The sequence below is a fragment of the Schistocerca nitens genome, chromosome 2, assembly GCF_023898315.1.
Source record: "Schistocerca nitens isolate TAMUIC-IGC-003100 chromosome 2, iqSchNite1.1, whole genome shotgun sequence".
In the NCBI taxonomy this organism is placed as follows: domain Eukaryota; kingdom Metazoa; phylum Arthropoda; class Insecta; order Orthoptera; family Acrididae; genus Schistocerca; species Schistocerca nitens.
Genome location: NC_064615.1, coordinates 652,303,928 through 652,376,016, shown reverse-complemented (window position 1 = coordinate 652,376,016; position 72,089 = coordinate 652,303,928).

Genomic DNA, 72,089 nt, shown 5'->3' with positions numbered 1-72,089 from the left:
TTTAGTATTATTTGCATTTTTTCACAAAGGCACCACCTCACCCAGGATCCTGGGGCAAAGTGGTCACTGTGCAGATATTCAAAGTATTGTTGCTGACATAAATGTGTTATAAAATTGGTAAACAATTATTTGAAAGTATATACTATTTTAGTTCCAGTGGTAAAGCTAGAGACAGTAAGTCTGAACGATGTGTCAATTGTACTGTTTTATTCCTTAAGGTCACCACATTGCCTCAGTCTCCCCGTTTACAGCAGCATTCAGATGCTTGCAGAATCTAATGTCATTTTATCATTCATTAAAGATGTCATTGTATAGGAAATTTTTTGGGAAACAGACACATCACTGCATGAGAGATAGTCATAAAGTCTTAACGATCACTTGAAAAAAAAAGTTACGTAACTTTATTTTGGGTTCTAGAATGTCTAAAAGGTAAAGATACCGGACCGGCACACAGTTTAAAAGTGGCAGGAAGTTTCAATTTTTTGTTTGTTTGCAGATTTAAGGCAAATGGGCAGTGCCATTTTGTTTTGGGTCATCTAGCGGTGTGCTAGGATACTGCGGCGTGGGGATTTCAGTGCGTACCGAGACAACAGAGATATCCCTACAAACAAAGAAACAAGAACTACATAACTTTATCCATATTACGACACATGTAAGATGTAACATGCATGCTGGCCAACCGCTAGGAAATGCAGGCTTTTACGGAATACCGTATGGAGGCGGATTGATCCACGTCGATAGTACTAAGGGTGTGATGGTGAAACGAACAGACGAGCATTAAGCTACTCTGGAAAGCGAGAAACGAAATGAGTAGCTATAACGGAATATAGTTTACAGCCGAAAGATCATAGGACTCAACTTGATACGAACCTTGTCCTGGCAGGAAGAACCAGGTACACTATGTGATCAAAGCATTCGGACACCCCAAAATCAGAACGTTTTCATATTAGGTGCATTGTGCTGTCACCTGCTGCCAAGTACTCCATATCAGCGACCTCAGTAGTCATTAGACATCGTGAGAGAGCAGAATGTGGCGCTCCGCGGAACTCACTGACTTCGAACGTGGTCAGATGATTAGGTGTCACTTGTATCATACATCTGTTCGCGAGATTTCCATACTCCTAAACATCCCTAGGTCACTGTTTCCGATGTGATAGTGAAGTGGAAACGTGAAGGGACACATAGAGCACAAAGGCGTACAGGGCGACCTCCTCTGTTGACTGAGAGAGACCGCCGACAGTTGAAGAGGGTCATAATGTGTAATAGGTAGACATCTATCCAGACCATCACACAGGAATTCCAAACTGCATCAGGATCCACTGCAAGTACTATGACAGTTAGGCGGGAGGTGAGAAAACTTTGATTTCATGACCGAGCGGCTGCTCATAAGCCACATATCACGCCGGTAAGTGCCAAACGACGCCTCGCCTGGTGTAAGGAGCGTAAACATTGGACGATTGAACAGTAGAAAAACGTTGTGTGGAGTGACGAATCACAGTACACAATGTGGCGATCCGATGGCAGGATGTGGGTATGGCGAATGCCCGATGAACGTCATCTGCCAGCGTATGTAGTGCCAACAGTAAAATTCGGAGGCTGTTGTGCTATGGGGTGGACGTGTTTTTCATGGAGGTGGCTTGCACCCGTTGTTTTTTTGCGTGGCACTATCAGAGCACAGGCCTACATTGATGTTTTAAGCACCTTCTTGCTTCCCACTGTTCAAAAGCAATTCGGGGATGGCAACTGCATCTTTCAACACGATCGAGCACCTGTTCATAATGCACGAGTTGTGGTGGAGTGATTACAAGACAATAACATCCCTGTAATGGACTGTCCTGCATCGAGTCCTGACCTAAATCCTAAAGAACGCCTATGTGATGTTTTGGAATGCTGACTTCGTGCCAGGCCTCTCCGACAGACATTGATACCTCTTTTCAGTGCACCACTCAGTGAAGAATGGGCTGCCATTCTCCAAGAAACCTTCCAGCACCTGATTGACAGTATGCCTGCGAGAGAGGAGGCTGTCGTCAAGGCTAAGGGTGGGCCAACACCAAATTGAATTCCAGGATTACCGATGGAGGGCGCCACGAACTTGTAAGTCATTTCCAGCCAGGTGACCGGATGCTTTTGATCACATAGTGTAATGTGACAGGATGTACAGAGAGGCTGTAGAGATTGCCATACAAGACAATAAAGTCAATAAGAAAGAGGAAAACCTAAGCTAAATGGCGTCTGACTTCCGAAATTGTACAGTAAGAGTACCTGCCTCTGACATGGAACGGCAGGGGTATTGTATGACGACAACCGACAGCGGCCAATTGCGATCGAATTTCCAAAAACATGACGTCACACCAGGCGTCAATGTACAGTACCCCACTCTGATATTTCTCTCCGATCAGCAACGAGCCACTTCGTGCAGTGAACGGAAGCCACAATTACTCGCCTTGCGATTGCACCAGCGGTTTTATAATCCACTTTTGGTATTGGAAATCCACGGCCTAGACTATTAGCTTGGCTCACTTCATTATCGTAGGGCCCGGTCGTAACCCAGTCCATGCATTTATTTACAGAAATGAGCATTAAATCATTATAATGTAACCGGCAGGTTAGCAAAATAATTTACAAATAAGTAAACCGATAAATAAATTCCACGGGATTGTTAATGTTGTCGAAACTAAGTACTGGTAGTTTACATCTGACTCTATTTAACGTTTATAGCAAATAATTCACACGTTTCTAATGGTGGCCTTACACAAGTGCTGATTCAGATGAAAACATAAATAATGATTAATGCAGAGCAGTAGCGCAACAGAAATGGTACACATGCGTGCAAAGTTCGTTTAATAGCCCATTAATCTCGAGATTCGAAAGCAAACATTATGAGTCCGATAGCACAGTTCCTCACTATTAATCAGAGTATAAAACTAAAGTCCATTATCCTAAATAACCACTGCGAAAAACAGCAAACAAGTCCATCGTACGCGTGTCTCAATATTAACAGTAGCAAAATAGTTAAAGTTCTCAGCTCCCTTAGTCCCACAAATGAAGCTCTTATAGGCGCTCAAACTCACTGAAAACCACTGTAAAATACTCTAATTCCAGTGAAAATTTAAGAAGCCAGCCCTCACAGAAGTATTTTGTAACTGTTTAGCTAGCATGGCTACTTCACTGCCAGGACTATCTCCACTCCATATCCAGCACATCCTCCGATACAGTACCAGTCACAAGAGACGAAAACCTCTAACGATGACAGGCTATGAACAAAAGAAGCAAGACAACGTGTGCACTGCTGCACGCCCTTAAATACAGTACTTCCCGTAGTATCACACGCTACCGGACCATGCTAAATATTGAAACAAAGACCACCGTTCAGAAATAAAGCTATTTGCACGTGTGAGAATAATTTTGGAATTATGTCACAATTATTACCGTCGTTTTGCAACTTTTCATTACGCAAGCGATACATTATTACGTAAGTTATTAGCAGAATTCGTAAACATGCTTATATCAAGATTTTCAGTACGATATAGTTACATTTAAATTACTAAAAGCGTATGGCAAACTCAAAGAAAGTGCGTCCATTTGCCCTCTGGCTATATGTTCTTTCAGCAAGTGTTTTACTTTTTATTATTCGCACCTCCATAGCGATTTAATGTAATTTTTATCAATGGTCGTTTGCATAAACAATCATTTAAAGTATAACTAATTGCAAAGTGTAAGTCATCATTACCTGGGAAAAATAGGAGTGGAACTATGTAATTCCAGGAAAATGATGCTGTTTTCATGCTATGCGTACGTGTGGAGCATTTTTTGGCTGTGGCATATTTGCATATCTGTCTTTTATAAAAACGTCTGTAACTTTTGATATATGTGCAGCATTTGAAATGTAGCCACTTCTAGTGTATGCCGTTTTTATCGGCTTTCATTTGATACTCTGTATGATGTAACGCTACAGTGGTTTAGTCGTTATTATTTTCTCTTGTTCAGTGTAGTACTCATAATTGTGTGTTTGATTCATAAAAAGTTGTAACTTCCTTAATACTTATCGTACAATTATGTTTAAAGTTGCACTGAGCTCGACTTATCTTAGCGATTTTTATGGTCTATTTGGTTATATTGTGTCACGTTTATGGGCTGTGTACTGTAGTTTCCCTGAAAATACAATATCCATCTTATGTGTCGTTCAGTGTAGTCACTGTGTCTTTTCCAATCGCCTCAGCCATTCGTGTGTGAACTCGCCTGGGAAAAATCCGCACCCACTGGTCACCTTGCTTGGCCGCCCCACCGAATACCCGTAATGTTACACCCTCACCGGAGCCCCCTTCCTTTCCCCTAAAGATGTCCTCTGCAGATGATGCGAAAAATAAAACTCTGAAACTTTTTAATGTACCAAATAACAAAGATTTCTTTGTGTGCTACCTGATGTGTATATGTCTGCATTACGTTGATAAATTGTATAGTTAGTATTAAGAGCTCATTTTTGAAAAAATTGCCAAAAAATTAATAATTATAACAATTCTAGTGTAAAACCTTATATTACTTGAAAAAATTTATTTGCTTGCTTTTTCCGCGGCGAACTTTTGATCAGCCTGAAACTTTCATTGAGAGCTGTATATATAAGTCGGGCACTGGATGAAATGAACTGCTTAAGGCTTAAGGATACACGGAGCGAGGACGTAGAGTAGATAAAAGTAGACTAACTAGTCGGTCATCTTCAAAATGGGGAACCACAAAGTAGTGGAGCACGTAAAGCCATTCTCCTATGCGGGTAGCAAGATTATGCTGGATGGTCGAACCAGGAAATGTATCAGAAATAGACTTCAGAAAAAGAGCTTCACTAATATCAGATATTGATGTAAAATTGAGGAAGAAACGCTTGAAATTATACGTCTGGAGCAAAAGATGCTATGATAGTGAAACAGACCATCGGAAATATGGAGAAGAAGAAACTGGAAGCACTTAAATTGATTAAATTAATAGCTGAGGATTTATAAATACTAGAGAGAAAGAGTGGGGAATAAACTCAATGAAAGAAGGGGATGCTTTTGTGGGACATTGCTATGGCATACAGGAACAGTTAACGCGGTGCTGAAACGAACACTGTGGTAGAAAAATCGTAGAGACTGGCGTAGAAAACATTACAGAAGACATCGTATGTAGTAGTTACTTAGAGAGAACAGTTTAGCACTAGATAGGACATGATGGAAGAATAGTAAATGAAAACCGTGCAGTGCTGGTTTTGCCGTGATCATTTCCATGACGAAATATTGATTTTTGTAGACTGCTCTCCGAGCTTTTGTTTTGACGAAAAACCATTATTTTTTTCTTCTTTAGATTGGGGTTTCGCTATTTGTAACCAGAAGGTCTACAACATAGTTATATTCATTATTTCTGTAATGCAATTTAACAATTTGTTACACTTCCGTTACGTTTTGGAGACGTCGCCCCGATTTGAGAAAGTGCATCTACTTCCGATTTTGTGTCCGTTTGTCGCTGTTAGTAACAGTATGGACAAATAACATTAACTTTTCGAAATTTTAGCGAGACAAACATTAATTTTCTGTTTGCTTCTCTACATGACGTAATCTGCCTTCAGTTATTCTCATTATAACAGAACTTCTACAAAGTGTTCCTTGACTTCTGGTTCTTTGAATTTATCCAGCAAATTTCCCCTAAAAAGTCTCTTTTTTTTCAACGATTTCCGTTGAAATTCCTTGAGTATCTCTGTTACATTTGAGTTATACCATCGTTTTACGATAATAGGTCAGTAATTTAGATCTTTTTCTTAGACTGGGATACCTGCGCAACCAAGTGTAGTGTGATATGTTTGTTCGCATGGCAATCTTCAGCAGTAGATATTAAAATTATTGGTTTTGCTGTCTTAAGCTAACTGCAGTTAAAGAGAATTTTTTATCAGATGCGTTTCACTTTTATTTATAAAGCATCATCTGTGATCAGTCTGGAAATACATCACACGTATCTAAATCTTGGCATTTATAGATTAAAAACAGTATTTCGTTGTGACGATGGCCAACATTTTACTTCCGGTGCTGTTGCCTCTTGTTTACATATTCTAAAGTCCCCTGCCTTTTCGTAGTTGTTAGCAGAGGTCGAGATCGAAAATTTATCGCGATGTGAAATGAGTGGACCGGTGCGTGGGGAGGGAGGCGGGGGTGGTTGGTAGCGAGTGAGTGACGTAGGTAGAAGTGTGCTCATATGTCTGTATTTAATATAATAATAATAAGTGCGTGGTCTGCCAGATTGCTGTGATCATTTACGATTTATTTCTTCTTCGTCTTGGTTTTATGAATGGTAGTTTTATTGTAGGGTGAGAAGGTGTTTTTTATTGTTTATCCTTAAAATTTCCATTTCTGTGTGTCTAGAGGTAATTTTGTGTCAGAGCTGGTGTCAGTGATCAGTAAAAGTTGAATAATTTATTCTGACTTCCACGCTCTTACATTTTCTTTGCATCTGTTTGAAACGTTCTCCTGGTTTGACCTATATATCTTCCATCACATGCATTACATTTTAGTTGATAGGTTTCTTGTTTCTGACACAGATATGTTTTTCTATTGCTTTTGGGAAGTATTTTCGAACTGAATTGTTGTGATATTTTTATACCTTGTTTTCTGAAAATATTACAAAAAAATGGCTCTGAGCACTATGGGACTCAACTTCTGAGGTCATTAGTCCCCTAGAACTTAGAACTAGTTAAACCTAACTAACCTAAGGACATCACAAACATCCATGCCCGAGGCAGGATTCGAACCTGCGACCGTAGCGGTCTTGCGGTTCCAGACTGCAGCGCCTTTAACCGCACGGCCACTTCGGCCGGCAAAATATTACATTTCCATGTGTGTATTTGTGGTTGTATGTCATTGTATGCTATCATTTGTTCGCTTTTTCTTTCTCACTTTGCTGTCTTGTTCCTGTTGTTGTGTTTGTTTGATATTCTGTCCTTGTGTTGGTGATAAGTTGGTGTTTGCTCTTTTCTGTTTTTTGATTTTATTGTTTAGCTTTGTTACTATGTTATCTTTGCATACACTGTTTGTGGCTTTTCGTAATACTTATTAATATCTATTTGGTAGTTGTCCTTCTCTGGTAGTGCTAAGTCTCTGGAGGATGTACCTAAGTGCTGATTGTTTGTATGATTTGTATGAGTTAGACTCTATTAAACCCACATTGAATAACGACGCATGTCAAATATTGAAACACACAGGGGCGCCAGTCGCGTCTAGCAGGCAAGGGCTACGTTTTCCTGGTAGCCCTCATACGTCAGTTCTCTGTACGTCTGCCACTTCCTTGAAATAACTTAGTATCTCCTTTCGGTCCTGATTTTCTTTTCTGGGCGTCTTAATTGAAGGAAGCTCTTCGTCGGTTACTCCTGTGGCTATTATTACTGTTATTACACAGCAAATCGTGGCTAGAACACTGTTCGGAGAAACGCTGTTGGACGTTTCATAGCACTGGGAGCGATATGTTTTGCATGTTTGATCTGTTCTTAGAGGTATAATCACGTTGGAATAAGTGTATAGGTAGGTCTACCAACAGATATCTTTCATTTGCTATTAATGTGCGACCAGATAGAAAGTAGAAAACAAATAAATCTACACTGTTTCTTTTTTGATGAGGTACACAAAATATGGAGACAAGGCGTGTTTTTCTTCACACGAGGCAGTACTTTCGGGTGATCTCTGTTAATATAAGAAGTGTAGACTGCCATTAGATTGCCGGCCGGGGTGGACGAGAATTGTCAATGAAGTCTTACAGGGAAAGCCAGTGCCTGCAGAGTTCAAACAATGCAAAATCGTGTTGATCCCGAAGAACAGAGGCTGTAAAAAAATAAACAACCTAAGGCCGATTTCGCTTTTAAATTCGGATTATAAAATTATAGCTCGAGTAATTAACACGCGCTTTACACCATGCACCGCTGACATCATAGGCCAACAACAGACTTGTGCTTTTAGAAGGACGATTTTACAAACTGCGGCTTTGTATCGCGATGTCATTGCTCTAGCACAGGCAAGTAACATAAAATGTGGACTGCTTTTCATAGACTTCCATAAGGCATTTGATCAAATTAATCACAAATACCTAATAGAGACAATGCGCCGAATGGACTTCCTGCCAAAATCCATCGACATCATCAAGAACATGGCAATGGGTGTTACTGCACAAATCTCCGTTAACTGTCAACTGACAAAACAAATTGAAATAAAAAGGGGTGTTACCCAAGGAAGCCCCTTATCCATGCTCCTGTTCGTTATATCGCTGGAACCTTTCTTGAGACAGCTACAGCACAGGTTGACAGGCATTACCATTCAAGGAACAAAGACCGTGGTAGGTGGTTATGCGGACGATGTAGGCGTAATCATCAGAGACCAAACAGATGTGACACAAATAGAGATGGTACTTGCAAAATACTGTTCCGCATCAGGTGCGAGGGTAAATGAAAACAAAAGTAAATTTCTAAATGTAAAGCGGCTTGCTAACTTGCCCATTGAGTGGGCGAACCATGTTAATGAACACAAAGCTCTTGGAAGTGCATTGACAACTCCCCTTTTAAAAATGATAGCAATAAATTGGCGTGAGGTGGCAAGAAAAATCAAGGGAGCTTTGATTGAAAACTGTCAAAGTAGCATAGGCCAGTTCCAGAGAATACTGTTTATCAATACGTATATTTATCCAAGGCCTACTACATAGCACAGGTCCTCTCCATTCCATCAATGGTGGCGAAGACGATCATGTCCACCTTAGCAAAGTTCTTGTGGAAAGGGGAATTGTTTCGAGTGCCAGTGAAGACAGAAGTTTTGGATCCAAGCAATGGAGGAATGGGTCTAACCGACATAAAGTCTAAAGCGATGGGATTGTATGTCAAACGAACAAGGAGCATAATGTGTAATGATCCAGGGTGCATTACAGCAAAACTATACGATATTGTCAGGCCAGAAAGTGTAGAGCCGCCGATAAATATACAAAAAATAAGTTTTAAGCTAAAACACATTAGGGAGTATTATCTTGAACTAAGTTATCTCAGGAAAAAGCTTTTAAACTCCACAAACGTTACAGCAAAGGCGATTTTAGCTGAAAGACTGAAACATGAAAGGAAAAATAACATAGAAACTAAATATGCTGGAATAGCATGGAATGTGATCTGGAAAAATATCAGTAGTGGTGTTCTTTCGTCTGACGTGAGAACAGCGTGGTACATGGTAGTCAATAACATCATCACCACTAATGAGCGTCTCTTTGCCATCGGTTTAAGTGACACTAACCTCTGCAGCAAATGCAAACTCGTTGACAGTGTGCCTCATCGTTACACATGTGGAGATCGGATTATCAGCTGGAGGTGGACCAGGGAGAAAATTGCTCAAATAACAAGAACTTCAGCAAAAAATGTACCGACTAACATTTTCTTCAGACCAGAGGAAAGTTACTACCCTCAGGCAAAAAATAACGCAGTGATTTGGTTAATGGGCAAATATACTGGTTATGTCTTTAACAATATTATGAGCGATGAACATATTGAATACAAGATGTATATGGAAAATGAATTCGAGAAAACAATTTAGTATCAGAATCACAATAAGAAATATGGTAACATGCTCCGAATTGTCTTCAACAGAATGGGTATAGGTTAGGAACTGGATTCCTGGTAGAGAGGGAATGGGTTGGGTCACGTTGTCGACCCTAATCTCACCTGCAAGTTACACATTAAAAATAAATCAGTAGAACAGCAGTTACAAGAATATGACGGCAAACATCTTGTGTCTGATATAAAGGAAGATATTGAACTCCCTATGGATGCGTTTAGAAGGCTGGAACTGACAAAAATAACAAGGCAGTGAAGGATATTGCGATGTCGCTGTTCGGGACTGCTCTTCTGTCCACGTTATTTATCCTGGAAGGAAGACACATCAAGGATTTACTGAATGATTAATTTGGGTCTGGCAAATGATGATGAGGAACCTCAGGCTGCAGAAGAAGAAAATGTGCATGCTGAACTGCAAATAGTTGAAGGTGACACTGAAGGTGCTAAATTGTGCTACTGCTAAAGACTCATTCTTTGAATGCTGTAATTTATGACTGCAATTATCTGTCATCTTATTTATGTCCTTTCATTGTAGCCATTTTTGTTACTGTTTTCGTGGAATTAAAAAAAAAGCGGTTCTAGGCGCTACAGTCTGGAACCGCGCGATCGCTACGGTCGCAGGTACGAATTCTGCCTCGGGCATGGATGTGTGTGATGTCCTTAAGTTAGTTAGGTTTAAGTAGTTCCAAGTTCTAGGGGACTGATGACCTCAGCAGTTAAGTCTCATAGTGCTCAGAGCCATTTGAATTTTTTTTTTTTTTTTTTTTTTTTTTTTGTGCTATTAGATTGATGACACCAATGAAGTGCATCGTATATTGGATGATCCGGAACTCAACCGACAAAATGTCAGAGGTTGTTCGGGGATATTTTCGGAGTATTGTGATGTATGAGGCCCGTAGTTTCCGGTGGCTCGCTACAGATTATGATCGGCTTGTTACCTCAGTTATCTTTCTTTCTGTGAAACAGAGTGAAAAAGCTTGTAATACGTAATTACTGAAACGTTCAACACTAAACACACAATAGGCTAATGCAACAACCATCAGACGAAATGCGTACACTTTTACTGCAGTCCAATCTGCTGTGTCAGTGTACAGTACAGGTCGTAAAATAAGCAATTTCCTTGCAGTTATTGTTCAGAAAGTCGACCACAACGATCACGGCAGTGCGTACAGATACGCACCATCGATCGTCGTATACCCTCTTGAATACCAGGAGGCGGGCGTTCTACTTCTGTGTCTGTGATAGTCGTAGCAACCACGTCCATGTGATCAGGGACAGAAGTCTCGTAAACTAGGCTCTTCACATGCCCCCAGCAGAAGATGTCCATTGGTATAAGGTCTGGTACCAAGTTGTCCATGAAAATAGGCCACCATGACTAAACTTTTATTGTCCAACAACACAATGAGCCACCGGATACCAAAATACTCAGAAATTATCCATGAACGGCCTCAGGTATTGTGTCAGTGGAATTCGGTTTCCTGTATATCCACAACAACGAGAAAGAAATTCATAAACATAGATTGTTCAAAGTAATAGTGGTTACGAAAAATCAGCGTTTACTTGCCCGTACGAGAAATGTTTACTTCAGTGTCTTAGAGTGTGTCAGTTGTATTTTCTCAGCAGGACACGTATCAGTTGTTTTGAGTACTAGTTCACTTTAAGTCTCCTTTACCGGTACCAGGCGAGTACCAGCGACCCCTGGTACCGGCCTGCTCTCCGCTCCCCTCCTCTTTGTTATTGCGCAGCCCGCACTAAGAGCGTTCTTTGTCATCCCCGGCTACTATTGTGCCTGCTGCAAAGAAAAGTGTACCGCCTGGCCGAGGAGCACCGTGGGCGGCGTACTGGCTTCCTCCGATCCTTCGCCGTGTTCCATTTGGATGGAAAGCAGAGCCTTAGAATAAGAAACACGTCGTTATTAGGAATACAACGCATCGTATTATACTCTCCGCTTAGTTATTCCGAATTTTATTACTTTCTTTATTAAGAAACAGATCAAAACATTAGCCAAAAAATAGCATAATATTTGAAAGAAGTCTCATCTCACATAACCGCCAAGAACTGCTTATAAAATAGTTCTTTGTTTACTACCGGATTCGACCTTATCTTCAGGTATCATAAAATTATTTGTAACAGCCTACACGGCAATGTACTTATCGTGACGTCAAATAAAATAAAAGCCATTCTGCGTCTCTGTCGCCAATAGTGAAATACCTCATACTGTCAATAGTATATTGTACTATCACAGTTAATCAACCTTTCTGTACCGCCATACTCAAGTTCCACTCTGAAGTATCTGATAAGAAAATCCTGATGGAGTAAGACATTTTCGACGACAGTATTCCGCGACTAATACTACATCAAGCCGTCAACATGTGGGTGGAAAGAAACTGTGCATTGTTTGGCGATCTTGAAAAAATGAGAAACGATTGTTAAAGTTATCTATGCTGGTCAGAAGGTTACACATTTTGTTGGCTTTTACCAACAGTTGTTATGTACTTGAGAAAGTGCATGATACGTAGCTGTCAGGATTTCTTTTATTTTATTATTACAACCGGTTTCCATTAACAACCATCTTCACGGTATCTGTATACGGCATATAAGAAATGCGTAGAGTATTTTCAGTTGATATCTGAGGTGGTACGAAACAATAATTTTAAAAAAGTATATTAGTTACGTGTCATGTCAGTCTATATAATATAAAATTGTATCTCATCACAACTGCTGAACATTTAAGTGACGATGTGTCGTACAGTGATATAATTTTGCAGGTATATTCAGTGGTATACGAGGGTACTGTCTGCAAAAAGTCTTGCGAATAGAATTAGCAATAAATAAGTACCAAATTAAAAGTCATAAGTCATGTTTTACTGCATGAACAAGGAAAATGTAATAAGTGAGACACCTTTTTCCTTTTTTTTTTTTTTTGTGGCGGGTGTCAACGAGGAAATATTTCTAAAAGGTTTGAAGTTATGTGTAAAATTTGTTGGAAGTAGCTAATGCTCTCATTCTCAGACACTGGGTGAACATAGTCTGGATAATTTGCGCGCCTTGAATTACACTGCCTGAAGACACATACAGTTCCTAGTTTTAACACATTTGGTCAACAAAGTGACAACCCCTATTATTACGTTATTGTAATTTGTAACTTAAAATGTGATTATATTTCTAACTTACAGCACACCATTTGGTACACTAACAAAAGGGGCCAATAGGCAATCCGTAAACAAGAGGAAGTGCGCTGGTGACGTATTATGATATCGGAGAGTAATAAATTATATGTATTTAGATATAGACGTCTTATAATCACTATGCACACTATGCGTTTCTGTTTGGTTTATGCTCTCATTTGCCATTTACAGATATAGTGGTTCAAATGGTTCAAATGGCTCTGAGCACTATGGGACTCAACATCTTAGGTCATAAGTCCCCTAGAACTTAGAACTACTTAAACCTAACTAACCTAAGGACATCACACACACCCATGCCCGAGGCAGGATTCGAACCTGCGACCGTAGCAGTCCCGCGGTTACAGATATAGTGAAAATAGTTAATAATCAATGCCGATTGTGATAATTAAATAAAATGGATGCGGACATATGTGTGCCACGCAATTCCTAAAATTAAAATATTCTGTTATGATTAGAATGAATATTTACTTTTAGGATAGACTATTATGCTAGGGCTACCATATGTCCAGGTTTTTCCGCGCATGCGTCCAGAAGTAATTTTTAAATTTGTTAAAATGTGCTGAATTTTGATTCACTTTAGTTCAGAGATAAATTATGCGACAAGTTTCGAGCGCAACGTCCGACGTTGGCAAAACTGAATGATGTAATAAGCGATTGTTAAAAGTCCGCACGCAACGTTATGGCCGTTGCCGGCATTACTACAACTGTTGTAGTGCCACAAACGTTGTGCTGTTGCCGGACATTGACAAGCTCAGTTTAATTTCATATTCATTATTACAAATACGCACCAGCTCTGAACATGAAAGTAACTTTTTTAAGCTTTTAAGAAACCTTGTTTACCACAGGAGACGATCGGTACCACTGAGTCCGATGGCAGAAGCATTTCCTCGTAACTATCCTGGCTCTACAACTGTTCAGCGCCTCTTCCTCACCTGCTGGGACGAGCAAAGTTCACCGATTGTTCTCCGTCTAAATATCATTACTGTAGTATTCTGGATCTGTTGGGATAAAACTATGTTACATCGTGTTTTTATGAGGACTATCGATTATTTTTTGGTCGTTACCTTCACCGAACGCTCGTACAGAAATGATTCCCGAAAATTATTAAGCGAAAACTATTTCGGGTGGTAAATTGCGCTCATTTGATCACTTTTCCATTGTTAGTGTGTAATTAAATGTCGATGGGTGGCTATTGAGTAAAGTATCCTCTTTTCTAATTTCAAAGCATGGAAAGTTTTGTCTCTTTTCATTCTAAAATATAGAAAGTAACCTTGTTTTCATTCCAAAATATGCTAGCCCTATGTTACATATGTGTCTCACGTTTTACCACCAGAAGAAGATACAGTTCTGAAAAATCTTTCTGTTGTTTTCAGGTAAATATGGAGACTCTACCCTGTTACCCACCTGCAGTCGATTTCGTGTCCACGTGTTTACCTAGAAGCCAAAAGGTGATAATTTCCAACCTCTTGTTACTAGTGAACAACACATAAGTACTACCGGACCACGATATTATTGCACTTGGCCTCCTGTGGCCGTTATCGGAAACACACGGTTACTTTATAGTATACAAGTACTGTAGTGACAAAGGAGAACGTATGGCACTGTGAATGATTTCAAGACAGTTGTGCTTGTACTGTCAAGTGTTTCAGCCTTTTGTCATGGAATATGATAGAAACTCGCAGTAACACGACCAAAGCGCCCTCACTCTCAGGTGCAGTAATATCGTGATGGATTAGTAACGCAGTGGATTTTGGAATGTGATGTGCAGCATGTTTTTTAAATACAGTGAACGACCATTTCTGGTAAGAACAAGACTATTTTAGATTATCAATGTTTGTATGTTATCAGTGTAGCCTCGGATCTGCATTCCCCCAGTTTATAAAACTACCTATTAACATTATAGTGATATGACGACAACTATAACGGCTGCAGCCGGACTGACACCACCATCGACATCCCGTACCCGTGCGCTTCGAGATCGCTAAAGCGTGCTGATTCTGTGGCGCCCCACTCGGAGGTCGTCTCATAAGAATCTTGCTGTTTTTCGTAAATCTTGAAATGTAAATAGGACAGTGCTGGATGGGATGATCCCTAGAGATTCAAACTCTTATGTGGAAAGCCTTTCTTTTATTAGCACCCATTCGATACCTCTCCTTTGTCTTCCTTCTTTTAATGTTCAACTCTAGGTTGGTTTGCAGCAGAGTGCCATTCCTCTCTTCTGTGTGCCTTCCTCTTCATTTCCACGTATGTCTTACATCCAACATCATTCATGATCTGCTGGATGTATGATATCCTTGGTCGCTCCCGCCGATTCCTCCCTCAGTAGCACCTTCTGCTGTTGTTCCAATGATGTTGTTGTCTCAAAGGATGTGCCCTACAAGTTTGTATGTTCTTGTTTAGATGTGCCTCCACAGAGGTCTGGTTTCCTGTACTCTTCTAAGCACCTCTTCATTTGTTACTTTGTCTCTCCAGCTGATCTTCATCATCCTTCTATAGCACCACATCTCCATGGCCTGTAATCGTCTTCTCTCTTCTCTTTCCATTGTCCAGGTTTCACATCCGTATAGGGCCACACTCTAAACTAAAGCTTTCATGATACGTTTCCTTATTTTCAGACTGATGTTCTTGCTGCTGAGTAGGTTCCTCCTCAGATTAAATGCAATTTTGGCGTGTTGTATTCTTCTCGCAATTTCTTACTGGCTTCTACCATCCCCTGTGACTTTGCTTCCCACATAGGTAAATTCCAATATTACTCCCAGCTCCTCTTTTCCAATTCCCATTCTCAGAGGTTCATATTCTGCTTCTGTACTGCATCCATCACTTTAGTCTTTTTCTTGTTCATTATCATTCCATACTGATAGCATAGGATCCTTTCCACTGTCTGAGGACTTCCTCTAGATCCTCTTTTGTCTACGTGACTATAGCAATATCATCTGCAGAACGTAGCCTGTCTATCTCCTGCCCATTAAATTTGATCCCCACCTCAGTAGTTTCTCGAACTTGGTCTATAGCTTCCTAGAAGCAAGCATTGAATATAAGAGGAGCGAGAGCACATCCTTGTCTTACACCTTTTCTGCTATTTGCTTCTTGTTCCTGGTGACAGTTCCTAATCACTGTCACCTCATTCTTATAGAAACTGAGTATCACACGGATGTCTTTGCACTTCATTCCACTTTTTCTCAGCACTCTGAACATCTCTTGTCAGATAACGTTATCAAATGCCTTTTCCAGGTCTACAAAGGCAATATAAGTTGGTTTACTTTTCCGTAATTGCTTTTCGGTAAGGAGTCTCAGTGGCAGAATCGCTTCTCTTGTTCCCAATCCCCTTCTGAAACCAAACTGATCTTCACTCAGCATATCCTCCACCTTGTCTTCAATTCTCTTCAGAATTATTTTTATGAGAATTTTTGATGCTTGTGATATGAGGCTTAAAGTTCCGTACTGTTTACATTTTGTTGCTGCTGCCTTCTTTGGTATAGGAACAATGATACATTTCTGGAAGTCTGTCGATATCTTTCCTGTTTTATAGATGGACCTAATAAGTTTATGCAGCATCGTTTTCATGTTGTCACCAGCATTCTTTATTGGTTCTTGAGGGATATCGTCAATACTCGTTGCTTTGTTGTCCCGTAGTTCTTTTAGAGCTTTGACAAATTCTTCTTGCAGAATGTCATCTCCCTTGTCCTCTTCCTCCGAAATTGGTGTTTTGGCATACAACTCCTCAATGTATTCTTTCCATCTCTTCACCATATCTTCACCAAATAGCATTTTCCCCTCTTCATTTTCTATTGTGCCTGAGAGTGTTGTTTTACGTTTGTTAAAAAAATTATTTGCTGTCCTATAGAGTAAATCAGTTCTCCCGTTTTGCATATTTTCTTCCTCTTCCCTACACATTTCCTCAAGAAAATTTTCTTTTGCTTTCCTAGCTTCTCCATTGACTAAATTCTTTAGTCTTTTGTATTCAGCTTTTCCTTGTTCATCAGTTGCGTTTTTGTGTAATCTCCTGTTTTCTATAATCTCAGTAACATCTGCTGTAATCCATTTCCTCTTGTTTTTGAGATTAGTTTTTCCAACTATCTTTTCTGCTGCTTTATGTATACCAGATTTAATTTGAACCCAGTCTTCATTCGTTCCAGAATGTCGAAAATTTTTAGCTAGTTTGTCTGTTTCGTGAGCATAGCGCTTTGCCAGTTCCTCGGTTTTCAGTTTTTGTAGTTCCCATTTGAGTTCTTCTATCTTCTTCTTCAGACATTTGAATCTGGGTGAACTTTTCATCAGGACCAGGTTATGTCACTGCCCATGTCTGCAGATTGATAGCTCCTGCAATCTTTTACCTGGTTCCTAAAACGTGCTTTCACTAGAATGTAATCAATCTGCTGTCTCTTCAGGTCTCTAGGGGCCTTCCATGATGATGGAAAAGTGTGTTTGCAATATCTAACTAGTGCCTCAGGCAGAACTCGATTAGTCGATATCCTCTTTCATTTTTTCTTCCAAGTCCATATTTTCCAACAATCCCTTCCTCCGGTTCTCCACCCATGATCGCATTCTAGTCCCCCATTGCAATCAGGTTTTCATCTCCCTTAACATTTCTCATCGCATTACTTATTTCTTCGTATGTTTCGTCAACGTCTGCATCTTCTTATTTGGATGTTGACATTTATACTAGTATTATCACAATATCCTTTGGTTTAGTTTCAAGTTTGACTAGTATTATTCGAGAGCTATAACTGTTGTTTGACTAGTATTATTCGAGAGCTATAACTGTTGTTCGAGAGCTATATTGACACATGAGCTACAGTTTTTCCACAAAATTATTCCAACTCCTCCCATTCTTTTTCTATCTTGGACAGTTCCGGTGTGAATGACTCTGTATTCTGCAGACCAGAAATCACCTGAATGGCGCCATCTCATCTCTGGTACGCCTAGGATATCGATTTCCAGTCGTTCCATTTCAAGTTTCAGGGTTTCTTGTTTGCTACACTGTAGCATTGTTCTCACATTCCAAGTTGCTATTTTAAAATTGGGATTCTTTTCCTTCGTCTTCTCTGTGTCTTTTGCAGTCCCCTCCCAGAGATCCCATTGGGGGGACTATTTTACCCTCGGAAAATTTTACAAAAGATACTGACATGATTTACTACTGGTGCTTGAGATAACCGTAGTTCTTTAATACGTTGGTTTCCCGTTGCCTTCCACAGCCTAAGCCGTTGACCATCAGCTGGTTCTTCCGCCTTAAGAAATGATTTTTCATTTCCGGGGCAAGAGGGTGCCCTGCCCAGAAAATGCAGGAGTGATCACTTACCACGGTCATCCCTCGGTTTCTGTCTACATTGCCCACCCGAACTCGATTACTGCGTGGAGGCGTAGATCAGGAGTTTCCATTCATTGAGTCTTAACAGCATTTGCTAGTCCCCTCCAGTATGTACGACATGTATATTGTGACTGAAGCGTGACTGTTTTGTGTAGCGAACTGGACAGTACGGTCTACATCTTTGTATATTTTATCCTCTAGGTTGTTGCATGTTAATGTTTATGCCCTTCTAAGTGAACTCCAGGAACCAGGCCGTTGTTTGTCTAGGTGGACACAGTAAGCTATCTGCAGAACACTCTCAGTTGTGTCGTTGATTTCTAGCATGGTTTCTTGTTGCATTCTGCCATTTAGCAATCTTACAATCTCTTAGTACAGACATCACTATCATGAACAGCTCATTTCAACTGAAGAATCCATAACCAGAGAAAAGACTGTGGTCGTTTGATAGACCACGCAGTTTGAGTCACCATGTCATGGACTGCGCAGCCCCTCCTGCCGGAGGTTCGAATCCTCCCTCGGGCATGGGTGTGTGTGTTGTTCTTAGCATAAGTTAGTTTAAGTAGTGTGTAGGTCTACTGACCGATGACCTAAGCAGTTTGGTCCCTTAGGAATTCACACACATTTAAAAATATTTTTCTCGTTTGATATTGTTGGTTGCCAAATGTCTTGCTTCAGCTTAAGAATCACAGTAGTTTACAAAACTATAAACATAGGTTTTGCGCGGTCTTGGTCGTAATAAAATTTTTCTTTGTTTGTGACCGCATTTTCAATATGTAAAACTACCGACGTTTCGGTCACGGTTGCAAGTGACCTTCTTCAGGGTGTTTTTGTTTATTGCAGAAAGAGAACTTTGTTTCTTATGTACCTGCAGACGTGGCTGTTATCTAATTCTGATCGGCCGTTAAAGGTGAAGGAGAGGGATTTTAGAATTTATTTATTGGTGTTTTTATTATTTCTTTTAATTGGTAATTTTATTGATAGTGTACAAAACCATTTGGTTGTGCACTTCTGAAACTTGACCCAAATCTCTAATAGTCAGTAAAATGATAGACTAATGTGCTTCCTAAGTGATAGTACAATTTTCATTGATCAGCACTGTCAAAAGTGGCAGTGCTCTGGGATATTTACGTGCAAAATCACTTTTTTGATAGAGCAATGTCTGTTGTTTGCTGAAATTCTCAATTTGGCGTCTTCATCTACACTTGAAAAGTTTTTTAATATCCTTATAGACAGGATAATCTAATAAAAATGAAATTTCGAAAATGACATCACGAAGAAAAACAGACCCATAAAGTGATTATTTCATCTAATTGTGACTGTGCCATCTATTTGGCTATTTAGTCACACACTTGCTTTGATAAAATCCTGGTGGTGGGAAAAATTTTCGCTGTCATTATTTGGCCGGAAAGTGGAGGATAGGTGGTGGCGTAGAGTTCGTGATCACCAGACTTTGCATCAATGTCCTGGTTTAAATACCAAACCTCTCCGCAGTCTCTAATGAACTGAGGGCATGGGACACTATTGATCGTGATCCGTCCGCCGGGTGGGGACGTGGGGACGTTATGCTTGGCGACCCATTTGGTGCAGAGTTTGCTATGTGCCGGCACCGAATTTCACCCTCCCCCTACTATCATCATCATCATCATCATCATCATCATCACCACCACACACATACACACACAGAAAATACATTATGTAGTATTACAAATATTGTAATCGAGCATATTGGAAAGAAAAGAACCTTTGCTTTCATACAGGACTGAGTGACTATAAGCAGTTTGACGTTGAGGCTCATAAATGCTCTCTCGGCGATATTACAATCTCTCAGTGGGTTACTCTAGTTGGCTATTCTCCACATTACATGTGGATTCATATATCTTATATACATACTATTACAAACTAAAGTCTCCCGCCGCGTTTTTCTGTCTCTCTGTGATAGCTGATTCAGGAACTATCTTAGTGATTTTAAAAAGGTTTTCACCAGTAAATAGACTGGTTCACAAAGAAGTTTTATTTGTATAATTTACTACCGCTACGCAGGAGAACTTGTCTGGCCGCAAATAGTTAGTGCTACCCGTGCTAATCCGGCGCGTGTCGCTACTAATTTGCAATTTACAAGACCACCGATCTGAAATATCAACAGGTTCGAAACCTATGTCAAAACCTAAATTTGTTAAATGCCTTGGATCTTGGTCAGTCGAAGCTCGCGACATTCAGAAATGAGATGTACAGAAGAGTGTTCCTGGAACCAGTCTGTAGCAATTCTGGGCGTGTGGGGTGTCTCATTGTCCTACTAGAATTGCCCAAGTCCGTCGGAATGCAAAACGGACATGAGTGGATGCAAGTAATCAGACAGGGTGCTTACGTACATGTCACCTGTCGGAGTCATATCTAGACGTATCAGGAATCCCATATCACTCCAACTGCATACGTCCTACCGCATTATAGAGCCTCCATCAGCTTGAACAGTACCCTGCTGACATGCAAGGTCCATGGATTCACGAGGTTGTCTCCATACCTGTAGACGTCCATCCACTCGATGCAATTTGAGACGAGACTCGTCCGACCAGGCAACATGTTTCCAGTCATCAACAGTCCCATTTCGGTGTCGATGGGCCCAGGCGAGGCGTTAAGCTTTGTGTCGTGCCATTGTAGTAGCAATAACCGATTTAACAACTGCGCCAGAAACCTGTCGTCTTATATAGGCGTTGCCGACCGGGCACGCCGTATTCTGCCTGTTTACATGTCCCTGTATTTGAATACACATTCCTATATCAGTTTCTTTGGTGCTTCAGTGTATGTTCATGTCAGAGGGACATGTCTTAGTGTAATCCAAAACGGGTTTCGTTACCTGCCACGGCAGAAGAACCACAAATAATAGAAATAAAATCTTGAACGCCTGTATTCCTAAGTCTTTCCTAAGTCTTTCCACCCAACCAAGTGTTACAATCATTCATAGTTTCCCTCTAACAAGGAACCCCTTGAGTGCGATGTTGCAAGTTCAATCTTTAGTAAGGCTAGTATGGAAGTTTGTATTAACAATTGTGACAGGAAAAATATTAGCTGCTAATCACTCAGAATGTGTATCAGAAGGGCGACAGAAAATGAATGTCAGAGGGGTTGCAGAGATTAAACGTCTATTGGATGTATCTATTACATTTCAGAAAATGGACATCGTCGACATTCAAGAAATGTTCGAAACAAACCAGTAACTTGCACCATGAACATCGAATGAAAAATGGCACTTCACAGTGATCACAAATGTTCACACCATCAAGATCGAAGGCGAACTCCTTAGGAGGTGGACGTTCGGCTAGGTATCTACTCTTAAAGAATGCATATATAATCGTATAGCTGTAACAAATAGTTCAAATGGCTCTGAGCACTATGGGACTCAACTGCTGAGGTTATTAGTCCCCTAGAACTTAGAACTAGTTAAACCTAACTAACCTAAGGACATCACAAACATCCATGCCCGAGGCAGGATTCGAACCTGCGACCGTAGCGGTCTTGCGGTTCCAGACTGCAGCGCCTTTAACCGCACGGCCACTTCGGCCGGCATAGCTGTAACAGGCTGACGAGAACTGATGAAATGTGATGGAATGCAACCGAATGGGAAACAGTATGTCGAGGAGTATCGTGAAACTGGCTATTCTTTAGCGTAGCTGCAGATAGTGCGAAAATATTTTATAGGCACGGAAAAACGAACATCTAGAGGCTGAATTTGTCTATTGGTTCCATGTGGTATGAACTGCAGTGTCAAGAACTTTTCAGGAGGGATAATTTGCTCTAAAGGAGTATGATTTTTATAAATATAACAGGAATAAAGTAAAATGGAGTTATTTTAACCAATTATTGACCAAAATCAGTAGTAATGCCATAGCTGCAGTTCTAGTAACCCCCTTGCTGTGAGGTAAATATTCCATATTGCCTTTGCAATTTCATGCACACGAGGAAGAATCGTAGGGGCAAAGCACCTCTAACTTATCGCAGCACAATAAATAACTTTCCAGCCAATTTACCATCCAGATTAACAATCGGTATAATTATATACTAATACGTCAAGGCACTGATGTTAGTTGATCTTGATACAACTCTCCAACGCTCTTGGTACCTCTAATTTCCGGGGTTCCTTTCGTATGCATTTCCTCTTCAAATCCCGATTTGTCGGAGTTGAAAACAAATTCCTTACTGAACGATTGGATAAGTTTGTGTACCTCATCTACAAATTTTCGGACCGATTCCGCAGTCGCTGTGGATCGTGAAGTTGACGCCTTGTTTGAAATTTCGTTATCTTAAGTCTTCCAGTCCTCTAGCACAGATTTTCGCACGTAGTGTGATGTGCATAATGCAGCAGGTTGCTATCGTGCACATCCTGTAAACTGTATCGAGCATTCTTGAAGCGCGTAAACACCAGTTTTTGTAACAAGTGCGTCTTGTCCTCCCTTGAATATCCGTGTTTTTCCTTATGCGCTGCGAGGTCATGTTGCTGCGAACTTATTCTGAATCTGTTCATAATTGTTTTTTTACTATGCTGCAGATGATCTTCCTTGCACACAAATATGTTTAGTACCTGCTCCTTGCATAACAATTGTTGTTTACTACGTTTCACTGGAGATGAGATTTGTGCTCCCTGTCTGAGAAGGATGATGAACTACATGTCTCGATACTAGTTTTAGTATCACTTGTTAAGAGCGCATCGTCATCATTGTAATCCTCATGTACGTTGTCCACACCGTTGACATATACGACACCACACATGTCCATTCGAAACTCGACTATGGGTGCTTTGTTTATTCACCGGCATGCCCATCCCTTTTACGCCGTCTCAACACTATCCACCATCACGGCATCCGTTTGGCCACGGGTGCCTTTTACACCAGCCCGGTTGAAAGACTATATGCTGAAGCTGCTGAACTACCACTGTCCTACCGCCGTGACTTTCTCCTCAGCAGGTATGCATGCCGTTTGTCTACCATGCGTGGCCACCCTTCCTATACCTCCTTCTTTGATGATTCCTTAGATCGTCAGTTAATTTCAGCTACCTGCAACTTTCCCGGTGAGTGTGAACCTTTCACCACCTTGGCTTCGTGAAGCAGCCCATGTTAATGTTGGCCTTCATTCGCTTCCTAAGGACACTACTCCATCCTCGGTCTATCGCCTCCAGTTCCACGACCTTCGCATGAAGCTTAGCGATAGTACCTTTGTATACACTGATGGCTCTCGGACTGACCGTGGGGTCGGGTGTACATTCGTCATTGGCACCCGTCTCTTTCGATATCGGTTTCCGACCCACTCCTCAGTATTTACAGCCGAGCTTTTCGCCTTGTATCAGGCCGTGGAGTACATCCGGCGACACAGCCTTCCCAATTGTCCTCTGCTCAGACTCACTCAGCGCCCTCCAAAGACTCTGTGCGCTGTACACTGCTCATCCCTTACTGCAGCGGGTCCAGGAAAACTGTCATTTGCTCACTCTTGGTGGAGCCACTGTCATGTTTCTGAGGGTCCCTGGTCATGTCGGTATGCCAGGAAACCAGGCTGCCGACGCTGCAGTCATCTTACCTCAACGCGTGAGTACCTCTATTCCCTCCGATGATCTCTGGGTTGCCGTCTGTCAGACGGTGGTGTCCCTTTGGCATCGCCAATGGTCCTCCCTCCACAGGCATAAGCTTGGGTTCATAAGCCTCTCCCGGCGCCTTGGACGACCTCCTCTCGGCCCTCCCGCCCGGAGGAGATTATTTTGACTCGTCTGCGTATTGGGCACTGCCTTTTTAGCCATCGTCATTTGCTCAATGGCGCTACCCCACCACTTTGCACGCATTGCGCCCAAATTTTAACTGTCCGCCACTAACTGCTGGAATGCCCTTTTTTTTTTACTAATCTTGGGTTTGCCATCTGATTTATCAGCTGTTTTAGTAAATGACGCGTGGGCTGTCGCCTGCGTTTTACTTTTTATCCGCTGAAGCAATATGGTGAAGGCCATTTAATTTCAGTTTTTGGATCTCCATTTTTTATGGTGTTTTTTAACCCTTTTTCCACGTGCCTTGTTTAGATGTCTCCTATTCTTTACATTGGGATTGACATATAGTCGTTTTCTTGTCGCTGTGTTTGCGTTCTATAGTTTTGACTTGGGCGCGTATGACCTCAGTTGTTTTTTGCGCCCTAAAACAAAACCACCAAACAAACAAGACACCACACATTCCATTGACTCATCTTGTATAAACGTTAATAGTTCATTTGGCACTTCTTTTTCACTCTGCAAAATTTCTTGCGTTCCTTTATGAAGTAATATCAAGTTTGGCAACTGTTGTTGTAGACATAGTGCAATTTTTGCTTAGTTTATCCTAGCCATTGCTCTGTTTTGCACCAACACCACTAATGCTGTAGCACTATTGTGAGCTACTCGTCGACTAAAGCCGGCCGGAGTGGCCGAGAGGTTCTAGGCGCTACAGTCTGGAACCGCGCGACCGCTACGGTCGCAGGTTCGAATCCTGCCTTGGGTATGGATGTGCGTGATGTCCATAGGTTAGCTAGGTTTAAGCAGTTCTAAGTTCTAGGGGACTGATGACCTCAGAAGTTAAGTCCCATAGTGCTCAGAGCCATTTGAACCATTTCGTCGACTAAACAGTTCAAATATGCTCCGCAGCCTGATGCTGTGCTCACCATTGGATACCTCCAATCCCGTCCCCTGTTTCTATTAGTACACAATATTGTGGTTGCATGGCAGACAATAAGTGGGGCGTCGAATTCCGTAAACGTCATTGGCCTTTTGCGAACACGCTCTCAAGGTGTTCCTCGTAAGGTAAAGGTAGCTCCGGGCTCCCGGAAATGCACGTGAGTGCTATGACTGTTATACAAACTTCGACTTGCTTCTGTGACTTCAATTACGTCCACCGTACACCATACTGCTCTGTCACTAAATTGCCAAGCTAGACGATATAATTATGTACACTGTCCATGGAGCAAGTCGTAACCGCATATCGCATTCCATCCCCACCATAATTAGTGGTCATTCAGGCATGTGCCTGATTACAGTAGTTCAGACGCATCTACTCGTCTACCCAGTACGCCACCGCGCTGTTTGCAACGGCCACTTACGTGACGCGGCGCTGCACAACCTGCGTCATCACAGAGTTACTTCTTTCTGCCCGCTGGCGGATTTGCGGGCAAACTTTCACTCGACGCTGCGACGCCGCTGGTTACTTGTGGGTTCCCCCTGCGCAAAAGTGCCGTGTTGTTGCTGCAACCGCCCACGAGTACGGGATAAAGACTGGAAGAAGAACTACTTGCAAAATATCTTGTCTACGGTCCATTACGACATACACGTATATCGTGTACATCGGGAGGCCCGTGATATAAGTTGTGCAGGATGAAATAACACCCGTCAGCACAGTGGTGGGTTCTTAGCATTACTCCTGCACCAGGCCAAGACGATACTACAACACATAAAAGATTAACTCACTTTATTGTGACATGAACAACATGAAATACTTAACTCTGTAACAATCTAAGCCCACAGGAATGTCAGGAGTATTAATTACTGTCACTGAACATTATCGTAACGTTTGATTCATCATGAGGTGCTAGTATCTAGACTCAAAGTACAATTGACGATAAACATTTACGCAGAGTTCAGTCTAATACAAATATCGCACTGCTGCTCGATAGAGAGACGATGCTGACTAGGTTAAGCGGCAGTGTGCTTGGACGTAAGTAAGCACTCTGATGCGGTGGCGTATGGAAAAACTTCCGATCTCCTCTCATTCGTCGCTGCGTGTGGCAGGCAGAGACTGTGCTTACTCATGGTTTCGTAGCGAGATATCCACCTTCACTTGGCATCCCGCTCTTCTGACCGCACCACATGTTCCAGTGGAGAACTATGGGACTTAACAGCTGAGGTCATCAGTCCCCTAGAACTTAGAACTAATTAAACCTAACTAACCTAAGGACATCACATACATCCATGCCCGAGGCAGGATTCGAACCTGCGACCGTAGCGGTCGCGCGGTTCCAGACTGAAGCGCCTAGAACCGCTCGGCTACTCTGGCCGGCCGAACATATTTTAAATGATGTTACTATACTAGAGCAGTTTCACTATACAGACTATCTCATTACTACAGAAGAGCGGGTAATTTTTAACCGCTTTGGAACTGGTAAGCATGGATACTGAAAGTTTTTAATTATATGACATGCAGTTGTGACATGGCAGTAATCTCAAGTGGTTGGTGTGGTGCGTGGCATCAACTAGTTCCATGCTGCTTCTTCTCTCTTCTACAGAAGATATGGAACACAGCCTTACATAGTAAAGCATCGAGCTGTATAGTACTCACGTACTACCGAGTTAAGGCTAGCCTCCAAGAGGGGGGCACACAAAGTACCTGTTTTACACTTCCGCTATACATCACTTAAACAGTTCCAAAGTGGACATCTACCCACCAGACGTGGATATAATCCGACACACAGCTACACTCGCACAGTACCACACCTCCAGGCAGCATCAGGGCCATATCTAGTCCCACCAAGAAGAAACGAACTGGACAGTCTACAACTGATTGTATCCGAATGCACTGGAACGGCAACAAACTTACATATCAACTGGAGAAAATGGTGCAACACCTACTGCCCACCGATGTACGCCAACCATACACTAATTTCCATAGTGGACTCGCCAGCGAAGCGAAACTGGAATGGACAAAGTAAGTGGTTGTAGCACTTGGTCAGCAACAGATTCCACACCACTGTTGTGGGGTGTTGATCGTTGAACCCGGGACTCCAGATGGCCAAGCTGAAGCTGGCACCCACTGCCCCGCTTTTCACCAGGAGGCCAAGCAAGTTCAATAGTGTCAAGGGGCAGTGCAGAGTGATACAGCGGTATTCGGAAGTATTCCTTTATTCACATAATTTACAATACTACGATGGGTTCAGCATAGTGCCGGCATGCTGCCCACAGCTTTGTCCTGCGAGTCCAGCCAACTGAGCAACTCCTGGTATGCCGACGCCGCTGTTCCGTCATCGAGGCCGCTCAGCTGGGCGTCGGCCGCACTCTGCCCAGTCACTGCCCGCCGACATGTCACATCTTGCATCACGTAGCTGCCCGCGATTCCGGAGACTGTTACAGAGTACACCTCGCCCGGACACAGGTACGCCAGGTGGGAGGCGAACATGGCCCATCCTGCAGCCGCTGCAGACTGCCGTCACTGCCCTCCTTCAGGCAGACAGACCGTGCAATCTCCAAGTACCCGGCTGCTGTTCCGTCCCGCCCCAGTGTTGCGTCCCCACAGGCGGAATACAGCCTGAACAAGTACATAGAAATAAAGTACAGGTTTACATAGGATATTTACAACATCGCTGCCAGACTGGCCCCTATAAGCGTAGACCAGCACAGGTCCGAACCGACTCTCGACTGACCTGGCACCCCTCCAATCGAAAAGTGCCTGACTATTTATACTGCTTTTTCCCTCGCTTCTGATGTAGTATCAGAGAGAGACAGAAACTATGGCAGGGGTAAATTCCCATATGTCAGCTACTTACACATTGCCCTCCTGGCTCTGGCCTAGCACCCCTCCTCGTACATCGCAATAACTGAAAGCAACGCTGCAGTTCCCTGCCTCACTGTTGCTTCACACCAAACAAATCGTATGTGCAATTCGCCGCTACAGCTCCGCGCCATGTTTACTCTGCCTGGCCTACTGGCTGCCGACTATTACCACACACTGCCAGCGGCCCCAGACTTCATCGCCCAACGGCGCCTTTACTGAATTTTAACAAAATTACCCTTTTCTACGATTAAGACGAATACTAGCGCAGCACCATGCTTGGCCTCTCAGCGCTCACGAGAAGAGGCATTGTTGCTGTTGTGTCTATTTCATACAGCATAGACACAATGAGGTAGCTAGGTGCACGCTAAACTAACGCAGACGGGCTTGAAGTTCTGGAACATGAGACTTATTAATGAATAAGAGGAAAAGTACGTAGATGCGTTTAATACTTATCTTTATGCTCTTGTTGGAATACATCTCTCTTGAATATTAGTACGCTATTAGCACTGATACAATTGGCGCCTTGCTAGGTAGTAGCTATGGACTAAACTGAAGGCTATTCTATCTGTCTCTCGGCAAATGAGAGGAAAGCTTCGTACGTCTGGTCGCAAGCTATGTCTTCCGTACAACTGGGGCGAGGTCTAGTCCGTGTCTTGTGACCTGCCATGTGGTGGCGCTAGGTTTGCGATTACCCAGTGGCGACACGCGGGTCCGACATGTACTACAGGACCGCGGCCGATTTAAGTTACCACCTAGCAAGTGTGGTGTCTAGCGGTGACACCACAGTTGCTTAAAACAGACTAAGAGCAGGTCACATGAATACCAATAAACGAGACATTTGTTAATTTAACTCCTTCTCCAAGCTATGGTTCTTGCCTCATTGACGAGGCCATTGAACGTATATTAAAAGAATGTGATAAACACCTTCATAAAAGAACAAATAAATTGTTCAATACTTTATAAACTGAGAATTGTTTTTCTCTTCGAGTAGCGATGAATAGATCCGTTGATTTCATTCTACTTTGTACGAGTAAAAAGGAACTTTAAAATATGAGCACCGTTTGTCTTGATCCCGCAGCCGTGTATACGAGTATACAAGACGAAATTGATATTCCGACGTTAGCTGCAATCTGGCACTGAAACAAATTCAATGGCGGCAAGATAGAATTTCCGCAGGACGGGACTCGAACGCGGATTTCCCGCTTTATGCAAGCTGTTGCCTTAACGGCTTCGGCTATTCGAGCACCCTTCACGTCCAACCCAAATTCCCAATATGTTGCACACTATATACGTAGTGACCACTGTCCATTACCCGGATTCGCGCAAGAGGTCGGACGAAGAGTGCATCTGTACTGAATGATTAATTTCCATCAAGGCGCATATATGTATACGCATTGTGTCTTTTATTTCGGACATGCCGAAGTGGCTAAGGTGACCACTCGCGTGAAGCGGGAAATCCGGGTTGGAGTCCTGGTCCGACATAAATTTTCACTTGTCTCCGCTGAATGTATTTCAATTCCCAGTTGCGGCTAATGTAGGAATTTTAATTTTGTCATTCGATTTTGTGTTAAAGTTTCGTGGCTATTATTGAAACTGAGCAGTTGTGCCAATTACTTTGTTCACTCCTTATGTCATTTAATTATGCTTTATATTTTGCAATGAAACCAGACCAATTTTCTGTTTGTCTCTGTACGTATAATAATTATAGCTGGTGAAATAGGTTCTCCCCAAAAGCAAACAAAAAATTAAAAAATAAAGTCATCGTAGTTATCGTTCACTGGATTCAGACATAGACGAGAGCAAGACAGATCAGTGTAAGCGAACACTGAACTGTTGCCACGGACCATCTTCATACTACAGGGTAATGTAAAGTTCTCGTTAATAAATTATTGTAAATTTTTGCTAATCTGTGTTGCCATCATTCACCGTAGCTGTTCCTTAACCCCACTTGGCCATGTGACGAGGCTGTATTGTTGCGTGCAAGCAAGACACCCCATAACGCATGGTAGGAGTTCCTCTTCCTGCCACATTTATGTGTTAGACGCTGAATGTATTTGATAAACACAAGAAGTTCATACGCACACAGAGTGAAACAGGATTAGATTAACTTCATGGTTTAGACAAGTTTTATCTTGATTGAAGAGTTGTGATTGAAATCATGGAAAGAGTTGTGATATGGTAACTAAAGAACTCGAATTGCGCGTGTACGAAATTGACATAGGACTGTTAGCGCAGATTTGTGAGAAAACCTGAGTGTAGTACCACAATCATGAGTGAAAACAGCAAACAGAAGCAGAAGAAAATTGTCGATGACGAAAGAGAAACGTATAGGTTGACACTGGGAGTGGAGGTGCAAAGCCTATTCTCCTCGAATAGCTTAGAGGGGGCTGTAGAGCTTAAAGGGGTCATCACAAGTTCAATAATTGTCAAACCGTCAATAAATTGTCGGTCTGAGAGCGCACATTGTGGTGTTGTCAGTACTAGAAATACTGACGAGAACTATTGATAGCCCTCAAAATATTCTCAGTATTGTCAATACTTAATGAACTCGTGCCGTCAAGTATTGACAGTTTGTGACAGTATTCTCCTTTCAGATGTTGACACAGCTTTAGGAATCCGCCTTCGTACATATCCTACCTCAGATTCAATTTTTCGAGTATTTTTTCAACACAAAACAATTTTAATTTACTTAAAATTAACATTTGTTTAATGACCAGATAAATATTGGAAACCAGACTCTATATAGAATAACTGATAAAATCACATGGAAAAGAAAAGAGCCTTTTCCATCCTTCACCCCCTCCCACTCCCCCCCCCCCCCCCCCCCGCCTCCCACCCCAACTCACAGTTTTACTTCACTTCTCACTCGTCACCTTCTCACACTCACACTCCATCGCACTGCTATATACGTGTGTCCCATGTCCACTCATCATGGTTTCCCCCACAAAAAAACCCTCCATCGCTGTTCCTTCTCTACTCTTACACAGTACATAAATACACAGAAACGTACGTAAATAGAATCACACACATACAATAATCTAATTTAAAAAGCAATATTTGAAGGTCAAAGACAAAGTAGTGGAAAGGTTATGTTGGCAACAAAAAGAATACAGTGGCGTGCAAAAAAGCGTGTTGTGAGAAATGCATAGTGCTGCAGAACACCTGAAACTAGACGAAAATTATCAGTGCTTATACACAGGCAAAGTCAAAGTTGTGGAGTCAAAGTTGTGGGACTTTATCCGTTGGTCGAAGGTGCTGCAAAGACATTTAGTATTTAATGATAACTTGCTGCTCTCCCCACTACATCAACTTCAAATTATGGAGCAATACACTCTGGTGAAAAACCTTCCCCCACCAGGATTCTAGTCGTCTGCGAGGTGTGCGTTATCGTCCTCGGCTGCTGAGACGGTGCAAGTATGGCCATTGTTGCGTTTTTCTTTTTAATTTACTCGAACGCGTCAATCGGCTGGCAGTAGACGTCGTAGCAATGATAACAAGTTCTCGGCGTGAAGGCGAGCTGCACAGCAGGGGTGTTGGGGCAGGTAGCGGCGCGGCCGTGGCCCGTGGAGCAGGAAGCGGCCAGGAAATGGGGCCGCGCTCGTCTCCCGACGAACGGAACGGAACAGAACGCCCAGGGCTGACGGCGGCAAAAAGCCGGCGGCGCCAACCCCATCTCCGGCACGGCGGCGGCGCCTGCAGCTACACTGGCCTGTGACACGGAATACAGGATTGCCACAGTGGCGTGACTTTGGGTATGGTTATTACTTTTGTCTCGTTGTCACTGTAGGCTTGCACCACTGGAAGCAAGGAGAGGGTGTTGTTTTGTAGCCGGAATCCTCTTTCTGTAACACAAACTGCATGCATGTAGTAACAGGGTTCTTTATTCATAGGAACAAGAAGTTACTTAAGATAGTCCAGGTGTTTTGGTACAGGCTCTTCCGCAACAGTCCACACTAGCCTCACTGCTGGAGAAGTACAAGTCCTGCTAAGCACACCGCTCTGTTCACTGGGTACTGACTGACTCTCTCTGCGACTGGGCTGCGACTGAAGACCCGACTCGGTGACTCACTGGATGACTGACTGGGCCCTTCTGTCCGTGGCAGGGATCTAAATACTGGAGGTCGAGAGGACGTTGGCGGCGCGTTTCTTGCAATTTTGTCTTTGGCCTCTTTCCTGATACGCTCGCTGTCTCCGGCGTCTATTATCGATCTTCTCGCAAGCTGTTTGCCGCCCAGAGGGCTGGTGCCAACTTGTGCCAGCAAGATTACTATCTCTTGATCATATAAGGCCCATCTCTGAGACTAAATAAAAGGCTATTTGTGAAATAATCATAAGCATTTTGCTTCTATTATTTTCGAAGCATCCTAAGGGATAGTAATACATATTTCACTTCTTAAAAATACATAAATATCAGGGCAAGATAGAATTAAGAGTGCAAAAGGCAAAAATTGGAAAAATGATGATGAAAGCAAAAAATTAGGACTTCGGAACACACTTTTAACAAAACTGATAATCTCGTTAGAGGAACAAGAACTTCAGAAGCGTGGAGGATACTGAAAATATCTAGCAAACATTCTGAAAGAGCATAGAGTGTAGTGGACTGACAAGGCAGCCAGTCCACAGAGACGGGTAGCCGAAAGGGCACACGTACACACACGCCGACTGGCGCGAAGTCTGGAACAGGATACGTGATGAATGTGATAAAGAAAAGAACGTAGCTACTAGAACACTTAACTTTTATATCGTCCTTTGGTATACAGCATTCTTGATGATACAAGTGAGACTCTATCTTGAGGTACATGCAACGCTACAAATGGTTAATGGCGCCTTGCTAGGTCGTAGCCATTAACTTAGCTGAAGGCTATTCTAACTGTCTCTCGGCAAATGAGAGAAAGGCTTCGTCAGTGTAGTCGCTAGCAACGTCGTCGTACAACTGGGGCGAGTGCTAGAACGTCTCTCGAGACCTGCCGTGTGGTGGCGCTCGGTCTGCGATCACTGCCAGTGGCGACACGCGGGTCCGACATGTACTAATGGACCGCGGCCGATTTAAGCTACCACCTAGCAAGTGTGGTGTCTGGCGGTGACACCACATAGAGAATTAAATATATTTGAATTCAGTCTTGGGAGAGATACTTAAAAGACTTGATAGAAAACAGAGAAGAAATTTTCGATATAATTAATAACAAACCAGAGATAATAGAAAATAGTGGAGGCATTTCTTTGGATATAGAAATAGTAGAAGTTTCGAACAAAACTTTATATAATGGAAAACATGCAGGAACTGAAAAAAAAACGATTGAACTGTTAAAATATGTGGTACAGACAGATTGTATGAACTTTTAAGAAACATTTTCGAAATACGTTTAAATGCTGAGGCCATCCCATAAGAGGATTTACATAAAAAATTCACAAGAAACGTGAAAGAGAGAAGAATTATAGAGTAACAACTGTGGCTAATGTATTTAGTAGACTTTGTGGAAGGATTATTAAACATTTTCAGAAGCTTAATTTAAGGAAATGCAGGCCAAAGAACAACCTGTCTCCAGATCAGAAAAATCAACTACAGACCACATATTTCATTTGCAACAAATACTTGAAAAGAAAACTATTCTAAATCTGTCTCTTCATTTAGTATCTGTAGACATAGAAAAAGCATTTGACATTATACGTTTTGCAGTTTGTGGAATGCTTTAAAATCATCTAATATTAATCCTGTCATAAGTAAAACAGTTCAGAACCTACGTGAAAACTCTGCAGCAAGCATAAAAATACATAACTTTCCGTCATCTGGATTTAAAGCTGCAAAGGGATTACGTCAAGGATGCACCCTATTGCCAACACTTTTTAAAATATGTACACAGGAAGTGTTGAAAACTGGAAGAAAAAATCTAAAAACATGTGAATCCCAGTAAATGATAGTACTATATATTCACTACAATTTGCTGCTGACCAGCTAATTTTGGCACAAAATGAAGAAGGCACTGAATATATCACCAGGAAATTAATAGAGCGGTATAAAAACTTATGCCTTCATGTCAATATGCATAAAACAAAGTACATAGTAATAAGAGGAACAAATCAAGATTTGACGCTAGAAGAAGTGATGCAAACATACTGAAGAGTTTAAATATTTAGCAGTACAACGCGTACAACTTGGTAAACGAAATAAACAAATGAATTTAAGTATTAGTTCTGGAAAGTTCACCTTTACAACATTATGTAGTACTTTGATTGGTTGGTTGATTTGGGGGAGGAACCATCAGATGAAGGAAGGAAATAGGCCGTGTCCTTTCAAAGGAACCGTCCCGGCGTTTGCCTGAAGCGATTTAAGGAGATCACGGAAAATCTAAATCAAGGTGGGCTGACGCGGGTTTGAACCGTCGTCCTCCCGAATGCGAGTCCAGTTTCCTAACCACTGCGTCACCTCGTTCGGTAGTAATATTTTACGGGCGCAACAAATTGGAAAGAAACAAAAGAAAGACTCTTCAAAATAATGATTAGAAGCTTATAATAGATGGGTCGGAAATATGCACAACTGATCCCAGTTTATAGTAATATTGATGGCAACTGACATGGCCTTCTGCAGAGAGCCTGCAGGAATACCCAAGCGGAAACGATCAGAAATGTAGTCACCAGGAAGAAATATTGATATTTCGTGTTCCATTGTTGATTTCCTGAAAGAAACAACGCATATAGAATGGACAAACGAAAAGGACGCCAGAGAAGAGATTGTCACAACGGATCATGGAGTGAGAACCACAGGAAGGAAGAAAAGAGGGAGACACTGTCCATCAGGAATTCAGAAATTAATTAGAAGAAAATTGAAGAAAATTTATGGACATGTAGGCGAAAATGGAGAATGAAAATAATATTGTATGTATAGTCTTGGGTTACCGGAAAAATAAAATACATTCGAATACCGGGAATAATAACAAAAACGTCTAACGTTTTTGTAATATATAAGTGATAAAATAGCTCTGAACATTTTTCTATATTACACATTTTGCTGTTGGTCTCTTATTGTTAGGTTGAAAATAATTTTTTATTGTACAGGTTACTCTAGGCTTTAAAATTTTTTTATTATACTTAAAACTTTATGTGAAGTTTTCTTCAAGTATGTGCCGAGGTGGGACTGTATTTTGTTGTCCTCTACAATTAAGTATATCCTAATCTCGACATCTGCAAGTATTTCTTACCGTATACACATTTCGTGTCCACATATTTTTAAATTAGACATTTATGAAAATTCTTATGTATTTTTTTTTTTTTTTTTTTTTGTATTTACCAAATATTCTTGGTGTCAAACTCGAATGTGGAAGGTAGAGAACTCCCCACCACCGAGAGTAGTTGCTGTTACGAGGTGGCTTGCCAGCATGCAGCAGCTGTACTGCCTCATAAAAAAATGGTTCAAATGGCAGTGAGCACTATGGAACTTAACTTCTGAGACCATCAGTCCCCTAGAACTTAGGACTACTTAAACCTGACTAACCTAAGGACATGACACACATCCATGCCCGAGGTAGGATTCGAACCTGAAACTGTAGCGCACGCGGGGTTCCAGACAGTAGCGCCTAGAACCGCTCGGCCACCCCGGCCAGCACTGCCTCGTCACTGGGTGAAATACGGGTAGGCAACTGCTAACGACAAAAATTATGACGACACGGATTAGCAACAATATACGCTAATCTAGTAATAGAGACTTACCAGAATGAGATTTTCACTCTGCAGCGGAGTGTGCGCTGATATGAAACTTCCTGGCAGATTAAAACTGTGTGCCCGACCGAGACTCGAACTCGGGACCTTTGCCTTTCGCGGGCAAAGGCAAAGGTCCCGAGTTCGAGTCTCGGTCGGGCACACAGTTTTAATCTGCCAGGAAGTTTCAATAGAGACTTAATTAATTACTATTAAAAACAGTCTTGATCACAATTTATTTAACAAGGTAAGAGGTTCCTACTCAATGGTCTGAAGATGACCACAGTAGTGGTTGAAACCGGTCACCTTGTTAAATAAATTGTGATCAAGACTGTTTTTAATAGTAATTATTTATAAGACATTGATCACTGTTGTGCCCATAATGTATTCAAAAGAGACTTAATTGTTTCTCGAAGATGGTGCACGGCAATAATTCATTTTTTACTTGCACTGATTATATCCTCGAAGTCTTCCATGGTGGCATACCTGAATAAAATCATATCGGTTCACAAGACGCTAAAACAATCAAGCTTTCAAAAAACGCTTATTTTTTGCATGTGGCTACGAAGTGGCTTGGACAAAAAGTTTTCGCTGGAGCTGCTCGCTACCAAAAGTACAGTTCGGTAGTTTTGTTACAGTACATAAATGACTTAGTAAATGTTATGATTAGTGTTATTACTGGTAGCATTCGTAGGGAAAGAAACATAAATGAATGTGTTAGAGAAAAACTGGGAGTCCAAGACTTCTCTTCGTTTCAGGTTTGTTTGTTCGTTTCGCACTTAAGTAGAATCGCCCATCGTTCAGTGTTCGTCCACTGTGTATTTCATATCCTCAAAAATGTAAATTGAATTTGCAAGTAATAAAAATTAGCTGATTAGTAACTTTCCTGTATCCAAAGCAATTACTTTTGATGCAAGTACAGATTACATGCAAAAAGTAATCTAAAATCTATATGCTTATTTTTATTATTTTGTAGTCAGTGTAAAGTTCTTCATTGTGATCAAAGGCAAGAGTTTCTTATTATGGATAAGTACAAAAGTTTTTTGCAGATAACGGAAACATGTTTTATGTAAGCCCGATAATGTATTGAAGCGACATTTTATGTTTTTGTTTTGCAGATCTTTTTAGTTTTATCATTTTTTATGAAATTGCGTTTTTTAGTGTTATATGATAAATCGGTATCGTTTTTTATTTTTACTACAGCATTCTCCTGTTTCACATTACAAATCAAGAATTTTCATATTTTTAAACATTGACAATTTCAATTTTCTTATAAATACTGTTTATTTTAAGTAACATACAGGAAGATAAATATGTAGAACAAAAATGTTCATAGGTTATGAGGCCTTTTATGTATCATCACTCAGTTTGTAGACGGTTCTACGTTTTCAGTTTCTAGGGGAATCTTGTAACACACTGATTGCATACACAGGCAAAGTGATCGATATGAGGTAACGCCTAATAGATATGCAACACACCTGATGTAATCGACTAAGGATACTAGGAAAATTACCGTAGTCTACGCTTACTTATGATAATCTACAGTATCCTACGGTGATTTTACAAGTCTAGTTCTTGCTAACTTTGCCATGTCAAATTTGGATAATGTCCCGAGCTTTCGATGACCTGCTCCATTATCGTCGTCAGAGCTGCCGACTGATGACGATGGTGGAGGTGGTCATCGAAATTTTGGAAAAGTACAAAATTTGACGCAGCAAGTTCACCGAGAACTTTTCATGCAGGCTTATTTTTGCCTGTCAGTCGCTGTTTATTTCGAAATGATCAGTATCAGACAATGCCGCTCTTCTCCAGATCGTATGTCGTAGTTACAGATTAACCTGGCTTAATGGAACTATCAGATAACTGTCAATGTTGGTATATGACAGTGAACTGATACTTTCCTTAAGACAGGCAAATCCGTAACCACGAAATATGATCTGAAGATGGGCGACATTGCCCGAAACCAGTCGTTTTGAAATGAACAGCGACTGACAGGCAAAAAAAAAAGAAAGAAAAAAAAAGCTTATTTGGCGTAAATAAGGATTACAATAACTCCCTGAGAGAAATATGTTCAATTATCATAAACTAAGGCTTTCGGTAGCTGTCTTCGCCATCATCATCCGAAGTAAGAAACCAATTATTGCCAGGGCTCGCAAGGTGTTCCCCTTACACGGATGCAGTAGCAGCGTATGGAATCTTCCAAAGAGAGCTGAAGTGACGAATGCGATGGAAGTTGAGTTGGAAAGCTCATAACAGCTTCTGCCCAGCGTGGGATCAGTGACGTCAGTTGGCGCAAGGAACTGGTGCCACGTTTGAAAGTACGGCTCTCGCCTCCCTACAAGTGTCAAGCTTTTGCTCAATATTCAAAGCCCACCCTCATGCCCCACTAAGTGTATACCACGGTCTTCGCTGTTTAATAGTCCCGGCATGAGCCAAGACTCTTCTCAGGCTTATGACTGAAACAACAACCAGCCACAGTATGGTTTAACAAGGTTTATTTTTATCAAAGCATAACTGGTTTGGGATTTCTTACAAATTCTTCAGATGGTTGTTAATTTCCTGCAGTAGGATAGACAGAAAGTTTTTTGTTCATTATTTGGTAAAGCTTACTATGCTCTGTCAGAGCATTTATGAAAAGCTTCTAAAGTTATTAAAACGTTAAATGTGGCTAAACCGCAAGTGCTCTATGATTCTCTGTGACGAAATTGCCCTTTGGTTTTGTTGTGAATTTCGAAATCAATATATTTGTGGGCGTGTTGTAACGTCTACAACGCCTGTAAAGCTCTCGTGTCGACCAAACGATCCTGTGACGAAAAGGCCGCTCTTCGTTGGATCTTCTCTACCTCTTCTATCAGTCCTACCTGCCTACTTGGTAAGGATCATAGACAGATGAACAGTACTCAAGAATCGGTCAAATAAGCGCCTTGTGAGCTACTTTCTTCGTGGATGACTAACATTTCCTTAAGATTCTTCCTAAGGATCTCAGTCTGGCATCTGCTTTTCCTATGTGTTTGATGTGGTCCTTCCACTTAAGTGTTGTTGAGCAGTAGTGGATTGCTTTTCCTGTGTATGCGCAATATGTTACATTTATTTACGTTCAGGGTCAACTGCCAGAGACTGCACCATTTCACAATCCTCTGTAGGGTATTTTGCACGTCGATATTGTCTTTTGGCATTTCTACTTTCTTATTAGACAACCGCATCATCTATGAACAGCTTCCGACGCTTTCTAATAGATTATTTATATACGTTATAAACATAACGCTCCTATCACATTTCTTTTGGGTACTCCCGAAATTACCTTTATATCTGTCAATTTTGCTCCGTTAAGAGTGACGTGTTGAATTTTCTGTGCAAGGAAGTTTTGAGTGCTGTCGTAGATCTGGTCTCGTACTAAGTAAGTTGGTATTTGTTCTGCTAAAGTGTAGTGCGGGACGGTATCAAATGCCTTTCTGAAGTCAAGGAATGCTACGTTAACCTGAGAGCTGTTATCAACAACTCTATGGATTTCATGGACGAACAGAGCGAGTTGAGTTTCGCATGATCTCTGTTTGCTGACCCATGTTGATTTTTATAGAGGAGATTTTTGTTCTCCACAATCATCATAATTCCTTAGAATAAAACATGTTACACAATTCTACGTATACGAACCTCTGCTGCAAGAAAGCAGAGAAATCCGAACTGTTTGTGCAAGGGATAAATTAATTGATCATCCTCGTTGTGTGCGAGTTAACTTCACATTCGTGTCTTCCCATCCTGGCTACTACAACCCAATCGGCCCCTCAGCCCTATCTCATCTCGCGTTTTAGGCTTCAGTACAAAATTAAATACTGGATTTAAAAAAATTTTGCAACTGGAACAGATATTCATTAATTACTTCCATAGACTTCTTTTTCTTGTAACCTGTTCTTTGTAGCAACTTTACCTTTCGTGCTGTGCTGTATTCGTAGCTGCTAATCTGTCTAATTTATTCTCGACTAAAACCGATACAGTACGTGTCTCACGTCCGAACAACGTTCCGGTGCGTCCATACGGTGATCGAGGTCTGTCTGAAACTGCAGAGGTGCTGGTTGTGCCAGTGCAGCGCGAAAGGCAGGAATTCTCCATCTCCATCTACATTCTGAAAACCACTCTGAAGTGCATGGCAGAGCGCACGTCCCACTGTACCAGTTATAAGGGTTTTTCCCCATTCCGTTCACGAATGGAGCACAGGAAGATTGGTTGTTGGAATGTCTCTGCATGCTGTATTTAAACTAATGTTGTACTCTCGATCTCTATGGAGCTATATGTAGAGGACTGTAGTATATTCCTAGAGTGGTCATTTAAAGTGGGCCTTTGAAACTTCGAAAGAAGGGTTTCTCGGGGTAGTTTACGTCTGTTTTCAGGAGACAGCCATTTAAGTTTCTTCAGCATCCCTTGATACGGGTCACACAAACCTGTAGCCATTCGTGCTACCCTTCACTGTATACATTCAATATGCTCCGTTAGTGCTATTTGCTGCGGGTCCCATACACTTGAGCAGTATTTTAGAATGGGTCGCATGACTGATTTCTGAGCAATGTCTTTTGTAGAGTGATTACACTTCCCCAGTATTCTGCTAACGAACCGGAGCCTACCCATGATTGAGCCTGTGTGTTCACTCCATTTCATATCCCTAAAAAGTATTACGCCCTGGTGTTTGCATGAGTTGACCGGTTCGAACCGTGCCTTACTGATATTATGTTCATAGGATACTATATTTTTTCGTTTTGTTACATTTATAAACATTTAAATTACGTTACCAATCTCTGCCCGACTTTGAAATAATATCAAGAGCTGAGTGAAAATATGCAGATTCTTTCGGACAGTACTTCATTATAGGTGAGTGCATCATCTGAGAAAAGTCTGAGGTTACTATTAACATTATGGTACGTGTGTTACGTGTTACACGTGTCGTGGTTTTTCCATGTCTTCGCTGTCGGCGTAGTGTTGGTCAGCATGAGAAAGAGGGAAGAATTTAAGAGCAGACGCCCTCCAAAGAATGCGAGATTAAGCGGCTGTAACAGGCGGTGTGCTGATCGCCGACGGTACAGTCTGTTTGTGATGCATCGCGGCGTTGGCGGGGCCACGCCATCACGCTCGTGGGCAGCGAGTGCGTGCCCTGGGGCCTGCACTGCACCGCGGAGCGGAAGATTCTGTTTCACACTCCAGGGAGCGCTGCACACAGACCGCTTGTTCGCCATAGCCCTACGGCGGACTATATCTTAATAGCGGCGTACGGCGGTACGTGCCCGTACACGAGCTGCTACGCCAATATCACTTAACATGTGGTAATTATTGGGCGATCGTAAATGTTCAACTACTAAACTGGAAACCTTTACACCTGGCTGATTCAGCTGCCCCTACCGATGTCGTTTGCTGCAACCGGCAATGTTATATCTGGCCTTACAAAAACCACTCGCGACAGTTTCATATACGTGCAAACTTACAGACCAACAGAAAAAGAGAACAGAACCTTTTCAATGTAGTTAAATTTTGTTCTAGGATTCGCTTTTGCTGGAGGCTACGGTTTTCGAGTTATTCGAGAGAAACTTAGAAAAATGACCTGCAAACGCACCTCCACCACCATACTCATCTTCTCACGAAATTCCAATCACTAACTTTCTCCTCCGAATGCGAAAACATTTTGATGACACCGACCTGCACAGGGATGAACGATCACCACGATAAAATAAGGGAAATCAGAGCTCGTACGGAAAGATATAGGTGTTCATTCTTTCCGCCGGCCGAGGTGGCCGAGCGGTTCTAGGCGCTACAGTCAGGAACCGCGCGACCGCTGCGGTCGCAGGTTCGAATCCTGCCTCGGGCATGGATGTGTGTGCTGTCCTTAGGTTAGTTAGGTTTAAGTAGTTCCAAGTTCTAGGGGACTGATGACCTCAGAAGTTAAGTCCCATAGTGCTCGGAGCCATTTGAACCATTTTTCATTCTTTCCGCGCGCTATACGAGATTGGAATAATAGAAAATTGTGAAGGGGGTTCGATGAACCTCTGGCAGGCACTTAAATGTGATTTGCAGAGTATCCATGTACATGTAGATATAGATCTTTCACCAATGAGGATTTCAAGTATGTTGTTCGTGGCACTCCCTCCTACCATGGTACAAAAAATTCCGAATACACGAACTTTTCCCGATAATCGACCTTTTTTGGTCTCTACGTCGTCAGCATAGTCAGCTATTTGGCTTTTTCTAACAGTATTAACTTAAACGTGCCCGTGAGGGTAATGAAAGAGAAACGACGTTTGTAAACATTACGCTAAAACTAATTACGTTGGTAATTCGGTCCAAACGTTTACAAGCACAGTAATTTCATAGTCAGGTCTGACGAATACAACAATGTAATTTTTTATTTTTTGTGTTAAAATTAACAAAATTTTTAGGTAAATTTAGCACAAGAGTCAATTTTACAATTTGTAAGTGCTCGACTTAGCCGGGGCGTAATAAGTCAATGAAGACCAAAAAAAGATCGAATGTGGGAAATAATTCGTGCAGTCACAAATTTTTGTATGGTGGCAGAACGAAGTACAATGAACAACATACCACGAGGACCTTTCAATACATAATGCAACACTTTTGTTGAAAGCAGGTTCATTTTATTCAAGTTTCCAATGTACCGCGTTATTCCTCACTCTCTTGGCTACAAAACCCTATTTTTCAACGTAATCTCCGTTGAATGCGACAGCTTTAGGCACATTACTGGGACGGCCTGTATGCCACAATGGTACCACTCTACTGGCCGACGTCGGGGCTGCATCAGTAACCTCCCCATCATCCATGTACTGGTTACCGTGGCGCCCGTCTTCCACTGGGCCAAACACATGGAAACGGAAGGCGCGAGTTCCGGACTGCGGAGTGGATGAGGAAGAATAGTCGAATGAAGTTCGTCATTGCAGACTTGAGTGAAGCCTTCCGTTGTCATTGAGAAGGAGAAGTTCGTTTGCATTTTTATGTCGACAAACACGCTGAAGTCGTTCCTTCAGTTTCCTGAGGGTAGCACAATACACTTCAGAGTTGATCGTTTCACCATGAGAGAGGACATCAAAGAGAATAACCCCTTCAGAATTCCAGAAGACTGTCGCCATGATCTTACCGGCTGAGAGTGCGGCTTTGGACTCTTTCTTCGGAGCAGACATGGTATCGCGCCTCTCCATGGATTGCCGTTGTGTTTCCGTTTCGAAGTGGTGAAACCGTTTCATCACCTCCGACGATGTTCGACAAAAAATTGTCACGATGAGCCTCGTAACGTGCAAGAAATTGTGCCCAGATGATCCTTCGTCGCTCATAAATGTTCTTCTGTTAGACTATTAGGCTGCGACGAACCCAGCGGGCACACACAGTCGAGCACCCAAACTGTTGGATGAATGCGTCAACGCTACCAATAAAGACGTCAAGTTGTGCAGCGAGATGTTTGTTTGTGATCCGTGGATCACGTTGAATGAGAGTCTTCGTACATCTATATTTAAATTGGATGATGGTGGGACATCAGCTGGTATAATTTTTTTGTTGAAAATGATACTCCTCCAGTTGTATTTAATATTTCATATTTATTTGGCTACTAGTTTCGACGTTGCGTCAACGTCGTCTTCAGGCCCGTGCACTTTGATGGTATCAGTTGTGTGTGGCTGAGTACTAGAAGTCCGCGGTGAGACCAATAGGTGCTCCACATGGATGGCGGGTAGTAATTAGTGTCCCTAGTTACTGCCCGCCATCCACACACAATTGATATCATCAAAGTGTACGGGCCTGAAGATGACGTTGACGCAACGTCGAAACTAGTAGCCAAATAAATATGACATCTTAAATACAGCTGGAGGTGTTTCATTATGGAATGAGAGTGTCCGTACGTTCAAACATTGCAGAGGTCACTGTAGTGTGCGACCGGTCGGCATGCGGGAGATCGGACAGGTGCGCGCGATCTTTTAGCGATGATGACAGACCCCTCGCCCAACGACTTACGGTGCTTTTGCCCACTGCGAGGTCTCCGTAGACATTCTGCAAGCGCCTATAAATATCTGCGATGCTCTGGTTTTCCGTCAAAAGAAACTCAATGACAGCTCTCTGCTTGGAATGCACCTCCGTTACAGACGCCATTTTGATGGCTACGTGTAGCGTCGCCAACTATCGGAACTTCTTGAAACTATAGGGGCAGACCGGGAATATTCCACGATGTCCTACGCAAAATTCAGCATTTTTTTCAACCAAAACTGGTCGAGAAAAAACTGTAGTGCATTACTTATTAAACGCCGCTCGTAGAAATCCTCGCCGTTGGGGATTGAGTGTGGGAGTGGGGGTTGGTTTGAAAGTCATTTTTGTCATTTGTCTTGAATAACTCGAAAACTGTGGCCTCTAGCGAAAATGTATCCTCGTACAATATTTAAGTAAACTGAATTTCGAACAAAAAAGGTCCTGTTAATTTTATTTCTGCAGAACTAACAATTTGCGCGTAGCGAACGACAGAATATGAAAAATTCGCACGTGGGTCTGCAAACCCACATATAACATTGCGGGTTGCTTGAAACGACATCGTTTGGGGCAGCTGAATCACCATGTGTAATGATACAAATTTTTTCACTGAATAGTGATGTATTTTTGTATATTGATGTAATATTCTCAGTGTTATTTAAAAATGACATGCACGCTATTTGTCCATAACTTTAAAATTAGTATTGGCCGGCCTCTGTGGCCGAGCGGTTCTAGGTGCTTCAGTCTGGAACCACGCGACCGCTACGGTAGCAGATTCGAATCCTGCCTCGGGCATGGATGTGTGTGATGTCCTTAGGTTAGTTAGGTTTTAGTAGTTCTAAGTTTTAGGGGACTGATGACCTCAGAAGTTAAGTCCCATAGTGCTCAGAGCCATTTTCACCATTTAAAATTAACATTCATAATTGTTGAGACTTTTGGGAGACAAAAACTACTCCACCTGGTATGCAATAAAGAGAGACATAAAGAACAATGTAATAATTTGAATTCCAAAGTAGTCATATGTGTACAGGTGTGAATATTACTGAAACGTTACTTTAATAAGGCATGGTTGCAAAGCAGTGATGTGTATTATTTACAGAAGCCTGTCAGAAGCTGAACTCGGGACAGATCAGTGTGCTTTTCACAGATGTGTAGGAACGAGGCAGTATTCAGCCCACGACTTATTCTCAGTACACGCTGAAGACCGGCAAATCTACGTTCTTAGCGGATCGTCACATTTCTGTGGCGTACTGATCGTTCAGTAACGTTACGGGAATGCAACTTTATCCATATAATTTCCTCGGATAATATTTCGGCTGAAAACCTTTCAATCATCTCTGAAGCTGAATGGATGGTTCTCAGCTGAAACGTCGGCAGGTACGGCCGTGGACCAATGGAAAAGTGTCACTTGGTAAAGTGAACCACGTTTCTTGTCACACTAGGTCGACGGTCGTTTCTGGATGCGCCGTCATTCAGGTAACTGGCATCTCTAAATATGCGCCGCGCCCCTGACGCCATGGGGGAATTTCATCTGGCCTCACACGGGACCTACATAAGTAATCGAAGGTACCATGGACTGTGTGAATTTCCCTCGTTCTTGATGTCGTCCCCGATACCATCCTCCAGCAGAATAGCTGACCGTGTCATAGGGAAAGAATCTTCCTACAGTGTCCTTTGCAAGTGTCCGTCGTTGTGAGTACGATGTTCTGTGTAGTTCTAAGTGCACGTCGAGGTCAGTGCATTCGAACGTAGGCAAATTGTTGGTGCCCACATGGCTTGGCTCTGAGCACTATGGGACTCAACTGCTGTGGTCATAAGTCCCCTAGAACTTAGAACTACTTAAACCTAACTAACCTAAGGACAGCACACAACACCCAGCCATCACGAGGCAGAGAAAATCCCTGACCCCGCCGGGAATCGAACCCGGGAACCCGGGCGTGGGTGCCCACATGGTAGTTGCTTCCGTAACCAAGGCAGTTGAAGTGTTTTCTGTTTCAAGAGGCGCCATAGCGAAGATTTGTACTGCTTACAGGGAAAGACGAAAAGCAACTTCCATTAAATCACAACGCGGACGAAAGTTGGCTGAGTGACCGGTAATTAACGAGGATCATGACGAAACATAAGAGGACGACAGTTGCAAAAGCACTATAGAGGCGAATGTCACACTCACGAACACTGTCAGTAACAAAACGACAGGAAGGGAGTGCCAGAAGCAGGAAGTAGCTGGATGAAGTGGAATTCCAAACCACTCATCATTGACGCAAATGTTCGTAACAGGAACCCGTGGTGCCGAAGCAATAGAACAAAATCATTGGCAGAATTAGCCTTGTTTCACAATGTTTCCAACTTCTAGTCGAGTTTACGTCCCAAGAGTGAAACACAGACGGAGTTCGGCGATGGCTTGGGCAGCCATACGTGGTATTCCATGGGCCCCATCGTTACTACGCAACGTCGCATCGTTGGGTGGTATTATGTGGCCATTTTGGTTGATCAGGTCCTTTCCAAGGTGCACTATTTGTACCCCAGTGGTGATGCTGTGGTCCAAGACGACAAGGCCCCTATTTACACAGCTCGCATCGCCCAGGACTGGTTTCGTGAGCATGACGATGAGTAGTCACATCTCCACTGACCGCCACCAGATCTGGTTACTACTGAGCTTTTGTGGTCTGCTTTGGAGAGAAGGGTGCGTGATTGATACCATCTTTACTTGTATTATTTTGCAGGAGGAGGGATATACATGGTCACAATTACTGCACTATATGAAATAAAATCGTCATAACTTCTTAACGGTTTGCGTTAGGATGTTCAAACTGCACGGTTGACCGGGAGGCATGATGGGAATTAGTCTGCGCATGATGGTTTGGTTTAGCGACGAAGCCCACCTTCATTTGGATGGGTTCGCCAATAACCATAGTTGGCGCAGTTGGAGGACTGAGAAACCGCGTTTCGTGATCGAGAAGTCTCTTCACCCTCAACGGGTGACTGTGTCGTGTGCAGTGTCCAGTCACGGAATAACCTTTGATGACACGGTGACTACCGAACGGTAGGTGAAGGTTTTGGAAAATTATTTCATCCCCATTATCCACACTGATCCTGATTTCGACGAAATGTGGTTCGTGCAAGACGGAGCTGGACCTCATCGAAGCACGAGAGTGATGTCTTTGAGGTGCGCCTTGGGAAACGCGTTCTTGCTCTGAGGTATCCAGAGGCCACTGCCATGGCCCTCTATTGGCCACCATATTCTCCGGATCTGAACACTTACGACCCATTTTTTGTGGGGCTATAGAAAGACAAGGTGTAATAACCCCAAAACCATTGCTGAGCTGTAAACAGCCATTGAAGAGGTCATCGACAGCCTTGCTGTTCCGACACTTCAGCAGATCATGCAGAATTCCTAGACGCTTGCTCCCACGCACTGTGCCACAACAATCTGGCTTTCGTCAAAGTCTCTTAAATCAGCGGATTTCCGCATTTGCACCACTTATGTCGCTGGAATATTTCCCCATTCGTCACTGCTTCACTCATACTTTACTTTACAGCTTCAGTATGACAGCAGTGCCTAACTTTCACTGATGAGCCAAGACATTATGACCACCTACTGCTCCACCTCTGGAACACAACCCTTCAGTGACTCTGTGTGCCATGGATTCGACAAGTACGTGCCCTGAGGGCCACCAGGCAGCAGAGGATCTCGCGGCGGGCAGAGGTCATAATGTTCTGGCTGATCAGTGTATATGATACACAATGTTTAAATGCTGTAACTACAAATGTCATTATCTGATTTTAACCATGACAAAGTGTGCCAAAAGCGACAAGCTTTTGGTAAACCACCATTGTGCCACAACAGTGAAATAGTATAACCTCATAGCAAGCAGATTATAGCACGAAAAGCATCAAATACGAAAAGTTTTAAACTACCGAGATGTAGTTTTTTGTCATTTTATTGTATCAAATCGTACCTAAAATGACGCGTTTTCGAGAGGACCTCAATGTGCTGGTGTTTTGAAACAGCTCATATACATACCACATACGGTATAATATAAAATTCACTCAATACAATATGACCTATTCTAAGTTCTGTTGTGACGTAAAAGAGATGCTGCATGTTTTTGACCACGTTCCTCCTTACGAGGCAAAAGACTGACGTGGTAGATCCTTACTTTCACTTTTAACAATGTAGTGGTAGGTAGAATTCTATGATGTGGCGTCACGAACTCCATGTCCGCGAAAGTTTTCACGTCCCGTGAGAGAACGCCTTAAGAACTTGGAGAGAGACGTGAATAATGCTAAACTTCGGCAGTGTGCGCTCTCAGCAGGTCTCACAATGGCCTGAGTGCCTCTTAAGTTTCTGATCTTGGGATCTTGGGATCTGCGCCAAATCTTGGGATCTGCGCCACATCATCGCTAATAACGACAGGCATATCGAGCATGTCATAACGTAAATACGAATATCTGTAGTGACGTTTACATGTTGAATAAAGTGTGCGCACTTCATAGTTTGCAACTAATTCACCTTTTTTCATATAGTTCAATAATTGTTACAATGTAAGATTCCCTTTAAAACCATATAGGACCTGTATTTATCCATTTCGAGACTAATCGAAGCTGTTTTGAATGCCAACTATTTTCCTACACCGTGTTCGGTATGGTAATGTTCTGTAATTTTGGGGTCTCCATATTTTTGTCCATGCTTTGTATATTTTCAGCAAGACGTTACATAGCACCATTGATGTTACCTTATCACATTTGTATTTATTACACCTGGCCTCGGGGCTTTGGCATTCTACAAATATCTCACATTTTTGAGAACTTCACCAGGCGTTATTGGTGGAACGTTCTTTCCTCTCCAGTCTTTATGTACTTATGTTTGTGAGAAGTAAGCTTTGTCTTCTGTAAATATTCTATGATTATGCTTCGTCCATTCTTCAATGCTTATTGGACTATCCTAGCCCATTATCTTGATCACTTTGCACGCTTTATTTGCACTGGGCTTTCACTGTGTTCCTTTCTGTGTTCTCCAGATATTTGGCACATTTATTGGCTTTATTTGCGGCACTATCGGCCTCTTTCCTCTTCGCATTATATACAGCAGCACGTGATCATTCCTGGGATATAAACGATGTAGAGGGATGGGGAGCGTAATCACGTTAATTTTGCGCAGAATGGAGAAATAGTTTTGAGATTTCATGGCGAACGGCTCTGGGCACATTTGCTACTAGTCAATGGCCGGCCTGTGTGGCCGAGCGGTTCTAGGTGCTTCAGTCTGGAACCGTGCCACCGCTACGGTCGCAGGTTAGAATCCTGCCTCGAGCATGGATGTGTGTTATGTCCTTAGGTTAGGTAGGTTTAAGTAGTTCTAAGTTCTAGGGGACTGATGACCTCAGATGTTAAGTCTCATTGTCCTCAGAGCCATTCGAACCATTTTTGCTAGTCAATAGCTCTGAGCACACTTGCTACTAGTCAATAGCCGCGACATGTTCTGGCTTTCTTCCAACTGATACGGTTATCCGTCTGGCGCGGTGGAATGCGGTTCTGGTTGGCAAAGATTTTTGTTTTTAAAAGCGATGTAGGCACGTGCACCCACCTTAGACTTCGCTGGACACGACAAAAAAAAAAAAAAAAAAAAAAAAAAAGCATACTTAAGGACAAACTTGATAAATTTTTCTACAGGTAGCAGCACCATCCACGCTACATTAAGGGCTACTCAGCGTCGACAAATTGTATTATCCGCAACACGAACTAAGGGTGACATTATCCGGAAATTAAAAGAAAAAATAGTCTGCATAGATTGGAAGCATGAACCATTGTCTCCACAACGGCCATTTTTGGTTGCGCCACTTTTTGAAAGGTTTCCTTTTCCTTTTTCTCTGCGTGATCGTAAAAGTAGCGCCCGCGTCCCTAAAATTAAGCCGGATGAACTTTATGCAGTCCTGTATTGGTGAAACTTTTTCCCGATCAGCATCTTCATTTTAGTTTTGATCTTAGAGACAATGTTTACAGCTATTAGCATCCGGTCCTCCAGTTTGAGCCCTTAAGTATTTGGATTGCTAACTATTGGCAGAAAACCGAAAACATACGAATACCGAATCTTAAGATAAAACGCAGCTCCCAGTCTCATCAGTCTCCATTTTTTTTCTTTTTGTTTGAGTCTTCATTGTCAGCCGTTACAGGAAGCAGTTGGCGCTGTAGCCGCGGTCTCAAGGGCCCCACACTGGCAGCTAGCACGATCTAGAGGTAAATTCCGGTTTCATGCTTCTAAAATGTTCAATTGTGTGTGAATTCCTAACGGACCAAACTACTGAGATCATCGGTCCCTAGACTTACCCACTACTTAAACTAATTTATGCTAAGAACAATACCCACACCCATGCCCGAGGGAGGACTCGAACCTCCGGCCGGAGAGGCCGCGCAATCTGTGACATGGCCCACTCAAACCGCGCGGCCCATATTTCTACACCTTTTAGCTGCAGTAGCATGTACTGCCTCTATCGTTTTTGTTGATGAAGCCCAAAGAAAATACATGTCACTGAAACAACAGCTGATGCAAAATTAAAGCAAGTCATGATGGTAACAATACCGACATTGGAGCAACAAACAAACTAACAGCTGATGCAAAATTAAAGCAAGTCATGATGGTAACAATACCGACATTGGAGCAACAAACAAACTAAACTAATCATGACAGTGACAATAGCAGCACAGAACAACAATACTGTGCCACAATAAAGTGTATGATTGCAAAAAAACTCAAAAGTATAGCGACATCTGGAATAAATAAGGGTGATTTGTATTACTTTTGCTCTTATACTACTACTACTACCTTTACTACAGTTTGTTGAATTAATAACTGCTCATAAACAAATGTAGAAGTCAATGTGGAATAGAGAACATGGGTAACTGTAAGGTGACTTATGAAATCCTGCATAGGCGTTGGTGGTGTTTCGGCAAAATACCTGAAGAACAATTTAGCTCAGACTTGATAAGAGGGATGCCAAAAGGTTCGTGGGAGAATAATGGAAATAAGTTCGAAATCAGATCAACAATTACAGGACAATTTAAAAAGAAAGACCTTTAAGTGTCTCCAAGGCCCTTTATATGCATTGTAGGGTTAAATAGTTAAGTCTTCCCGTTCTGTGTGCGAGTGCAACGGGAAGAAATTTTAATACGTGGTAAACTGAACTAGCTTGGCCTGTCGTGGTGGGGCTCTGTTGTGATAGACCACCGAGGTGCGTTTCGACGGCTGAAGCATATGAACAAATGCGTATCTAACATAAATTGAGTATTACAGCTAGCAAGTTTGCAGACGATCCTGTTAATAGATTACGTTAGAACAAGGAATACACAGACTAATATAGACGTTCAGATCCAATAGTTTCTATTTAAACTGAAGGTGGAGGAGGGAGAAAGGCAAGAGAAGGTGCTGTTGACGTCAGCTGCATCCAGACGTTACGCGGAATTAGGGGTGACGTGTGAAAGTATGAGCCGGACCAGGACTCGAATCCAGGATCTCCTGTTTACTAAGCAGTTGCGTTAACCACTGCAGCAGCCACAGACAGTGTTTACTGGAACTGCCCAGACTATCTCTGATGCCCCTCGGCCGACCCACACGCCCACCTAATACCACCTATCCACAGTCCTTGTCCACGTTCTTCATGCTCGCTACTTGGAGATACCCGCAGAAGGTCAGATGTAATTGTGCATTTGCACTGAAGAAGGTGGGTTTGTTGTCTATAGATGCCGATCAATTATATGAACGCGTGGTGTCTTTTCTTTCGGACATGACCGAAAGTACGGACACCACGCATTCCTGTAATCAATATTTTCTCACTAGAGGACCGAAAAAGAAATAATTGCACAAACAAAGGATCAATCAAAGGAAATCAAGGTCGAATACGTTGTGTCACACAGAAATCTCATAAAACAGAAATGGGGCAACTTCTGTTACTACAGTAATAAAGAAAATACATCACGCCGAAATTACGTCAGTCTCCTTGTAGCGTCCCCCACTGCACACGTCTTAGCCGTGTCATCGCGCACTTGCTAATTGTAGATGCAAGGCTCTCGGTTACTATTATTGCCGAATCGAATGGGGAAACATATACAGCTCACTATAGACGACGGCAACGACAACGCCCTAAACAGTCATATGTTTCATATTGAATTATCAACTAATAAAAAGATTAAAGTTGGTATTGATCTATAACAGAAATAAATATTAACACTTGCTGATTAATTTAGATGCTTGAAATGAATTTCGATAAGTCTGAAATGATATGATCGCCAGTCCAATCGGACAAACTTCACCGAAAAATCAGTTGATTACAGCAGTGGAGTACGTTTCTACGACTGCATACACAACTGGAATATACAAATTTTGCATTGTGCCTGCTGATGCATATATTCCATGCAATTACTAACTGTAGCTTGTCGGAATGACTGTGCTCAAATTCTGAACGTAACAATTTTAATACGATAAAACATACTGTGATCTGTGATATACTTTGAAATGACCTTGAACAGGACAATACATAGCCGTCGCAGCGTACTGACACTTACCATCTCAAATTTATTTTTATATGACTTAATCAGATCAAAAACGGCCTTGCTGTGCTGGTAATTTTTCCCGAGGGCATGCAGCTTTACTGTAAAGAGAACTGCATCAAACCGGTCTCTGGACTGAAGTCCACAACAAAAACAATCAGATCAGAAAATCATAATATTCAAACTACTGAAACTAATTACGAAGTATCAACAGTCGAAAAAACGCTGAAATACTGCACATCAGGCGATCAACACATAATAATAATACAGAAGTACAAGCAAATTTCTTTGAATATTTGTTTAGTCCCTGCATTCAAGTTAAATTAAACAATTACTTTCAAAACTATATAAATAAAGAATTAAATGTTCGTTTGTTCAAAATAGTGTATCTCTGAAAGTTCTTGATTTATTGTATATATTGTAATAACCATGTAATAAAAGAGGAAACATTATAAAAACATAAATGTTGGTTTGTTTAAAACCATTAATCTTCGAAAGCTCTTGAGCGATTACTTTGAAATTTTGACACGACGTTGAGATATATATATATATATATATATATATATATATATATATATATATATACGGATCAACGTTTAAACACCTATGGACTATGTACTCTTATAAATATATAATAATCAAACGTTGTTAGCAAACAGAACGTTGTATTTATGGTTTATTGATTTATGATTAGGATACTAAGGATACTACTACAGAATATGAATTTGCAACAACATTAAACAAAGCTCCGGGTCAGAGACAGGGGAGAAGAAGAGATGGACAGAGGGGTGGGAGGAAATGTACATAGAAAACGACAAGGAGGAGATGGACAGAGAGAGGGGCCAGGAGGAGAAAGAGAGAGAGAGAGAGAGAGAGTGAGTGAGAGAGAGAGAGAGTGGGAATGGAGGGGGAGGGGGAGGAAAACATGGGCAGAGAGAGATTCGTTCAAATGGCTCTAAGCACTATGGGACTTAACATCTGAGGTGATCAGTCCCCTGGACTTACAACTACTTAAACCTAACTAACCTAGGGACATGACACATATTCCTGCCTGAGGCAGGATTCGAACCTGCGAAGGTAGCAGCAGCGCGGTTCCGGACAAGCGCCTAGAACCGCTCGGCCACAGCGGCCGGCGCAGAGAGAGAGGGAGGACATGATGGACAGAGGGGGAAAGAGGAGGAGAGGGACAAAACAGGGGGAGTGGGAGATAGACAGAGACAAGGAAGAGAAAGAGATTGGGACGTATATGCAATTTCTATACGTATTACAAACTTGTGCTTTCTCTCTTCTTTCCTTTCCATTAAAGCAGACTCATCCACATCAAAGTGTGGACGGGTACAACTAGTAAAAGAATACTAGTCTGAAGCTCTGTTATTATGCAGGCTGGCTGTTAATTGTTTTAAATCCACTCATAATTGTTTCAAAGGAACAAAACTTTGTAGACAGGTAAATCTCGTTATACACGATAGTTACATTCCGCGGAATCGCCGCTCGTACCGAATTCGCGTAAATCGAGAGTAATTTTATGTATAAAATATGGGGTTGAGTTCTCGCTTATTCACATACTAAGTTTAAAATAGCAGCGTTTCTTAGCATTTTTAACCAAAATAAATATTATCATTTTAGTCAAACGTATTTTAATGCGAAATTTATACACTTAAAAATTTAATTCACTGAAGTCATTGTTCCATCTCCGATGAACTCTCAGCGGCTCTTGTTAACAACACTATAATGGCATAGGATTCCGGAAATGGTGGATAACAAGAAGCTTTAATTTTCAATCCACTGCAGCATTTCCTCCGAAATGAAAGGTGCATCGCTTTTGGCAGCCTGAAATCCAGGTGCTGTTTTTTCTGCAGTAGAAAAGAACGTACAGCCAAGGATTCGTTTCCAAAATAAGCCCGTTTCATCAGGGTTGAAAAGCTGGTTCGCATTATAGCCTTCTACTGTCACCGTTTTTGAGCCTCTTTCTAAATTGATCGGCTGCAACTTTCTCTGCTGCAGTTGCCTCTCCTGTCATGTTAATGTTGTGAAACCAAAGCAATGGTTGAAACGATCAAACCAGCCTCAGCTGGCCGAGAAAGATGCCGTATCGTCCTTTTTCTTTCGTTAAAACAGCATACAAACTCTTGGTTTTGAGTTGCAGCTACAGAGAGAGGCACGTACTGTTGGTTGTGGAGCTCAGTTCAATGGCTTAGAACTTTTTTTTTCATTATTTACATCGCCTCCGTGCGAGATTTGGTTACTCTGGTTACACTTAAGCCAGTTTTTCGAAATGATTCCGCAATGTCACAAACAGTTCTTTCAGTGGATGCAAAAAATCCCAAAGCACGCCGAATGTCAACGATACGCTCACCCTGCTCATAGCGATTCTAACTTTGTTTATAATGAATACAATCTTGGAAGACACTTCTTTCGCTCGACAGGCACTCTTTCCCTCCAGTCACCCGCCATTTTAAATATGGACCCAGTAAATTGCAACTTCACAGCACTGCTCACCTGATATCTCGACAAACACAACAGAGGATGTGCATTGAGATACGCTAACGCATCACTGATTTCGTGTATTGTTAACACATGACAGCACTGGACTTGTAACTAAAATACTATATATGCGCAATGCGGGTAATGAATCCACGTGTAACGGCGTCTACCTGTAATTGTACGAAATTCTGTTATGATACTCGATCATGCGAATAGTAATATTCGAATAAAGACCTATTCCAGGTAACAATGTCATAGATTGTTTGGTGGCGGCAGTGACGCAGCGGTGCTTCAATTCCGAAGTTTGCGACAACTCGTTAATATTGTGCAGTGGCATAAACTGTTGGCAAAGTTTCACTGCAAGCCACAAGTGTCACCTTTCCGAGAATTGGCATGCTGTTATGGCGCGCTTCGCAAATGCTAACGAGCGCAGTCCGCCGTTTAAGAGCCCGTTTCGCGGCGAAGACCTGCTGCTAACGATGGTACACGAATGCCAAGTTTTCAGTTATTGTTAGGAAAACGTGCCAGTCCTAATCTCTACATATCTCTTTGCCTTACGGCATCTCAGTGAGTCCTATAATTACACATCAACATTATAAGAGTAGAATTTTTAATTAAACTGCGCTTTATAAAAATGCACAGGAAATGATAAATCTATGTTACTTTATATTTGAGAAATAAAAAATATTTTTTACATTGTACTATCCTGGAGTGTTACAACCTGAGAAACTGTTCAGCAGTATTACGTAAAAATTAAATGTTCATTTTCTTCTTTTACATTTTTCCGTACTGGTGAATCATTGTGAAGTTCATGCAGCTATCTTTTTTCCCTTCTCCTTTATTCTCTCTATTGAGCGCATGGAATAGCTAGTCGTCCTTGTAAACCTCTTGTTGTTGTGGTCTTCAGTCCTGAGACTGGTTTGATGCAGCTCTCCATGCTACTCAATCTTGTGCAAGCTGCTTCATCTCCCAGTACGTACTGCAACCTACATCCTTCTGAATCTGCTTAGTGTATTCATCTCTTGGTCTCCCTCTACGATTTTTACCCTCCACGCCGCCCTCCAGTACTGAATTGGTGATCCCTTGATGCCTCAGAACATGTCCTACCAACCGATCCCTTTTTCTAGTCAAGTTGTGCCACAAACTCCTCTTCTCCACAATTCTATTCAATACCTCCTCATTAGTTATGTGATCTTCCCATCTAATCTTCAGCATTCTTCTGTAGCACCACATTTCGAAAGCTTCTATTCTCTCCTTGTCTAAACTATTTATCGCCCATGTTTCAATTCCATACATGGCTACACTCCATACAAATACTCTCAGAAACGACTTCCCGACACTTAAATCTATTCTCGATGTTAACTAATGTCTCTTCTTCAGAAGCGCTTCCCTTGCCATTCACAGTCTACATTTTATATCATCTCTATTTCGACCATCATCAGTTATTTTGCTCCCCAAATAGCAAAACTCCTTTACTACTTTAAGTGTCTCATTCCCTAATCTAATTTCCTCAGAATCACCCGAGTTAACTCGACTACATTCCATTATCCTCGTTTTGCTTTTGTTGACGTTCATCTTATATCCTCCTTTCAAGACACTGTCCATTCCGTTCAACAGCTCTTCCAAGTCCTTTGCTGTCTCTGACAGAGTTACAATGTCATCGGCGAACCTCAAAGTTTTTATTTCTTCTCCATGGATTTTAATACCTACTCCGAAATTTTCTTTTGCTTCTTTTACTGCTTGCTCAATATACAGATTGAATAACATCGGGGAGAGGCTACAACCCTGTCTCGCTCCCTTCCCAACCGCTGCTTCTCTTTCATGTCCCTCGACTCATAACTGCCATCTGGTTTCTGTACAAATTGTAAACAGCCTTTCGCTCCCTGTACTTTACCCCTGCCACCTTCAGAATTTGAAAGAGAGTATTCCAGTCAACATTGTCAAAAGCTTTCTCCAAGTCTACAAATGCTAGAAACGTAGGTTTGCCTTTTCTTAATCTAGCTACTATACCTGTTAAGCATAGTTTTTAATGAGGATTTCGCTTCTTCGTCTGCCTCTTCCGACAAATAATTAATGGCATTGCTTATAATGACAGAAGACCTCCGTAGTCCAGTGGCCAGCGTGTCTCGCTGCTATGTTCGTTTCCCGGCGCTTCCCGAAATTTTCCCTTGGTGGGAAGATTTGAACGGGGGTGCCCTCAGCCTCTTGATGCCAATTGCGGGAGAGGGTTATGCTGACCGCATGCCTCTCCATACCTCATTCGAATAACGCCATGAGCAGAGGATGACACGGCGGTCAGTCGGTCCTGATTGGCCCGTCTGGGCAAGGACGCTATAAGATGAGATCAGTTTTGCCTGATCATCGAATACTTACTCTGCACTCTTGGTGCCTGAAGACTTTGGTGCTGGAAGACTGTGGTGCCGAAAGACTGAGGTTCCATGCTGCATGATAAAGAGACAGCAACGAAAACGCGCGAAGTGTATAGGTCTGTAGGTGACTGTGAACCGTGACGGCAGGCCCTTCGGAACAAAGGGTAGTCTTGCCCAATGCCTACGAAGAAACTGTATTTCTGCCCCTGTCTTATGCTATTCTGCTCGAGCTCTACAATGGGAAGTACCGTCTGCTATGCACTTCACAGTGCTGACACACTTCAGTACGCCTCTACCAGGGAAGACAAGGAAGGCTTGGACGGTGGGTACTGATCATCATTCATTAATACACATTTGAACTATAACTTATTAAAATTACTTAATTCCACATAATTCATCAAATCAGCAAAGTGAAAAAGGATGTCCCCCGAAACCAAAGGGTGAGCGAGAGCACTGCCAAGCAAAGACTTAGATATGATGAAATTTTCGAAATAACCTTACACCAGTGAGCACTTGAGGGGAAAGTTACATAATCTTAACAATGTAGGCCTTTAAGTAAAACCAAACAACAGGCTTAAAAGCTGTTAGCAGTGCGTGAAATAATTTACGTAAGCTTTCGGTAACGCCAAAGTAAACATTAATGGGGCACATCCAGTGATATTTAAATCAATTTAAAGAATGTTTTTAGCAAAGATATATACAACAACTGCAATAAAAAATTTGAAGGTGAAGCTTTTACAAAATACTCAGAGCAATCTCCTGGTTCACAAGCGTTCGCACTGGACGGGAGAAACAGTGACACCGCACAGGAACGTCGCCAAGGAGACGAAGTTAACTGGTTCTAAAAACATACGCAAGGCTATTATTACAAACACAATAAATTAACACACGCAATATAGCGTGCCACTAAATAGCTGAATCTAACACTCTGGGTATTAGATTTAGGAATTAATTGCTCTCCTCCCGTCCATAATACTCTGTTTAACAATATAAGAAAAACATCGTCATTTTTTCTGTTTTCCGTCTTTCCCTTAGTTGCTTTAAATTCGTGGAGGTATGTACCGTCTAAGCAGCTAACTGAAGGCAGTTTGTATACTGCCATACGCATTTCGCTTCATTTATTCAGGAAGCATCATCAATGGCGATTTCTAGCGCTGTTAACTCGTGTGCGTGATCCTGGAGATGTATTCGTTAATTTCCATATTCCAGATGGCCGATTTCTGGCATTCTTTCACCCACATTTGTCACATCCCTTATGTCACTTGCACTTTCCATTTTGCGATCAACATATGTGTGTTTTCGTTTGTATAGTGTTGGCAACATGTTGATCACAAAATGGAAAGCGCAAGTGACATATGCGATGTGACGAATGTGGGTGAAAGAAAGCCAGAAATCGGCCAGCTGGAGTATGGAAATTAAGGAATACATTTCCAGGACCACACACATGAGTTAACGGCGCTGGAAATCGCCACTGATGATGCTTCCCAAATAAATGAAGCGAAACGTGTATGGCAATAAACAAACTGCCTTCAGTTAGTTGCATAGGCGGTACATATCTCCACGAAAATAAAAAAAAGTAAAAAGTCCCTGGGGCCAGGTGATGTAATAGAGAACTATTATAAGTTAACAAAATTTCGCTGCATTTGCAAGAAGAAGAAAATTTGTGGTTTCAAAATAAGCAGTACCGGGATTATTAAAAGAATTCCATTAGCAGCTCTGGAAGACTAGCCTGGCTCAACTCCATAAGGAGCACGCGCAGAGAGGACAGGTGGAACGTTGAAAGTCACACTAAAACTTTACGCTGTCTATAACGGCAAAAGTTACTGAATATGAAGTCGTATGTCCTCATTCACTTCTCTCACTAAAGGACCAACGCAATAAACATCAAACATGTAATTATAAGGAAACCTTACCATGGGACTCTGAATCTTGTCAAACAGATCAAGTGATTTAAATAACGAGATTGTAATTAGCCGGTATCAGATTCTCTCAGAGGTCCGCCTAGCTAACGAGCATCGCCCAAGCTGGTGCACCTTGCAAGACACTCGGCTGGTATAACGTGTCGTAACTGCAGTTACACCACCGCTGCTGTAGTGATAAATGTAAGCAGCCACTTCAAAATCTTCTCACCGGATATTAATGGAGAGACGTAAACTTGCAGCTTGTTCTCCCATGGCGACAGGTTGAATAGAACTCTGGCACAGATGGCGGTTTGCAGCACCAGTCCTAAAGGCCGCGGTGGAAAAGGCCTCTCTTTCCGCTGTACCACCAGCTACGACGGAACGCGGCCCGCGCATGTCCTCAGAAGCACAGCCGCCAACCCCGCACCGCCAGGCGCTCCGCACTCGCCACCAGCTTTCCAGCAATGAACCACTTGCCTCCTCCGCGGACTCTCTGCGACACAACGAGCTCGCGAGACATCTTAGAAGCCGTCCGTAGACGCCCACTGAATAACGCCGCACCAAAGCCTGGAGCGATAGGTCGGTTCGCGACACGGGTCAAGTACATTGCAGAAAATGGATGTTGATGCTTTCCTAAAATGTGTGGTGTTTGCCCTGTGTGTAGTGTTAGATTCAAACAGCCCGATAATAGGTCTAAACATATTTACACCAAAGTGACAAAAAAATGGTATAGGCATGCGTATTCAAATACAGAGATAGGTAAACAGGCAAAGTACGGCGCTGCGGTCGGGTACGCCTATATAAGATAACAAGTGTCTGGCACAGTTGTTAGATCATTTACTGCTGCTACAATGGCAGGTTATCAAGATTTAAGTGATTCTGAAAGCGGCATTGTAGTCGGCGCACGAGCGATGGGACACAGCAGCTCCGGGGTAGCGATGAAGTGGGGGCTTTCCCGTAGCACAATTTCACGAGTGTACCGTGAATATCAGGAATGGGGTAAAACACCAAATCTCCGACATCACTGCGACCGGAAAAATGATCCTGCAGGAACGGGACCAACGACGACTGATCGTTCAGCGTGACAGAAGTTCAACCCTTCCGCAAACTGCTGCAGTTTTCAATGCTGGGCCATCAACAGGTGCCAGTGTGCGAGCCATTCAACGAAACATCATCGACATGGGTTTTCGGAGCCGAAGGCCGACTCGTGTACCTTTGAAGACTGCACGAGACAAAGATTTACCCCTCACTTGGGCCAGTCAGCACCGACGTTGGACCTGGAAACATGTCGCCTGGTCGGACGAGTCTCGTTTCAATTTATATAGAGCGGATGGACCTGTACGGGTATGGAGACAACCTCATGAATCGATGGACCCTGCATGTCAGTAGGGGACTGTTGGATCTGGTGGAGGCTCTGTAATGGTGTGAGGCATGTGCAGCTGGAGTGATATTGGACCCCTGATACGTCTAGATACGACTCTGACAAGTGACAGGAACGCGAGCATCCTGACTGATCCCCTGCACCCATTCATGTCCATTGTGCATTCCGACGGACTTGGAAAGTTCCAGCAGGACAATGCGACACCCTACACGCCCAGAATTGCTACAGTGTGGCTCCAGGAACATCTTCTGAGTTTAAACACTTCCGCTGGCCATCAGACTCCCCAGATATGAAAATTAGTGATCATATCTGGGATGCCTTGCAACGTGCTGTTCAGAAGAGATCTCCACCTGCTCGTGCTCTTACGGATTTATAGACATCCCAGATGGATTGGTTCAAATGGTTCAAATGGCTCTGAGCACTATGGGACTCAACTGCTGAGGTTATCAGACCCCTAGAACTTAGAACTACTTAAACCTAACTAACCTAAGGACATCACACACATCCATGCCCGAGGCAGGATTCGAACCTGCGACCGTAGCAGTCGCACGGTTCCCGACTGCGCGCCTAGAACCGCGAGACCACCGCGGCCGGCCCAGCTGGATTCATGGCGTCAGTTCCCTCCAGCACTACTTCAGACAGGGTCGAGTCTATGCCACCTAGTGTTGCCGAACTTCTGCGTGGTCGTGACCGTACACGATGTTAGGCAGGTGTACCCGTTTATTTGTGTACGAAGATGTGGTATACTTTTTTAGTCAAGGTAGATTACCAGGCGAGGCATACCTCCCCCCTTCCGCACCAGGGCACGTCGTGGGCTCACGGTCCTGACGGAGGGCACACGTCCCTGGCCTGGGCATGTCAGGAGTGCACGTGCGTGTCCGAAAGGCATTTACGGAGGCCGCGAGCTGCACGCAGGGTTGTACAGCCGGCGGGTTGTGCGCCTCACCCGCGGACTATATATAGCGGCGGCTGCGGCGTCGGCAGTGGCGGGCAGCGACCGCGCCAATTAGCGCGAGGAGTGCGGCTGATGCAGCCCTCGAGGCGTTCACTGGCAGCCTCGCAGCCTGCCAGCCGGCTTGTTATCGCTCCTCCTCTCCGGAGGGCCGCATTATTCAAAACACGCTGCCTCGGCCGCGCTCTCGCCTCCGCGAGTGCTCGCAGGATTACTTGTTAAGCTGCCGAGTCCTCTCCACTTGAACAATCACCCCCGCATACCGTCAGACATATTCTCTTAAAGCTGTTGCATTCCTTTTCGCACCCAAACATTTGAATAGCATAATTTGCAGACTAGGGTGCTTGCAGAAATACTACTGACTTCAAATTTACACAGTGCTCAAGTCCTAATGTACTCCCTCAGTAACGAAATAGGAAATATGCAGGCGTCACTGTGCTAACCACAGCGGAGACATAACGTAGTACCAAACCACTATCCTTCATAGTGGCCTCTGTTCAGCGAGGAAGAGAGTTTACAAGTTTTCCCAGCTACGCCATAACCAGCTGAAACCAGTCACTGATGATCAGACTGCGTAGAACTAATAAATTGTAGTGATATTGGTTGCTGCATTTGCTCCACTGCTCCAAAGAGTCTCCGACATTTTCTACGGAACTGTTACCGGGTTGTTTAGCTGGTCTGTCGATGTGTGATAATGATGATGAGGTCCCATACTCCGAGGAGCGTAGGGGACGAATCGGGAGGCCCGTACCGCCGTACTAGGCAAGGTTCTAGTGGAGGTGGTTTGCCATTACCTTCCTCCGACCGTAATGGGGATGAATGGTGATGATGAAGACGGCACAACACCCAGTCATGTCGAGGCAGGGAAAATACCTGACCCCGCCGGGAATCGAACCCGGGACCCCGTGTGCGGGAAACGAGAACGCTACCACAAAACCACGAGCTGCGGGCATGTGTGATAAGGTGCCTGAATGAAGAGAACGTAGTTTTTCGCGGCGATATTCTAGATTATGTTTCATGGACTTCTTGTCGCATCATATTTGCCATTCTCGAGCTTTCGATGACTTGCTCCGTCGTAATCATCAGGAGATACATGTTCACATGTGTGTGTATTCCTAAGGGACCAAACTGCTGAGGTCATCGGTCCCTAGACTTACACACTACTTAAAATAACTTATGCTAAGAACAACACACACCCATGCCCGAAGGAGGACACGAACCTCCGGCGGGAGAGGCCGCGCAATCCGTGACATGGCGCCTCAAACTGTGCGGCCACTCCGCGCGGCCATCAGGAGATAATTCAGTAGGCCTTTAGGTACTTTAGTTGTCGGATTATATCGCAGAGACGTCATGGAACTTGCATGTACTACCAGAGATAATGTCAATGTCTCTGATCAGATATTTGAGAAACTTATCCCGGCCGGCCGGTGTGGCCTTGCGGTTCTAGTCGCTACAGTCTGGAACCGCGCGGCCGCTACGTCGCAGGTTCGAATCCTGCCTCGGGCATGGATGTGTGTGATGTCCTTAGGTTAGTTAGGTTTAAGTAGTTCTAAGTTCTAGGGGACTGATGACCTAAGATGTTAAGTCCCATAGTGCTCAGAGCCATTTGAACCAAACTTATCCCGGAATAGCTATACATCCGTGTTTTGCAACGGTTGTTAGAGAAGAGCCCTTCCATATCGTCGCTTTTTAGAGTTCTGGATCTCAGTCGGTAAAATCGGAACGCTTATAGAATCATTTTGTCAGCGAATTCGTTGCTCCTAGACAAGAACCCATATAAAGGACGTATCGGCTGTAAGTGTATATATGTGCGGTACCTTAATATGTACACACATCAATGTGCTGTTCTCTGCGTCGAACATTCATCCCACAAACAGGTCACTTGCTTTACGACCTAATGTTTTCTGCATGGTCGTACTGCCCTACTAGGAGCACTACACCTGGCTGTATAGACTACCCGTTTTGCGTCCACACCTGACTAACTGCCGAGGGGAAAATATACTACATTAATTGCTTGCCCTTGTCACATGTACTTGGAACTGCTAAGCAACATGAAAACATACGACTAGGAATGCCTATAATTATTAGGATGCAAATGTGAATATTAATGGAATGTTGTTAGGTACACCGTCCTCAATCATCTATAGAAATATCTGCACTTACGCCGCCCCTTACACCTTGTATAAATGTAACCTATCGAAGGAAGCAAAGCGATTTCGTTAAGTTTTAATACACAAAACGACATGAGTATATCAATGTATTCTAGCCAAGTAAATTCGAAGTTAGTTTCCATTCGTAATGATAATATTGTGGCGCTTAACGGCGCCACTGACGTAAACTTCCGAAAACACTTCCGTCGCTGAGGTAAAAACCCCTAACAGCACCATCTATTGGCTCTACGAAAATAACAGCGCCACCTATTGGTTTACTATGTCGTCACTGTGGTAAATATCCGAACTACTAAGCCGAATAAAAGTTTAAATTACGATATCCTTTTGTTTTCGTCATCCTGTTTTGATGAAATAAAGCCTATACGTTGCACCAAGCTACGCGCGAGTAAACTGTGAACTGCCCACGAGAAGTCGTCTAGTTTCGGAAATTCGCGTGTTCAAACTGGCACAGACACGGCGGGTTTCAATAAAACTTTAAATCACAATTTTTTTTTCATCAGCCAATTTTGAGGAGATAAATCTTACACGTTACACCAAGCTACGCTATTTACTTGTGGTAACCCCATGAAAATTCGTCTAGTAATTTTGGAGATTAGTCTGTTCAAACGCAAAAATGGACGGACACGAAGTTTTTACAATTTTATTATTGGTATGGATATAGGTATGGATACAGGTATAGAAGAAAAGCTACAGCGATCGAGATGTTAAGTTAACCATCTCTAAGAAACAAAAGCACTGAGACACTCAGTCGTCAAGCCGGCCGTTGTGGCCGAGCGGTTCTAGGCGCTTCAGTCCGGAACCGCACTGCTGCTACGGTCGCAGGTTCGAATCCTGCCTCGGGCGTGGATGTGTGTGATGTCTTTAGGTTAGTTAGGTTTAAGTAGTTCTAAGTCTAGAGGACTGATGACCTCAGATGTTAAGTCTCATAGTGCTCAGAGCCATTTGAACCATTCAATCGTCAAAAGACGATCAGCACAAAGCATTCCTTACTTCCTTCGGAGGTACGATAAACAATATAGGCAGTGTCCTGGGCAGAAACAGTACACAGTCCATTTTCTGACCACCCAAGAAAATTAAAGAGATGCTGCGCCCAGTAAAAGCCATTGTGTCGGTGTTCCTAGAATTTATAAAATACCTCGTGAATGTGATACCAGTTATATTCGTTAATAAGTATTCCAGCAGGCTGGACTGAGCACCGGCGTCACATTAAATATCGCGACTTCGACAAATCTGCTGTTTCCGAACGCAGCACAGCCAACGAACATACGAGTGTGTTTGAGGAAGAAACGCAAATATAATCCCATGCATACCTTCTGGGATTCTTTCAACAAAGTAACCGTTGAAATCAAAATGTGTAAAACAACTTAAATCGAGACAGTGGCTACTCGCCTAGTGGTGCATGGAAACGGGCACTTGACGCTGTAAGGCAACAGAAATCAATTGAATCATCCAGCGTGTTACGAAATCAGATCGGTGCCCATGTTCTTCAGTCACAGACATCGACATTATCTCTAGTAGCACATGAAAGTTCCATGGCTCCTTGACGTCTCTGTGTCACAATTCGGCCAACTAATGTACATAACGGGTTCCTGAGAGATCTTCTGACGGCGACGATGACGGAAGAAGTCGTCAAAGCTCGAGACTGACAAATGTGACGCGGGAAGAACTCTGTGAAGCATGTATTCAAAGTATGAGTGTTCGTCAAACAAAAAACATCTCCGTGCATTCCACTGAAAATAGCGGTTATAGTCTTGGAAGACTATAGTGTGTAAGTAGGCTGTTTAGGTTTTTATGTTGGTAACGCCATGTAGCGCTCTATATGAAAATCACTGGCTGTGCTGTGTGCAGTCTGTGGCTGGTTTGCATTGTTGAAATTTGCAATTCGAGTGTTGGGCAGTTGGCTGTGAACAGCGCGTTGCGCTGCGCAGTTGGAGGTGAGCCGCCAGCAGTGTTGGATGTGGGGAGAGAGATGGCAGAATTTTAAGAGCGGACGATCTGGACGTGTGTCCGACAGAAAGAGTAAATTTGTAATACTGGATATCATGAACTGATGTATATATTATGACTGTTGAACACTACTAAGGTAAATACATTGTTTTTTCTCTATCAAAATCTTTCATTTGCTAACTATGCCTATCAGTAGTTAGTGCCTTCAGTAGTTAGAATCTTTTATTCAGCTGGCAGTATTGGCGCACGCTGTATTGCAGTAGTTTGAGCAACGAAGATTTTTGTGAGGTAAGTGATTCATGAAAGGTATAGGTTATTGTTAGTCAGGGCCATTCTTTTGTAGGGATTTTTGAAAATCAGATTGCGTTGCGCTAAAAGTATTGTGTGTCAGTTTAAGCACAGTCATTTATAATTTTTCTATGGGGACGTTTCAAGTGTCTACAGCATACTAATCATAGAGATGTAAAAGAGAGGACAAATATTTTCACCGAGAACGTCTGAAGAAACAGCCTGCTTTACACGTTCAGTAACGTGGATGAGTGAGCTCAAGTACCGGCCGAAGTGGCCGAGCGGTTCTAGGCGCTTCAGTCTGGAACCGCGCGACCGCTAAGGTCGCAGGTTCGAATCCTGCCTCGGGCATGGATGTATATAATGTCCTTAGGTTAGTTAGGTTTAAGTAGTTCTAAGTTCTAGGGGACTGATGACCTCAGAGCCATTTTTTGAGCTCAAGTCACGGTATGAAAAACATGCCCAAGATATTACAGATCCACCAGCGGCCTGAACTGTAAAGGGCGATCAAAAAGTTTCCAGTTGAGAGCGTTGCTGCAAGGTATATGCAACATAGCACGATTCCGATGCGCGTTTTTAAGCACCGGCATCTTGGAAAAGGCGTAGTGTGGCCCTCTGTCTCTCTGGCGGGCGTGCGGAAACGTGAGCTCCGGTGACGTTGTTGCCAAATACGTACAAACAGGACCAACGTGCTGTTACTCCTTTCTTGGCTGCCGAAGGGCAAACACTGGTAGACATCCATCGGAGAAAGAAGAATGTGTTTTGGGGCAGCATGTCTGTCAGAAAGCAACGTTGTGGAATGTTGCGCCAAGTTCCGTGCTGGTCGCGAACGGAGAGGCGAGATGCGAGTGTCATCCCCCATCTCACTCAAGCCAGAGACACACGCCCGACAATCCTGATCTCTTCCTATGCGATTATCACTCCTTCTGTGCCTTAAAAAAAGGCCTTAAGGAGTTGGCGAGCCCTGCCGTACGATGATGTGTTACCTAACGGACAGAGGAAATCGAACATGAAGTTCGTAATAGTAGCAGTTGGTAGACAACAGAAAGACAAAAATTTGTTAGGAAATTACAGTAACAGATTTAATATAAATGAAATAATAAAACGGTCGCTCGCCTTAGTAGGCATAATAATGTGAAAACATTATTTTCGCTGGATTTGCATATACTCTTGCAAAAGTGACTTTCATAGATTGTTTCTCAGAAAAGAGCAGTGAACATCTACAATAACCAGACTAACTACACAGTGGGTAGCAGTAGTTATCAACAGCGTAGTTAATCCATCACAGAAATGGAAAAGAGACTTTATCCCTGTTTATCACAATCTTCACTTCTCCCTTCACTAATTTGGCACACGAATTGTTCCCTAGGGCATACACAAGACTAAGTGGCATCTGGTGAGAATTATAGTTTGACTAACACTCATCTACACATCACAAATGCAATAAGATAACACTGTACACGTACCTTTTATATTTACTCTTTTAAATAATCACTTATGGTTTCTTTAGCTAGAAAATAACTATTCAATTTGGTTTCTTCCTGATATAACAGAATGAAATGGGGGAGGGGGGGCACAAACTATACTTTCTTTATATATGCAAACTATACACACTTTTCAGAAACATTTTGCATTATCATAAAAGCTTAATTACTGCCCCACTTAAGATCATTTACCTTGCTGCGAAGTTTTAAAATTATTTGAATTGACATACTACAGAATTGACTTCGAGTAAATGTTAAACTTCAGTTAACTTCAAGACCAAATCCATGGAGATTTCCATGGATTCAGTAATTAATGTCTTCCTTCATATCACTGAAATTAATAATGTAACTACTCACTTCTATATATTTTTGCATTCAGAACTATGCATTGCTAAATAACACAGATGATTACCATTTGTTTCACACACAGCGTACTCTGATATTGGTCATTATGAGGAGAGAACGCTGATAGGCACCGTGAAAGGAAACAACTCATGGTTAGAAAACGAAGTTTAGTATTATTTGGGTTATTATTGCAAATTAATTCACACAAATACACTGATTCATACTGATATACAGTTCCAACCTCTGGAATCTGATGAAGTGGTAGCACAATAGTGGTGGCGAGCACGTGGCGGCTACCTGGTTTCTCCTTTGGCAGTAATATGCTCTATTTAGTTCTTCGCCGGCCGCGGTGGTCTCGCGGTTCTAGGCGCTCAGTCTGGAACCGCGCGACTGCTACGGTCGCAGGTTCGAATCCTGCCTCGGGCATGGATGTGTGTGATGTCCTTAGGTTAGTTAGGTTTAAGTAGTTCTAAGTTCCAGGGGACTGATGACCACAGATGTTAAGTCCCATAGTGCTGAGAGCCATTTGAACCATTTTTTAGTTCTTCTTGGCGACGTGAATATCATTTTTACAGCCTTTTCCAATGCGAGAGCACCATTTTACAGCCACAGTTACACCCGAGGCCATTCCATCTCAAATTAGATACTGGATGCCTCACTCGGCACCTGCTCTGTTGACTGGTCGGTTGCTGGCTACTGAGTTCTTACTGTGCTCTCTCGCTTCCCGCCCAGATCGAGCGCCAGTTCCACCTTTTAGCTCACGCCAAACCATTTCCGTAGCGGAGGGGAATCACTATGCATTTTACATTGTACAATACAAAATCCTAAGTATGAACCAGTTTTTACATAGCAGTTTTTCATACATAAACAAACATATTTAATAAAATTCTATTATTTAAACACACTATTACGTTAAACAATTTATGTATCATAAAGTTCACGGTAAATGATGCCAGCCAAAACAGTTGCAGGATAAAGATTTATTAAAATCTTGACCACGGTTTCGGTATATATAAATATAACTTCATCAGAAGTAAAATACCTAAAATTACACCCTGCAATGGAGATTAATAAAACAATTGTGCCAAAGGCGTCGTCAGTAGCTAAAACATCATCACCTAACTACTGTCAACGCCTTTGGCATAATTGTTTTATTAATCTCCATTGCAGGGTGTAATTTTAGATATTTTACTTCTGTTGAAGTTATATGTATATATACCGAAACCGTGGTCAAGATTTTAATAAATCTTTATCCTGCAACTGTTTTGGCTGGCATCAGCCGGCCGAAGTGGCCGTGCGGTTAAAGGCGCTGCAGTCTGGAACCGCAAGACCGCTACGGTCGCAGGTTCGAATCCTGCCTCGGGCATGGATGTTTGTGATGTCCTTAGGTTAGTTAGGTTTAACTAATTCTAAGTTCTAGGGGACTAATAACCTCAGCAGTTGAGTCCCATAGTGCTCAGAGCCATTTGAACCATTTTTTTGGCTGGCATCATTTACCGTGAAGAATTTCAACAGTTGCTGTTTCAGCCATGTTTAAAATCTTGAAATACGATAAAATACCACCTCCCTACAATGATCGGAAGAACTTAACTAGTAATGAGTAAACACTTCTTAAATAAAGTTGCACTGTATCGATTGCCCACAAACGATTGTGCTGTTACAAGCTTCTTGCCTTGTTGTGATAATTCGCCTTTTCTAAGGTACGTTTCATTCAGTTCACTTTATAATGTTTTCTCAGAAACTCATTGAGGTGGACCTGCCTTCAGTGACAGCAGCAATTCCCATATGGTTTGAAGCCGACGATGATTGCCGAGGCGTGACTCTCGTCCCTGATCCCTGTCGATTAGCACCATGTTATTACCGCTGTTCTTACTACCTCTGACGTGGGTGTGACTGGTGAACTATTCGTTGTAGACACGTTGGACAGTCCTCACTGAAAGACTAGCAACTTCTGCATATCCCCTCACAGAATGGTCAGAGGCACGATAAACATGATAAAAATCCTTTTTGGCTACTCTGTTACGTTTCCTCGTCGGCCTACTTTACTGCGCAGGTTCCATACAACTGACTGGCGCAAACACACCACTTCGCTGCCAAGACTTGCGTCAACAGTTGAAAGGTGGCTACACTGAGCCACAGCGCCAGAGATCGCGCTAGAGAGCATTGTTCCGCCGCCTCCACTGGCAGTGATTATTGAGATGTCGTAGTGGGCAGTGATTATTGAGAACTCGTAGTAGTCAGTGCTTGGGGAGAGCTCGTGGTAGTCAGTGCTTGTTAAGAACTCGTAGCAGAGAGTGTGTGTTGAGATATGCTAGTGGGCAGTGTTTGTCGAGATGTTGTTCCATGTTTTATGCAGTTGTTTGATGGGATAGACAGCAGATGGTTCGAATGGAAATACTGTAATGATCAGAGTGCTTTTCGTCAATATATATGAAGGTAAAATATTCTGTGTTTTTTTTCATTATTTCAGTGTCTTAAATAATGCGTCATTACAGGTTCAGTCAACAAAGCATCTGGCTTGTGTTCTTGTATTAGAGTGTAATTCTGGTTTTCTTGAGTAATTATGGTATTTCTATTTCCTTTAATTAATTCAGTATAAATGATATTTAAAATTTCTTGTGTTATTGAAGAGGAACCGTGCCAGATGCGTACGTTGAGTTACACTTCCACACACAGAACAGTGACACTTGTGCTTTGGTTTCGTAGGTTTTATAGTTGCTGGGGACTTAATTAATTAATTGTGTTAATGAAAATTTCCATTTCATTCTTTGTTATTGTTCTATGCAGTCAGATAGCGTAATAATACTAGTCAGGGCCAACCGTTTACGAGACTTTGTAAACGAACATTCAAATACAAAAAATTAAAATTATTATCTTTTTATTTTAATTAAGCCCCCATGCAGCGTCTTGCATTCAATGTCTTCCCACGTTCGTAGTCAGTAACTCTCGACGAAATGTCTTGTTCATTGCACACGTGTCTGCAACAGATCTATCAAATATCGCGTCTAGACTTACGTCATCCCTGCAGGTTTTGTTACCGTGAATTAATATCGACGTACGCCAGAAGCATGTCGATAAAAGCAGCAGCTAATTGTGTCATCGAAATTAATGTTCGTAGAAATACCATCATTTTTGGGTATTTAACGCCAGAGTTCCTCAGCAGAACGCGTGACATGTTTATGATGATTAATAGCAGATAATATACACACATAAAAAATGTTTTGCGTCACCTCTGTTCCGAGAGTTCCGGAACCTGCACAGAAAATTGGAGTAGAGATCAACATAAACATCATTTCCGCCCTTTTTATTGCTCAAGAAAACCACACATTGCATGTTGTGCCACCATACAACGAGACCTTCAGAGGTGGTGGTCCAAATTGCTATACACACCGGTATCTCTATAATATCCAGTAGCACGTCCTCTTGCATTGATGCATGCCTGCATTCATCGTGGCTTACTATCCACAAGTTCATCAAGGCACTGTTGGTCCAGAGTGTCCCACTCCTCAACGGCGATTCGGCTTAGATCCCTCAGAGCAGTTGGTGGGTCACGTCGTCCATAAATAGCCCTTTTCAATCTATCCCAGGCATGTTCGATTGAGTTCATGTCTGGGGAACATGCTGGCCACTCTAGTCGAGCGATGTCGTTACCCTGAAGGAAATCATCCACAAGTAATCCTTTGATTTCAAAATTCCCGCACTTCCAGATGCCAGTGTGGCGGTGCTCCATCCTGTTGGTCGTTCGAATCAGTCTCCAACTGTGGGAAAAGGAAGTTCTCAAGCATATCGAGATATATGCTTCCTGTAACAGTGTACTCGGCAAATAAAAATGGACCATACACCGTTTCCCGTAAAACTGCGCAAAACGCATTAAATTTTGGAGAGGCCCTCTCATGTTGTTCAACTTCATGTGGTTGCTCCATACCCCATGTTCTCACATTATGACAGTTCGCCTTTCCATTTAAATGAAATGTTGACTCGTCACTAATCACTAAGCGTGGAAGAAAACTGTCATCCATCATATTGCCAAGATCGAAATTACAGAACTCCACACGTTGTTGTTGCCGCGTGGGGTAGCCGCGAGAGGTCTACCGCGCCTTGCCACGGTTCGCCCCCCCCCCCCCCCCCCATCCCGTCAGAGGTTCGAGTCCTCCCTCGGACATGGGTATGTGTATTGTCCTCCTTAGTGTAATTTAGTTTAAGTTAGGTTAAGTAGTGTGTAAGCCTAGGGACCGATGATCTCATTAGTTTCGTCCCATAGGGACTTACCACCACGTTGTTGTTTGTCATCCTCACGGAGAGTCTGCAGTAACTGAATTTTGTATGGTTTCATGCGTAAACGTCGACGCAACCTACACCAATCTCACCTCGGTAGCATGTTGAGCTGTCTAGTTGCACGGGGAACGGATATCTGCGGACTCGTTGTGAAGTTATGGTGGATGCATTCGACGTCTGCGTGAGACACTCGGTGACGGCCCGGCGATTTCCTTATACAGAAACAACGTGTTTCTCGGAATTGTTCATGCCATCGTCTAATGCTCTGTGCTGCAAGAGGATCCATACCATACCTAGTACGGAAGTGTCGATGAACACTTGTTACTGACCCGCACTGTGCAAAACATAGAACACAGACCGCTTTCTGTTGTCCCGACGCCATTTTTACTAGAACTGAAGTGGGCGCACACTGCTGCTACCTAGCGGGAACCATGTAAAACTTTGCTATTTCCTGCAGTACGTTGTTCACGCACATACCTCAAATAACATAATAGTTATGATTTTTTGTAAATTGGATAATTCTTTTTGATACACTCTGAACATCCTGCAGCAAGGACACAATGGAAAGCAACATCGACAATAACCAACTTACCCCTAAAATAAAATTCAACGAAGTAATATGAGATAAAGCTCC